The 72,089-nt window shown below is 33.5% G+C and overlaps 6 protein-coding genes and 1 pseudogene across 6 annotated transcripts; 5 read left to right on the forward strand and 2 right to left on the reverse strand.

Annotated features, from left to right (window-relative positions):
- The first annotated feature begins 2,994 nt into the window (after positions 1–2,994).
- Positions 2,995–4,602, forward strand: LOC139869358 (clavaminate synthase-like protein At3g21360; annotated as a pseudogene).
- A 2,999-nt stretch (positions 4,603–7,601) lies between these two features.
- On the forward strand, positions 7,602–20,612 carry LOC139867752 (uncharacterized). Its single transcript, XM_071856107.1, has 3 exons — positions 7,602–8,442; positions 19,801–19,980; positions 20,074–20,612. Exons 1-3 carry the CDS (start codon positions 7,602–7,604, stop codon positions 20,610–20,612), a joined length of 1,560 nt encoding a protein of 519 aa, XP_071712208.1.
- A 1,591-nt stretch (positions 20,613–22,203) lies between these two features.
- On the forward strand, positions 22,204–25,346 carry LOC139869453 (clavaminate synthase-like protein At3g21360). The gene is made up of 3 exons (XM_071857767.1): positions 22,204–22,590; positions 24,376–24,629; positions 24,977–25,346. Exons 1-3 carry the CDS (start codon positions 22,204–22,206, stop codon positions 25,344–25,346), a joined length of 1,011 nt encoding a protein of 336 aa, XP_071713868.1.
- Positions 25,347–27,619: 2,273 nt separating this feature from the next.
- On the forward strand, positions 27,620–30,503 carry LOC139869406 (clavaminate synthase-like protein At3g21360). Its single transcript, XM_071857723.1, has 3 exons — positions 27,620–27,985; positions 29,290–29,543; positions 30,143–30,503. Exons 1-3 carry the CDS (start codon positions 27,620–27,622, stop codon positions 30,501–30,503), a joined length of 981 nt encoding a protein of 326 aa, XP_071713824.1.
- Positions 30,504–38,274: 7,771 nt separating this feature from the next.
- LOC139866223 (clavaminate synthase-like protein At3g21360) lies at positions 38,275–39,890 on the forward strand. Its single transcript, XM_071854376.1, has 3 exons — positions 38,275–38,706; positions 39,032–39,285; positions 39,381–39,890. Exons 1-3 carry the CDS (start codon positions 38,314–38,316, stop codon positions 39,739–39,741), a joined length of 1,008 nt encoding a protein of 335 aa, XP_071710477.1. The 5' UTR covers positions 38,275–38,313; the 3' UTR covers positions 39,742–39,890.
- A 1,222-nt stretch (positions 39,891–41,112) lies between these two features.
- LOC139867753 (uncharacterized) lies at positions 41,113–43,419 on the reverse strand. The gene is made up of 5 exons (XM_071856108.1): positions 43,002–43,419; positions 42,578–42,657; positions 42,066–42,418; positions 41,440–41,771; positions 41,113–41,155 (listed from the first exon to the last, which is right to left on the reverse strand). The coding sequence occupies exons 1-5, from the start codon at positions 43,046–43,048 to the stop codon at positions 41,113–41,115; spliced, it is 855 nt and encodes a 284-aa protein (XP_071712209.1). The 5' UTR covers positions 43,049–43,419.
- Positions 43,420–44,605: 1,186 nt separating this feature from the next.
- On the reverse strand, positions 44,606–48,469 carry LOC139865763 (lysM domain receptor-like kinase 3). The gene is made up of 11 exons (XM_071853862.1): positions 47,717–48,469; positions 47,514–47,594; positions 46,838–47,122; positions 46,592–46,737; positions 46,409–46,498; positions 46,199–46,304; positions 45,727–45,878; positions 45,541–45,638; positions 45,316–45,463; positions 45,118–45,225; positions 44,606–45,033 (listed from the first exon to the last, which is right to left on the reverse strand). The coding sequence occupies exons 1-11, from the start codon at positions 48,330–48,332 to the stop codon at positions 44,869–44,871; spliced, it is 1,995 nt and encodes a 664-aa protein (XP_071709963.1). The 5' UTR covers positions 48,333–48,469; the 3' UTR covers positions 44,606–44,868.
- Between the last annotated feature and the right edge of the window lie 23,620 nt (positions 48,470–72,089).

The raw sequence follows: 72,089 nt of genomic DNA on the forward strand, positions 1-72,089 counted from the left end.
TCCACAAAATTTACTTCCTTTTCTTTACCTTTCAGCGAATCCTGATACATCTTAACAAGATGTTTAGATGTTCGGCAAGTATTAGCCCAGTGGCCCATTCTACCACATCTGTAGCAAGATTCTTCAGAATTTTTAGAAGAATTTTCTTCAACATCTTGTTTAATGGGCTTGTTTTGTGGTTGATATTTATATTTTCGTGGATTACTATTTCTTTGACCACCACGGCCACGACCACGACCACGTCCACGCCCATTACCATTACCATAAGGATGGTTTCTACCATAGTTATGGCTTTTGGCATGATGATGGTGATGGTTATTATAACCACGACCTTGCCCGCGTCCTTGTCCCTGTTTATAATTATTTGCAGTATTTGCTTCAGGGATTGCAAGTGTACCAGTAGGACGGGATTGCTGATTTTTCATTAATAGCTCATCATTTTGCTCTGCAACTAAGAGATATGAATTAAGTTCAGGATATGTTTTGAACTTTAGCATTCTCAAATTTCTTTGCACTGTGATGTTTGCAGCATTCATTGTGGAGAAAGTTTTCTCCATCATGTCTGCATCACTAATTTCATGTCCACAGAATTTAAGTTGTGAACATGTATTATACAGAGCTGAGCTGTATTCATTTACTTTCTTAAAGTCTTGGAACCTTAATGTTCTCCATTGTTCCATTGCAGCTGGAAGTAAAATTTCTCTTTGATTATTGAATCTGCTTTTGAGACCTTCCCATAAAACATGGGGATCTTCTACAGTCACATAATTATTTTGTAAGCATTCATCAATATGTTGATGAATAAAGCAACATGCCGTAGCTTGTTCTTTTTCAGAACAAGTGTTGTTTTCATTTATGGTTTCAAGAATGCCCATTGATTTAAGATGCATTTTTACTTTTATAACCCATGGCATGTAGTTGTTTCCAGTTGATTCTAAAGGAGTAAATTTAAGCTTTTTCAGATTCGACATTTTCTATTATCAAAAATTAAAACAAACATCATGATAAATTAGAGTCAATTTATATTCATAAGTATATAAACATTAAACATAAATTTAATATAACATAAATGATAAGTAGGTGACAGTGTCGACCATGTGTAAGCAATCATAAATAAATGTTATATAACAAAAATATAAATATTAGTAAACATAAATGAAAATTTGGCGACAGTGTCGACCATATATTTTTTCAGGTGGTATAACCGACCTATATCATTCTGGTGGTATAACCGACCATATATCATTTTGGTTGTATAACCGACCATATATCATTTTGGTGGTATAACCGACCATATATCATTTTGGTGGCAGAGCCAACCATATTTAGTATTAAGATTATCGTGCTGATAACGTGTTATAATTCAGTAGGCTTATAACTACCTTTAGTGGTTTGATTCTTGATGTTATAATTCAGTAGGCTTATAACTACCTTTAGTGGTTTGATTCTTGATGTTATAATTCAGTAGGCTTATAACTACCTTTAGTGATTTGATTCTTGATTTAGAATACTAATAATGAAGTGTAAGAACAAAGATGATAATGGAGAGAAAGAAAGAAACACTTTGTAAGTGTGAGAAATGGTGCAAGTTTAATGCTTGCATTCATGAGTATTTATAGCCTAAAATCTCAATATAAAAATACATACTTTGTGTACCAAAATTGACTATATGTATACACCAAAATTGACTATCCATATCTATATTATTATTATTATTATAACAATTTCATGTTTTTTTTCTTTATCATGTACTCTTCTATTCTCTTCTTTTTTTCTCTCTATTTGAAAAACTTAACTGGCACAAAAACCCTAAATCACAACAAACATTTTTTTTATACTAAAAGCAAGGTTGCAAAAGACGTGAGACGGAGTCGAGACGGTCGGGTCCTAAAAAGGTCGAGACGGGGGTCGAGACGGATATTGACCAAAATTGACTTTTAAATATATAAGTATATAAATATAAATGTATATATGTGTACTTATATTAAAGTCAAAAACTTTAATTAACTAATTTATACTCATAATCGCTATCAGCGTTAATTTAATACAGAAAATTCAAACTAAAATACAACAAATTTGACCGATTTTACCGACTTATGGTTTTCCCGAATTTTGACAGACTTTGACCTGATTTTTTTTCAATTTTAACCCGAATTTTGACGATTGACTGACATATTAGACGATTTTTCCGAGACGGGACGAGCTAGTCATCAAACCGTCTCAACGAGCATCGCAACGGCGAAAGACCGGGTCTTTTGCAACAGTGCCTAAAAGAGAACATTGCTCTATCAAACTTACAACAAATTGACTTGTTATTGCTTTTAATCCCATACAATCGACCACATAAAATGCCCTCTAAATTCTAAAACCAGGTCTCAAATTAACCACATCTCGCGTCTTAGCATGAAACAATCAGTTGCAGACCTAAATTATAAACCTTTCACATTCATGCGTATGTATTAATTGATCAAACGGCGTCGCTAATAGCATAAAGATACAATATTAATTTAGGTTTTGTGAAAGTGAAATTGTGACCGAAGTTTCTCTCATGGATGGACGGAGATGAAATTTCCGACGACCGGATCGGAAACAACCAATGACGGTGGCGATGAGAGATGAAATTTCAGGGAGTATTGAATTTACTATGTCATATAAGCTCCATTTTTTCACGCCATTGTATATTTAAATTAAATCTTTATCGATCGTTGTCAATCATATCATACTATATTTTAAGCGATTAGGTTACCTAATCCCATGTTAGTTAATATTCAAAGAGTTAAATATACGATTCGTTTAATAGTAATACAAAGACGACTTTCACCTAACTTATTTAATCCGTAGTATCTAAATTAAATCAATTTGTGTTGTTCTCTTTAATAATATATCTTAACATGAAGTTTAATAACTACATAAATGAACATACATATGCTTGCATATATATATGTATACATGTATATAAATTAACCACTAGACTGGCACACTATCAAATATGAAATGGCCACCGGAAGATTCTTCGAACAAGTAAGCTTACCTGAGCAAAAGCATTACGATGACGGTGTTATCTTTCCGGTTGTCTTATCCCCAAACACAAACATTTACTTTAACTTGACTGAAGAAGCAAAAGTGTGTGCTTTTGAAGAGGCTATTAAAGCCCAGAAGCAATGGCTAGAGTCACTTGTTGATAAATGTGGTGTGATTCTCTTTCGAGGCTTCCCCGTTAAGTCTCCTTCCGATTTTAATGACGTTGTGGAAGCTTTTGAATACACTGAAATTGAATACATAGGAGGTCTAGCTCCTCGATCTAAAGTTGTTGGCCGAGTTTATACAGCTAACGAAGGCTCTCTGGATACCCCAATTCCTTTCCATCATGAGTTGACTTATGTATGTAAAACTTAAATATGATTTCTAAAGGTATATATTATTGCACTCCTTAGAATATGCATGAAATATCTGTCTCCAAATAAAGGTAGAAGGTTTTCTTCTGTTCGGGCTATCCGGGAGGGCGAGTAATCCGACCCCATACTCTGATGTACGCACCTAGCAGGAATACTCCCCAGACTGTTTCCAACCCTTCCCTGGCAACCACAAAATATTCATCCTAAGCAGGATTCGAACCTGAGACCTCTTTCAAGGAACTCAGCACCCCAACAACTAGGTCCCACAAAATATCTGTCTCCAAATGTATATTCAATAACATTATGTATGCTGTAAATTTTTGTACAGCCGGTTAAACCTGTAAGATGGTGGTTTAACATGTAAGATCGTGCTTTATGAATATTGTTTTTAAGATATAATGGTACTCCATTAGTTAATTAGGCAGTCTAATAGTATTGTATTTGTCTAACAGATTCGAGGCTCCCCCTCCAAGTTATTTTTCTTTTGTAAAGAAGAACCAGGAATGGGCGGGCGAACTCCAATTGTCTTGAGTCATATCATTTACGATAAGATGAAAGTAAAGTACCCCGATTTCGTTGCAGATTTGGAAGAACAAGGCGTGAAAAGGTATTGTTATATTGAAGGATGATGATGATCGATCTTTTGTTGGCGGTAGAGGTTCGAAGTCGGCGTACATGACCAACGACAAGAATGTTGCAGAGGAAAGGTTTTTAATTTCTTTCTCTGCGTTATTATACCTTATTATAAAATTATAATTTCATATTTTTATTTTTTAAAGTTTTTTGCTTGTATACAATAACTATACTTAAACATTGCTCACACGAATGTTTAATTGCAGGGCAGCAAAACAGGGAGCAAAACTAGAATGGATGCAGGGGAATACAGTAAAAGTTACAACAGATCCACCCAGCCATCATATTTGACAAAAAAAGTCAACATAAAGTATGGTTTAATAATATCGCATTTACAGAGACTGGCCCACCGAATGGTAACAATGATAATGCTGATAGATATATTGAGCTTGGATATGATGGTGTTGTGCCTGATCAAGCTCATAAGGATTGTTTAAAAATAATGGAAGAATAATGTGTTATGATACCTTGGAAAAAAGGTGATGTTATGCTTATTAATAATCTCGCAGTCCTTCACGCTCGAGAACCACTATTAAAGCCACCACGTCGCGTACTTGCATCTCTTTGCAAGTGATGAAGAGAGCGAGGTTATATTCAGCCTCATGCAATGGCGACTTTACACTAACGTCGCGTACTTGCATCTCTTTGCAAGTGATGAAGAGAGCGAGGTTATATTCAGCCTCATGCAATGGCGACTTTACACTAAGACTCGCGGGTTCCCGTGATACCACTAATTTTCCGAAATTTATAAAAAAAAAAAATTTTTTGTATAGGATACCACTAAATATAATAATGGGACCCCATAAATTTTTAGAGATTATAATTTCATAATTTTGACTCCTAAAGTGTTTGAAATTAGCTAACTTACGACTTTATAGTATGAACCATTGAATATATTATATATAAAAATAAACAAACATTTGTCCAATTACAATTCTAATTATTTTTTACTTCATTCTACATTATAATTTCTTTTGGTTCTATCTTCAATCCTTCATTCTAGGGATGTCAACGGATCGGATATGGATCGAGTGTGGGCGTGAGGCCATATCCATTTAGTTATTGTTCATCCATAGTCATACATATCCATTTAAATTTAGTCCGTCCGTCTATATATGTATCCAGTGGATTAAGCTGGTTAATGGATATCAATTGAATATTTAAGAAATCTGATAATTTTTTCAAATATATAATGAAAACAAAACGTAATATAACATGACTTAATTTAAAATTATTGCACCAGAATGTGTAATGTTTGTTTAAGAATTAACATAATTTGTTAAATTTATTATCAAACATATAATATGACAAATTATGTGTAATTTTTATGTTATATAATAGGGGTGGTCAGTATTTGGTTAGAAACCGTGGAACCCGAAAATCAAACCGAAACCAAACCGAAAAAAACCAAACCGAATTTGAAAAATGGTTTTCGGATCGAGTCAAACCGAAACCGAATTTGAATTCGGTTTTCGGTCCGGTTTTCGGTTTTGAAAATTCTGAATTCGGTTTAACCGAAAACCAAATTCAAAACCGAATTCAAAATTTTTAAATATTTAATTTGTATATTTATGTTTTAATGTCATTATAATTTGGGATCCAATCAATAAAATATGTTCTCACCCATATGATGATTTGGTAGCTCACATTATAATTATATTATTCAAATTATTATGTTCTTCTTCTTAATAACAGAAGCAGTAAACGTCATAATTCAGCTGTAAATATTAATAAATCATCGAGTTCTTTATAATTTAAAGTACGTCATTGTTTTGGAATATAAATAACCAAGACATCAGTAACGCCACAAAATAAACTAACATCGTTCTCAGTTTTTTCATAATATTCGGTTTTAACCGAAAACCGAACCGAATCCGAATTCGAATTCGGTTTTCGGTTCGGTTCGGTTTTAACATTGAATTCGATTTTCGGTTCGGTTTTCGGTTTTGACCAAAAAAATATCAAAACCGAATACACCGAACCGAATAAACCGAAGAACCGATGAACACCCCTTATATATGTTTTATTTTGAGTACTCATAGTGAATTTATTATATAATTGTAAGTAAGATGAATGTGTAATGGTAAATATATATGTAATAGTTATTGTATATGAATCCCTAATCTCATCACTCATAACTACATATGAACAAATTATTCAATTTTATGTATGTATTTTGGGCACGATCCGACCCGGCCCGATTTGACCCGACACATATTTTGTGCAAGTTATTGAATAAATTTTTAGGACCCCATTGGGTTTTGATCCTAGAATCACCACTGGCCTCATGTACCAAAATGTTAACAAATATAGTTTGCAAGAGTGATACGCAGGGCCGGACTTTGGGCCGGGCCCAAAGTGCAACCGCACTGGGCATCGAATATTAAGGGGCATCAAATTGTTAGTCCATGTTCATGTATACTAGGTTCAGTTAAGGCCCAAATTTAAGCCCAACATAAAAATTTTAACGGGCTATATGCTGTCTTCCCTTCCCAGCTTCCCTTATTCGTTCCACTCTTCTCAATCTATTACGGAGAAAAAAAAGGGGAAAAAACCCCGTATGAATCGGGCATCCAAACGACCAAATCACGCCATTAATTTCTCCTAATTTCCAATTCAAGATTTGCAATCGGTTAATTTCTCTAGTACATCAAACACCATAAATAATCCCTCCACCACAATGATTCAAGAATATTTTTTGTTCTATAATTTTTCCCCAAATTGCGAATTTAGATCTTTAGGTTTTGCTACTTTTATTTCTCTGCAATATCATTTGAATTCCTTTCACTTGACACTCAAGGCTGCAACAATTATTTGGTATGTATTCTTAATTTCTTATGTTTTAATTTATTTTGTTTATTGTTCTTATGTTTATGACTTATCAATTTTCTGTTTTAATGTTCATATGCTGTTGTGCTGCAACAATCTGTTATTTTGTTCAATTTTTTGTGTTTACTCTGTTCAACTGCAAGCCTGCCTTTACTTTATATGTTCAGATTATGCATTTACTTTTTCGATTTTATGCTTTTACTGTTATTATATGTTCAGCAGTTCAGTTTATATGTCTAAAGTAATCTTTGATAGTCTGTTATTATATATGGGTTTGTTAAAAACATTTAGTTAAAATTTAAAATAAGAGTTGATTTGAGTAAATTAGTTATAAAAATTGAGTTACTGAATCTGAGTTGTTAAAATCAGTTTGTTAAAAATGAGTTACTGAATGAGTGTTAAAATCTGAGTTTTTTTTTTGAAACAGAATGTTAATATTTAAGTTTCTGAATTAATCTTTAACAGAATGTTAATCTTTATGTTACAATCTGTGTTTTTTTTCTTATACAGAATGCTAATCTTTATGTTTTTGTAGAATGCTAATCTTTATGTTTTTGTTTGATTGTTTGTAGGAAAAAGAAAAGAACGAGGTTGATTTACTTTGCTAATATCATAAATAAAGAATAAGGAACTAAGACTGACTGAAAAAGAAAACTAGAAAAGATAAGGTGATATCTTTCCTTGATTTTTGTTTGTCTACATTGTTTATTGGTTTTGTTAAATTTCGTTGATATATAAAAAAATATGCATCGTACACAACCATCCGGTGCTCAAAATAGAAAAAGGAAAAGACAACAACAAGCGCTTACTCAATCTTTACAAGGATCTTTAAATAAGTTTTTGGTTAAACCTCAAAGTAATGCTAATGTTAATGAAAATTTAGTTGAAGAAAATAATGTTGAAGAAAATGATGTTGAAATAAATGATGGTTGTGAAAATTGTGTTGAAGAGAATAATGTAGAAAAAAATAAAAACGAAAACGAAAACAATAAAACATTTGGAGATAATGCAAATCAAAGTCCTATTAAAGAAAATAATGAATGTCTAGATAGTTCTTGCGATAATAGATTTAATTGCAATATTTTTGATGTGAGAATTTGGGATGGTTTAAGTTCAAGCATGAAAGATTTACTTGTAAGCAAGTGGCCTCCTGCTAGAGAAACAAATTTAGAGTACCCAAAAGATAAATTAAATAGACACTTTTCTGATTTATATTATCTACGTACGTTACTAAATAATGACACAACTGATAGAAAATGGTTAGTTTATTCAAAAGAGCTTGATAAAGTTTTTTGTTTTTGTTGCAAGTTATTTAAGAATCCTATATGTAAAAGTGAATTAGGAAATGTGGGAATAAATGATTGGAGGCATCTTAGTGAAAAGTTAAAGAATCATGAAAGTAGTTCGGAACATATGAAAAATTTAGAAACTTGGGCTGAGTTACGAATGAGGTTAAATTTGAATCAAACAATAGATAAAGAGTTACAAGAGCTTATTAAAAAAGATACCGATCATTGGAAAGAAGTTTTAGTTAGGATAATTGCCACTGTTAAATGTTTAGTTGTATATAATTTTCCTTTTCGTGGTATGTAACAACCCGAGTTTTTCCGTTAAAACTTCCGTTAAATACTTGACGATCGTTAGTTAAATCATACAATTTTCATACGCCAATTTTTTTTCAGAATAGTTAACAGTGGCTACGTGAAACTTTTTCGTATTTAAAGTAATTAAATGCGTACTTAATCCTTAGTGGATTACTTGAATTAATATGTTATATTAATTAGTGAACTTAATTCGGTTGACGAATTAAACTAGAAACGATACGATTAAAGTTAATCGCCTAGAAAACTTTTCAGTTAACGGAACTCAGAAAAACGATAGAATAATTATTCTTAATAATTATTGAACTTTTGAAAGAAATTTGATTTATTATTTACTTAATGAATTAAACACGGTGATTTTGTTTCAACGACTAGTTAACGTTCCGGAGATTCGGTACGGTTAATGGCACTCGAAATGAACCACGCGCGAACGAGCTTTTACACAAAACGAGCCTGAGACCAGAGCCCGAGGCCACATGGCCATGACCTCATACCTCATCATCCTTGGTCCCATGAGTAGCCAATGCATGTTGACTATTAGTTTTAGGCTCATGTTTGTTGACTTTTGGTTTTTAGGCACTAAGTAACTAGTTAGATAATTCTCTATACACTCTTTAATCATTCATTCCATCCTATCTATGAAAAAAATGCAGCTCATTCCTCCTCCCTCTCTTCTTCTTCACTTCAAACACACACACACACACACACACATAAATCAACCATCAAACTTGCTTGTTTGCTCTTACTCGTGTGATCAATCTTGCTCCGATCGTCGTTCTCTACGCGCTAGTATAAACAATTTTGTGATCAAAGGTATAATTAGCTAAATCCTAATCTTAAAAATCAGATTTTTATTAAGGTTTCATAAATTAGGTTGTCTATTGCTCAAGTCTTGATGTTTGTTGATTGTTTAATGCGTTAGATCACTCGTTTTGTTTATTTGCTGCGAAAACCGAATTGTATATTGCATGATCAGTGAATTTTGATTTTTCTAATGCATGATATTATGTGATAATTAGGTTCCTTACGAAAAACTATTAATTTTAGGCTTTGGATTCGCTTGATTTCTTTTCCGGATGATCAAGTTATGACCAATTGAAATTAACGTTGTGTTTTTGTGATTGATCGGAAATTCCGGGTTTGATAGACCACGAATTGGATTGTGAAATTAATACCATTGGATAGGTAATTTAAAAACACTCAGGTTACACTAGGATATCATGTTGTTTGCTTATGTATAACTTAAGTTATGCATGATTTAGTGAAAAAGTGGATTTATACAGCACTTGCATGAAAACAGCCTTGTATGATAAAATATGTTAACTTCTGAGATTAAAGCTTTGCATATTTGAAATTTACAGAAAAATTACTTCACTTTTCATGTAGATATCATAGTCAAATTGTATCTAGATCTTCGGATAATTGCGTACGAATGTGACTAACTAAACTAGAATCGAAACAGCAACTTGCTCTCTGTTTTATACTCTGTGGTTTGTGTTTATTGAATTAGCATGTATGCTTCTGAAAAATTAATCTTTACATGATATGTGACATATGGTTAGTTAATGTCAATCTCTGAAACCTTATACATTGGGCACAATAGGGCCACACATTATGTAAATTCTGAATTGAGCTGAAAACTAAACATTCAACTTGCACGAATAAACTGTACAAATTGGCGAAACAAAAATTGCTCAACTTTTGATATGTGTTAGTTTAACTTTTCCTTGAACCATGGCCACTGGTATTGTATCAATTGCATGCCCCTAGCTCCGGTTATAGCCAAAACCAAATCAGTACGCAGTCAGAAATTGATTTGACAAACTATAAATGTACCCCTTCTGATTCCTGACTTTTAATTATCGTATGAGACCCTGGCCAGACTTTTTGGAATTGATTTTTAGTATACTTATGATCTGGAGTTTTCCATGTTTACTTGAATTTTTTACTATGAGATAATATGCTAAGTTTGCTACATGTACATGAACTTTGTGCACAACGATAAACTAAAATTGTGAAATTGACCAATTATGATCTAAAACGTGTTGTTTTACTTAGGTTTGACATGTTAACCAACATTTGACATGAACCTATTGATGTTGAATTTAGTTGACTACTTTGAACAAGTTTGACTTTTGGTTTGACTTCGGTTGACTTTGTTTGACTTGCATGAATTAGTTGACTGTATGTTGACTTCTACTTTGAAACGTGTCGATTCGAGCAATAAGAAAACTTATACTATGAAACCACACTTGTTTAAGACATATTTATTGACCAACCTAAATACATATACTTAGGTTGCATTACTCGGCTATAAACCGTACAAGTAAATTGTCCACTTTTCAATCCGAGCTTTATTCAAAGGTGAGTCTACAGTCCCGCTTTTTACATGTTTTCAGGGATGAGAATACACGCTGTTATACTTACATTATCAAATAATTTTTGTATTTACACGAGTACTATATCTGCATATTGAGTTTGTACACAAAGCCTCTAGCTTGAATATACCATCGGTGTAGGCACAATTTAGATGGACGGATCTGTTAGGTTGAAAACCTCACCCGCTATAAAAACTGTGGTGCATTTATTTTGAACATAATACATTCGTACAAGTATATAACATTTTTATGAGGTAAAGGCGGGTATAGTGGATTCTATACTCGGGTCATTGCTAGTATTCAGGTGCTCATAGATTATGCAAACGTTTCGCAACTTGGAGTTGTACTTGTAAAATCTCGTGGTCAAGGAAATTAAACTATTTTCTGATAACTATTTTTCAGATACTATGCAACGTTATTTAAAACTGTGGTTTACGAACAAATGAGATAAAACTTGACATGGTATTGTTTACGAATATTTGAAACTTGACATGGTATTGTCTACAAATGATTGAAACTTGACATGGTAGTGTCAACAAACTTTTGAAATGGGACACGGAACTGTCTACAAACTTTTAACATTGAACCTTGGTGGTCTTCCACTAATAACCGTTTTCGAAATGTATTTCTTAATCATACTGTATTGTTTACCTAAAACCTGTAGATTCACTCAACATTGTTGTTGATCCGTTTTGCGTGTTTTATTCTCAGGTATTAATTGCTTCCGCTGTAGAATATTGCTGTTACGTAGAAGTCAAGTCAAGCACTGGGACCAGAGTTAACATTCCGTTAAAGGGATTTTTGACGGGGTGTTAAAGATGGTAACAGAGTTTTGGCTATAGGGAACTAGGATACATTAGTGTGTCTAATCGTAGGGTGTATTAGTGAAGTCTAGTCTATAGCCGTGTGTCTTGGATGACTTTTATACACCATACATGCACTATTTGCTTCACAATACGACATGTACGGCTACACATTACATCACGTACATATACACCCTATACCCATATGATATGGACTTGAACTAAACGTTATACTACGAATCACATACGTACACGCGACGCGAGATTTAACTAAATTAAGTTGATTACGCCATCTTGAACTTATGGAGTTATGTCGAATGGAAATGTGAGATAGCGTAATGTAATGACCGAGATTACATTACGGTAACTCATATAGAAGTTTCGACATCACAAAATAAGGAATTGGGAGCGAGTCAAGTAGGTTACTTGGATAAATACCGTTTAGAACATAAACCGTTTAATTTCAAATATGAGTAGAAATTTACACCGTACGATTTAATTGTTATTATAACCTATAAGGAGCGTGTAATCACGTCACAATTCGTCACTACCTGACACTGTCCGTCACCCCTGATTTCTACTTGGCACTATGAAGACACTGCCTGGACATACTCATCATCTTATACCACTACTCTTTGCTATTTATCGTTGGTTACTACTACTCAACGCCGCCTCTCACCACTAGTGGCGACCGATCACTACTTCTCACTGCTTATCATTTTTGATCCACCGACATCTTACTGCAATTATTGTACCAATTACATATAGGCTAATCCTGTCGCTATCATACTTATTATATTAGATTTTGTCTGATATATTTCCTAAATTTCCTCCGTAAATTACGGAAATCTTTTTGCTATATACACGTATTCAAGGAGACAAACATAGCATCCAACACTCAATTCATATCAAACCCTATTCCAAACACATAATATGGATTTCTCATCTGATTCCTCGAGCTCCATGGACAGTGTAACCGGAACGAACGAACCTATTAGCCATCATCTTTTCTGGATGAATTGGGGGTGGGTTCGTAGTCGACTTAATCAATGGAGGCGAGAAGAAGGCGATCCCTTCCACCAACCGAATTCACCTCTTGGTGAAGAACCTGAAGCACTTACCGGTGAACCAATCCGGAACACCATTTTCACCCTCATTTCCAGGATATCCAGCCACGAATATCTAATATCCAGAATTCTAGATCTTATTCATCCACTTGTCCGAACCGCCAATTATCCCGGAATAGTAGAAGAAGTCAACGAGCTTCACGCTCGAGTAGTGGCTCTGGAGAATATGGTGCGAAATCTAAGAGCATCAGCAGCACCAGCAGCATAGCCGGCACCACCAGTACCATCAACATCACCACCAACAGCATCAGCTTCACCAACAACAACATCTACATCCCACACCTCAACATCACACTCGGTACTTCGGATATCAACATCATACACCCAATAGATACCAAGGAATATTAGTAATTGTGAGTTAAGATGTATTGACTCATTCTTCCTGGAAAAAAAATTATATATGTATACTTTATATATATATATGGTTTGGAACAATAATAAATCTTTTCGTACTAAACTATTACGTGTGAATCTTAACTAGTATGTACTACTTGGTTAAATCATATCACTAATATGCTATGATGTACATCTTTCGTTAATGACTTAACAATCATTAATCACTGCTTCAGCACAATAAACTCCATTTCATAATAAACTAAGTGTATTATTCAAATACATGTTTGATTTTTCACTTCTATTTTCGATGTACTCGAAACTTTCTAGAAAACATTATTCGTGCCTTGTAAATTTCACAAGAACTTCACGAGCATCAATATCATATACCGAGGTATATCAATAAACAATGAACGATGAAGTATTGATTCATAACTTCATTAGCGAAATATTTCGCGACAATTATGAAATCTCTAAGGTTTTGGAGATTATCTTCAACCGTAAATCAAATGAGTTTAATATTATATTAACTCATTAAATCCATGATTACATCTGAAGAATATATACGAATATAGATCTTCATAAAGATTGTAATTAAAAACTCTTCTGTACAAACTGTAAATTGTAAAAATATTTAACGGGTAGGTAAAACCCGAGAAATATTTATATCTCACATTAATATGTTACATTATACATTCTTCAAATTCTGATTCAATAATCAGTAACTATACTAATTACACTCACAAGATATGTGTATCCGTTCACTAAAGAACAACTACTACATATTCTGATTTTGACGTATCGGAATCTAAGTAAAGCTTTAGCAAGTGTTATCTTCCTAAAGATCACTACATTTATGAATTATATTCATTTGTATTCTATGATGAATTATCACATCAAACCATCGAAATTATCATTCATTACTTTTGAAATCAACAACGCCTATTCGTCAACCATTAGATCCGTTAACGATTACAATCAGCGTTTAATCATCTAAAAATAAAATCTCTTGAAACCATCTCGGATTGATAACCAACGATTCAGATTCGTTAACCTTGAGAATGCTGACGAAGCAGCAAAAGATATAGATGGTCTTAATGGCCAAAAGTTTGATGATAAAGAATAACGTATTGAAAAAGGCTCAGATTTGGAACTGAAAAATGGATTGAGCTAACCATGAAGGAGACCAAGGACAAATACAAGGACCAAACCCTATATTCAAAGAATCCAGGTAATTCTGGATCCGATGACATCTTTAGAGAATATCTTGCTCCGAAGTCATGCTGAATTTCTAATGGAAGATGATGATTCACAGACCTTACAATCATCATGAACCATGTTACATAACTCTTTCATTCTATTTAACTTCTAAACATATCAAGGAAATATATTTCTTGATGATTCGGTCTTTTTCGGATATTCTGGTAATTTGACAAATCAAATTGTGCTATTACCTTTCCTTTCTACTTTGTATATTATGATCATTCGAAACTCCATACCTACGAATTCTGGACCATTACTTGCTTGATTTAAAGTCGAGAAGAGAAAACAAGGTGAAAACGGATACTATGACGATGAACAGCGAATGTTTCTGCATTATCACCAGCCATTGATCCGTATTATTTGACCATGTATAGAAGAACAAGTTGAAGATCTTCTTGGATAAAAAGCATGAGTCTTCGAAAAATAGGTCAGAATATAAAAGACAACAAACATGGAAGATCATAAACCATTTATATCAATAAGTATTGAAAAACAGAGGAGTGGTAGAATTAAAAATACTGTCACCCCTAGAGCATTATAGAAGAACAGAGATTCTTCTGGTGGTAGACTAAAAAGAAGAATGACTGTGTACACAGTCAAAATAGTAACGAAAATCAAGAGCGGATGAAGCATCTTCACAAAATTTTCGAAAATAGAATTTTGAAAGTAAGAAGATTGAGGTTGAGAAAATAAGGACGCAGAGATGATTAATTTATATCAAAACTTTTTACCATAGCAACGCGTCAGCCGATTAAGATAATCGTATTAAATCAAAAAGAAAAGGATTCTAATTTCCTTAATTACCGGATCCAAATCTCACAGATTTCAAACGATTATATTCAAATCCCTTAAATTTAGAAGATTCAATAGTGATTACATCGAAAAGTCAATGCGGACAACTATTACTTCAATACATCCGTTAGTGACATATTCAGTCGTATTTTTACACGTAACCGAATCATTTCATTCATATTCTTGATGATAAGAAATTCTATACACTTAACTCGTATTCATTACGAAACCGAACGGACCTTAGAAGTCCATCCGTATAGAGATCTCGAAAGATTATTTAATCTTATCATATTATTTGACGAAACACTCGTATATGACCAAATTCTATTATTAAAAGAATGTATGAAGGCTTACGTCTGGAAAGACAAATTATTCAAGCCAAGTATAAACTTTATTTGCAAACTTAGTTATAGAATTCAAGCTCACGTTGAAACGTGGATTTCTAATGATACGAAAATATTTTATTTTCATCAATAACTGCCATCATCCAAATTTCGGGACGAAATTTTCAATAACAGGTGGGTAATGTAATAACCCGAGTTTTTCCGTTAAAACTTCCGTTAAATACTTGACGATCGTTAGTTAAATCATACAATTTTCATACGCCAATTTTTTTTCCAGAATAGTTAACAGTGGCTACGTGAAACTTTTTTGTATTTAAAGTAATTAAATGCGTACTTAATCCTTAGTGGATTACTTGAATTAATATGTTATATTAATTAGTGAACTTAATTCGGTTGACGAATTAAACTAGAAATGATACGATTAAAGTTAATCGCCTAGAAAACTTTTCAGTTAACGGAACTCAGAAAAACGATAGAATAATTATTCTTAATAATTATTGAACTTATGAAAGAAATTTAATTTATTATTTACTTAATGAATTAAACACGGTGATTTTGTTTCAACGACTAGTTAACGTTCCGGAGATTCAGTACGGTTAATGGCACTCGAAACGAACCACGCGCGAACGAGATTTTACACAAAACGAGCCTGAGACCCGAGCCCGAGGCCACATGGCCATGACCTCATACCTCATCATCCTTGGTCCCATGAGTAGCCAATGCATGTTGACTATTAGTTTTAGGCTCATGTTTGTTGACTTTTGGTTTTTAGGCACTAAGTAACTAGTTAGATAATTCTCTATACACTCTTTAATCATTCATTCCATCCTATCTATGAAAAAAATGCAGCTCATTCCTCCTCCCTCTCTTCTTCTTCACTTCAAACACACACACACACACACACACACATAAATCAACCATCAAACTTGCTTGTTTGCTCTTACTCGTGTGATCAATCTTGCTCCGATCGTCGTTCTCTACGCGCTAGTATAAACAATTTTGTGATCAAAGGTATAATTAGCTAAATCCTAATCTTAAAAATCAGATTTTTATTAAGGTTTCATAAATTAGGTTGTATATTGCTCAAGTCTTGATGTTTGTTGATTGTTTAATGCGTTAGATCACTCGTTTTGTTTATTTGTTGCGAAAACTGAATTGTATATTGCATGATCAGTGAATTTTGATTTTTCTAATGCATGATATTATGTGATAATTAGGTTCCTTACGAAAAACTATTAATTTTAGGCTTTGGATTCGCTTGATTTCGTTTCCGGATGATCAAGTTATGACCAATTGAAATTAACGTTGTGATTTTGTGATTGATCGGAAATTCTGGGTTTGATAGACCACGAATTGGATTGTGAAATTAATACCATTGGATAGGTAATTTAAAAACACTCAGGTTACACTAGGATATCATGTTGTTTGCTTATGTATAACTTAAGTTATGCATGATTTAGTGAAAAAGTGGATTTATACAGCACTTGCATGATAACAGCCTTGTATGATAAAATAAGTTAACTTCTGAGATTAAAGCTTTGCATATTTGAAATTTACAGAAAAAGTAATTCACTTTTCATGTAGATATCATAGTCAAATTGTATCTAGATCTTCGGATAATTGCGTACGAATGTGACTAACTAAACTAGAATCGAAACAGCAACTTGCTCTCTGTTTTATACTCTGTGGTTTGTGTTTATTGAATTAGCATGTATGCTTCTGGAAAATGAATCTTAACATGATATGTGACATATGGTTAGTTAATGTCAATCTCTGAAACCTTATACATTGGGCACAATAGGGCCACACATTATGTAAATTCCGAATTGAGCTGAAAACTAAACATTCAACTTGCACGAATAAACTGTACAAATTGGCGAAACAAAAATTGCTCAACTTTTGATGTGTGTTAGTTTAACTTTTCCTTGAACCATGTCCACTGGTATTGTATCAATTGCATGCCCCTAGCTCCGGTTATAGCCAAAACCAAATCAGTGCGCAGTCAGAAATTGATTTGACAAACTATAAATGTACCCCTTCTGATTCCTGACTTTTAATTATCGTATGAGACCCTGGCTGGACTTTTTGGAATTGATTTTTAGTATACTTATGATCTGGAGTTTTCCATGTTTACTTGAATTTTGTACTATGAGATAATATGCTAAGTTTGCTACATGTACATGAACTTTGTGCACAACGATAAACTAAAATTGTGAAATTGACCAATTATGATCTAAAACGTGTTGTTTTACTTAGGTTTGACATGTTGACTAACATTTGACATGAACCTATTGATGTTGAATTTAGTTGACTACTTTGACCAAGTTTGACTTTCGGTTTGACTTCGGTTGACTTTGTTTGACTTGCATGAATTAGTTGACTGTATGTTGACTTCTACTTTGAAACGTGTCGATTCGAGCAATAAGACAACTTATACTATGAAACCACACTTGTTTAAGACATATTTATTGACCAACCTAAATACATATACTTAGGTTGCATTACTCGGCTATAAACCGTACAAGTAAATTGTCCACTTTTCAATCCGAGCTTTATTCAAAGGTGAGTCTACAGTCCCGCTTTTTACATGTTTTCAGGGATGAGAATACACGCTGTTATACTTACATTATCAAATGATTTTTGTATTGACACGAGTACTATATCTGCATATTGAGTTTGTACACAAAGCCTCTAGCTTGAATATACCATCGGTGTAGGCACAATTTAGATGGACGGATCCGTTAGGTTGACAACCTCACCCGCTATAAAAACTGTGGTGCATTTATTTTGAACATAATACATTCGTACAAGTGTATAACATTTTTATGAGGTAAAGGCGGGTATAGTGGATTCTATACTCGGGTCATTGCTAGTATTCAGGTGCTCATAGATTATGCAAACGTTTCGCAACTTGGAGTTGTACTTGTAAAATCTCGTGGTCAAGGAAATTAAACTGTTTTCTGATAACTATTTTTCAGATACTATACAACGTTATTTAAAACTGTGGTTTACGAAAAAATGAGATAAAACTTGACATGGTATTGTTTACGAATATTTGAAACTTGACATGGTATTGTCTACAAATGATTGAAACTTGACATGGTAGTGTCAACAAACTTTTAAAATGGGACACGGAACTGTCTACAAACTTTTAACATTGAACCTTGGTGGTCTTCCACTGATAACCGTTTTCGAAATGTATTTCTTAAACATACTGTATTGTTACCTAAAACCTGTAGATTCACTCAACATTGTTGTTTATCCATTTTGCGTGTTTTATTCTCAGGTATTAATTGCTTCCGCTGTAGAATATTGCTGTTACGTAGAAGTCAAGTCAAGCACTGGGACCAGAGTTAACATTCCGTTAAAGGGATTTTTGACGGGGTGTTAAATGGTACAAATGAAAAGCTTTATGAAAATTCAAATGAAAACTTTTTAGGAATACTTCAAATGATTGCCGAGTTTGATCCTGTAATGAAACAACATTTTCGTAGAATTGAAAACAAAGAAACTCATTTTCATTATCTTAGTCATAAAATTCAAAATGAATTAATTGAAATGTTAGCAACTGAGGTAAAAAAGGCAATAATTAAAAAAATCAAAGAATCAAAATATTTTTCAATAATTCTCTATTGCACCCCCGATGTAAGTCACAAAGAACAAATGACTTTAATAATAAGATGTGTTGATGTGTCTAGCTCACCAATAAAAGTGGAGGAGTTTTTTCTAGAGTTTTTAATTGTAGAAGATACATCTGGTTTAGGACTTTTCAAAAACTACAAGAGGTTTTGAAATCCCTTGATTTAGATATTAAATATGTAAGAGGACAAAGATATGATAATGGATCAAACATGAAAGGAAAACATTCAGGTGTAAGTACAAGATTACTTGAAATAAATCCTAGAGCTTTTTATGTGCCATGTGGTTGTCATTCTCTAAATTTAGTTTTATGTGATATGGCAAATTCTTGTCATAAAGCAACAGCTTTTTTTGGAACTTGTCAAACAATATATAACGCGTTTTCTAATTCTACAAAACGGTGGACTGTTTTACTTAAATATATTGACGATTTGACTTTAAAATCTTTGTCTGCTACTCGTTGGGAAAGTCACGTAGAAAGTGTAAAAGCTATAATAACTCAAATTCCCCAAATAAAAGAAGCTTTAACATAATTATCTGAAGTATGTGAAGATGGAAAAGTGTGTAGAGATGCAAAATCATTGATAGATGGTGAATTTTCAAGTTTTGAATTTATTCTAAGTTTGGTTATTTGGTATGAGATTTTATTTAAAATAAATTTAGTTAGTAAAAAATTCCAATCGAAAGATATGCTTCTTGATGTTGCGATTCAAAGTTTAGATGGATTGGTTACTTTCTTTGATAATTATAGGGAAACTGGATTTGACAAAGCTATTATTGAAGCTAAAAAAATTGCAGAAACCATTGATGTTGAACCTGAATTTCCTGTTAAACGTGTTTCATGTAGAAAAAAACAATTTGATGAGAATCCAAATACCTAAAGAGAACAACAATCGACTAAAGAAAAGTTTAAAACTGATTACTTTCTTGTTTTAGTTGATATGGCTCTTTCACAATTAAAGACTAGATTTGAACAAATGAAACATTTTGAAACTATTTTTGATTTTATGTTTGATGCATCAAAGTTATATTATTTAGATGATGATCTCTTGAAAACTAGTTGTTTAGATCTTGAAACTGCTTTAACATATGAAAAAGATTCGGATATTGATGGAGATGATTTATTTAGGGAGTTACAATCTTTGCAGAAAATGTTGCCTAAAGGAGCATACGAGGGAGCAAAGCCGTGGACGTCACTTGAGATTATGGAGTTTACAAAGAAGTTGGATATTTTTCCAAACATTTTACTTGCATACAAGATTTTGCTAACTGTCCCGGTCACTGTAGTATCTGCAGAACGGAGTTTTTCAAAATTGAAGTTGTTGAAAAATTATTTACGGAATACAATGAGTCAAGATCGGTTAAACGGGCTAGCAATTATAAGTATTGAAAATAGATTTCTATCTAATGTAGATTATGATAAAATGATTGAAGTTTTTGCATCAAAAAATGCACGTAGACATCATTTTAGGTGATTTGTAGTTCCGAACATGTATATTTGAATTGTATTCGTTAAATAAAAAATGGGCGTGGGGATGAGCCTCCTAGCTTGACTGGGTTCCAAACCCCTAAATTTTCTTCATGTGCTATTAATTTATATTGAGGGGGGGCAAAGGGCATAATTTTGAGATGTTCGCACCGGGCATTCAAATTCTCAGGACCGGCCCTGGTGATACGGTATCGTGATGAAAAATTAAGGTGCTTTATTTTCGGCTGTAACGTCCGTTTAAGTATTCCATATTTGCTACAGAAACCAACTTGTTTGCAACGAATCAGTCATTGTAATAAAAAGTGTACGTGTTCGCAAATTTCTCTTGTTGTTCTGTACACTTAATTTCTTATATGTTATAGTTTCATAAGTAATCCAGTTAGTTAAAATTGTTGTATAGAACTGAAATATAAATACACCGATTGAAATTAACAAAAATGGAATTGCATATAATTGAATAAAACCGTAATTTAAAGTGAAATTTTATTATATGGCCTTGGTGCAATGTGATATGATCCATATTATACGAGTAGTATATTACTCACACATATATGGAGGGGCGTCTTAGGTCTTAGGACATGTGTAAAGTGTGCGGTCGCATAGGGTCCGGAAATTTTAAGGGACCCAAAATTTTGTAAATCCTTTCCAATTAAATATATTTAACCCAAAAAATTATTGTTGAGCCGAATTAGCGTTAGTTCACAAAGCGGATCGGATTAATTCAAGCCAAAAGATAATTAACGTTTAGGGACCCCTTTTTATGTGTGCACAGGTCCATCAAAATCAATGACCCTGCATATATGTGTGTGTCTGGCCGGGATCCAGGGAGTAGCAAAAAAAAGGACGAGAGAGAAACAACATTATGAATGTTAATTATCACGAAATAGCATTGCCCGGGATGGAAATTAATATGAGTGAACAATGATTTATTAATTTCTCTTTAGTACATGTATGTGTGGTTACAAAAATACTAAAGTCTTTGAAATTGTTTTCGATCTTGGATATATTTTATTTGTAGCAAATAGATGTAAAATACTGAAAATGCAATATGGGTAAGAAAGTTTTTTTTTCTTGTTGTTTCTCTCTTTTAATAACATGCAACACAATGTAATTAAAAGGCATAAAACTCCTAATCTCTCATTTACACATATTTATATTCAAATGAGAGGCTCTATTCTCCACACATCCCATGTTCATGCAAGAAAATAAGATAGTGGGCTTCATGGGAAAAAAAAAATACAGTTGAGATAAACGTACGTGACTCTTTTGATTCCGCCAATCGTTGTTTCTCGGATTCGGGTCGGGCTATATCAACCCGGATCATTCGACTCTTAGATTGTGATATCCATAGTAGAGAGTGACTTGATGCATGATAAATTTGGTCAAAGAAAGGGGTAGACACGTGCTAATGCATATACCATAAAAAGTCAACATATAATAAAGTGTATGAATACACGTGTTTATTTAACTCTGAACACATGCAACATTGATACATACATTATAATTATATTGATACGTGCAAATAAAACTTTTGATACATCGGACTGCACCCACCTACACAATTGATAATCCAAAAAATGGCCACCGGAAGATTCTTCCGACAAGTAAACTTACCGGAGCAAAAGCATTACGACGACGGCGTTATCTTCCCGGTGATATTATCCCCAAAACCAAACACGTCTTCCAATTCAATATCAGATGCAAAATTATGTTCATTTGAAGAGGCAATTAAAGCTGAGAAACAATGGCTAGAGTCACTTCTTGTTAAATGTGGTGTTATTCTGTTTCGAGACTTTCCTGTGACGTCACCTTCCGAGTTTAATGACGTTGTGGAAGCGTTTGGATTCCCTGAAATGGAGTACGTCGGAGGTCGAGCACCTCGAACACAAGTTGTTGGCCGAGTTTACACCGCCAATGAAAGTCCACCGGAAAACAGAATTCAATTCCATCATGAGATGGCCTACGTATGTTAACTTATACTATCAATATGATTAATATTATTATATCGAATATTATTGGTATTTATTTATTCGGTTTTCAGTTTATATTTTGGTTTGATTTGTTCGGTTTTGAAGTTTTTGAAAACAAAACTTAATACTAAACCGAAATTTATATCAATTATATTTTCGGAATCGAACTCAAAAATTTAAATTCGGTTCAGTTTCAGATGAAAAAAAAAAAAAAAAAAAAAAAAAAAAAAAAAAAAAAACCTACAATACAATCAAAATAATCATAGACAAATTGATATGAATTTAACTTTTAATTTTTAAAGGCAAGGTCTTAAAGTTGTAGCTTATGAAGTTTGAACTTGAGTTTTCACCGGAGAATTTCAAGTCTCAACTACCAAACCATCCCTTGGATTTGACTTTTGGTGTTTAATCGATTTGTGATATAATATTAATTGATAATAAATATATTATTTGTTAAATTCGATTTGAATTTACTTGAAATTAAAAATCAAAACCGACTTCAAACAACTTCGAATTTTAGTTTTGTTTGTCCTTTTAACCAAACTTTCAAATCAAACGGTTTGAAACCGAATATTTAACACCTCTATCAAGTACGAGGGAATCAATTGGTACTGAACTTCATATGTAAAGTCAATCTGCTAGTTGTTATATAAATGGTGTAGGGCAAAGAATAGAGAATAAGATCATCGGATTGTACCTTGAATCGTTTGAACACTTTCTTAATCAAGTATTTCGACTCAATTAACCACGGGTTACACGAAGTTTTGATTGGTATAAGACAATAAATCATTTATCGTCTTGATTAAATGATACGGAGTAATAAATTTTAGCTATTATAGATTGTATAATGTGAATGTTGCTAGTATAAAGTATGTAAAATTGTTCAAAGTATGTAACCCATTTTCAAAAATAGAGTTTTCTATTTATAACGGGCGAAAGGGGGCAACAGAAGAGTTGTAACTTTTGGAAATGGTCATAATGAAATGACACACCACTTGCTTATCAACACCCCTGAATTGTGTTAAAATTGGCTTAAAATCATGTAAAAAAACGTGTCTTAACTTCCAGGAAAACAATGCAACCATTAATGAACCCTTGCAATGTTTCACTCAAGATTGCGACCTTTTCCAGCAATTCGTGCCTGGCGTAATTTACGCCAGGAGTGGTGTAATTTACGCCGCTATAGATCATCTGGCGTAAAGGCTAGCGTATGAATACGCCACCATGTGCACTGGTCCTAGACATGGCGTAATTTACGCCAGACCAATTTCCTGCCTAAATTAGCATTCTAGGATTATCAAGCTTACTTTCGACTTTCACAATCTATTCGACTCTTTACGAACGCGTACTCCACTTTTCACCGAATCCGTTTTAGAGTATGAATAGATCGTTAACACCTCATTCGTTGGATCACGCTAAAATTACCAACAATAGTTGCATGTATGATTACTCATATCCATATTTCATCTACTTTTAAACTATATTCTAAAATTCTAGATATTCTAATTCCGATTAATTCTAATGTTCTCAAATTATTGACAATAAAGGAAAATATTTGAAGTCAAATAAACTGTTTGATTTGAGGTGGTTTTTTTAAACTGCTTTCACCTTTGTTTTGTTTAGACTATACTTTCACATGATTTGGAATTTAAGTACTACCATTGTCCATTGACAAAGAGGTATCAAAGGTTCTGAGTTTAAATTTTCATCCAAGAAAAAAAAGGAATATATAATGAAGATTGTTTATATTATATTAATACTAATGTATGTGCCTAACAGGTTCGAGATGTCCCCTCCAAGCTATTTCTCTTTTGTGAAGTAGAACCTGGAAGCGGCGGGCAAACTCCAATAGTTTTAAGTCATATCATATACGAAAAGATGAAAGCGAAGCACCCAGAATTCATTGCAAAACTAGAAGAGCATGGATTGACATATACAGTAATAATGAGTGATGAGAGTGATCTCTCATACATTGCTGGTAGAGGTTGGAAGCCGGCATACATGACCGATGACAAGAAGATTGCAGAGGAAAGGTTTATATTTGTTTCTCTCCATCAAACCTTATTCCCTCCATCCCATATTTACGGTCCTTCGTTAAAAATCACACGGTTTAATAAAAAGTAACTGTCACATGTATTTATTGTTAATTTTTCAGTTTTACCCTTTATTTTTTATCCACTTATTTATTTTACATGCATGAAACAAAGATATAAAAGAACTTTACCTTATTATTCTTATCTATTTATGGAAGTAGATAATTAATTTGTGACGGTTTAAAAAAGGACAAGTGGATAATAAATATGAGAGGAGTGAGTATAAGTTAAAACAAAAAATAGTCCAACAAATTTATATATGTTGCTAATAGTATATTTGATTGTAGAGCGGCAAAACAGGGCGCAAAACTAGAGTGGATAGAGGGGAATGCGGCTAAAGTTACAACGGGTCCATTGCCAGCCTTTAAGTTCGACAAGCAAAGTCAACATAAAACTTGGTTCAATAATATTGTAAATACCAACACTCGCCCAATGAATGGTAACATTGATGATCATGATACATATGTTGAGCTCGGAAACGGTGAACTTGTGCCTGATCATATAGTGAATGACTGCTTGAAATTTATGGATGAAGAATGTGTTGTGATACCTTGGAAAAAAGGTGATGTTATGCTTATTAACAATCTCACAGTTCTTCATGGTCGACAACCGTTACTAAAACCACCTCGTAGTGTACTAGCATCTCTTTGCAAGTGAGCGAAATTAAGACGCTGAATTTTACTTTTTGAACCACCGCACTTGGCTTTCTTATGTTGAACTAATTAACAATTTAGCCATGATATTGACAAAATTGTTTATAAGGATGATGTGTGGAAATGTTAGGTTGATGAAAGGAACATTGTGCACTTTTGTACCTTGCATCTTTAATTGTTAGAAATTAAATGAGGTATATGGTAAGGAAAAGACTAAAACGACATTAGCAAAATGCAAAACCACATTCTGAGTGACTTTTAGTATATAAGGTATAATTAAGGTTAAGTAGGTTGGGGTGGTGAGGATTTTGGATCGAGATCTGCGAGTGAGGTTGTTAATTATATCGTCGTTGTTATTAATCAAATTTATTGATGTTATTAATCCAACTAGTATATAGTATTGATGTAATCCATTATACAAAGAAAGTGACTACACCTCATTTTGATTAAGTTCATGGGTTTTTTTTGAAAGCCAAAAAAAAATTTTGTTGCTTACTAATTAATCTTTTGTATGAAAAAATGTGTTAGAGACAGAGAACACCGGTGATTCAAATGCAAACTATGCAGATCATTTTTGACGGAAAATAAGTATGGGGACCATGAGTGTAATCCAATATAAACTATAAGAATCATTCGTGAAATTTTCTCTTAATTGTTTAGTTATTTAGGTGTTGTTGGTTTTCTCGGTCTATAGATTTTTATATGTTTTATGTCTGCACACTCGCAGATGTTTTTACAGTATACTATCAATATTTCCGAATCTTTTTAATATGGCTTATAGTTTCATAAAATTAATATCTACTCCATAGTTGAATGTTGTATAGAACATGCAGATATTAATTAAGGGTTAAAGCTACTAATACGTTTTATACTTTTTTTTTTGTTCCAATGTAAGCTATATACTCAATAAAATACCAATGTATGTTATATACTTTCAAAAAGTGTGTTGGTATAAACTACCATAACTTGTTACCGGCTAAAAAAAATACGCCACGTGGCATCACACGATAGGAATAGGGTTTTCTATTTAAGCTCGATTTTTCATCAAGTTTATCCCCATGTTCCTTCAATTTGAGAGCACGAACCAGATGGTCAACCTAGTTAAGCATAAACTCAAAAATTTGAGCTCTCTTGATCAATCTAGTTATAAAGTCAAATTAAACTCGAGTTCCTGGATGCATCTTCAAACTATGTGAATCATGAACTCGATCTAAACATCACATATTCACGAATCAAATGGTCAACAATGTGTTCTTCATGGTCAACAAATCAATTCGAAATTTATGAACGTTTTCAGGTTATGATAACGGTTCACCAAGCTTCGTATGATTTCTAACAACTTCTGTGAAGGATTGATCCTCCAAAATGCAATGAATCTCGATTTTGAAATTTAACTTCAAATGGAGTTCTAGCAACCTATTCATCGTTATTTCGTGGATTTTGTTGCAATTTGGATCGATGTTTCTTCATCAAAAGTGTTAGACGATGTGTATGGATGATATTAGAACTGATTGCATGCTCTAATTCATATAAGTATTGATTATGGCGAATCTCAGTGATGAACAGATGAAGGAATATCCAATTTTTAATTAAATACATGTCTAAAACAAAATTAAAAAAGCCACGTAGTAATTATACAAGTACATCCGGTAAGCGGTAAACATTAGTTTACATTGATACACTTTTTGAAAGTATATAGATACCCTATATTTTATTGCGTATATAGCATACATTGAAAAAAAAAATAATAAATAAATAAAGCGTATTAGTAGCTTTAACCCACTAATTACATCACAAAATACATAAAAGTTAAATAATAACGTAATTGTAAGGGAACTTAATTAATTATTTTCATGTAAAATAACTTCTTGTTGTATCATGCAACATGACAAGCTGAGAGATCAATCAATCCAATTATACAAAACAAAGACTATGATACAACTTCAACAAATGTGGACAAACACGAGTATAAAAACATCATTAAGAAATCCGTCATTCAGCCAAATATAAACTAACTTAGTTTGACCTAGATGGGAATCGTTAATTAGTATCACTAAATTTGTAAATTAATTAGGTAAAACAATTTTTCAGAGTTCACATACTTTTCATTTATATATATATATATATATATATATATATATATATATATATATATATATATATATATATATATATATATATATATATATATATATATATATATATATATATATATATATATGCACACAAGGCTAGATGGTAAAACAACACCAAGACACAAAACAAAAACAAACCAAAATGGGCATCCAAAATTTCTTTCAACAAGTAGGTTTACCCGAGCAAAAATATTACGAAAACGATGTTGTTTTTCCGGTTGTGTTGTCTCCAACAACGAAAACTATCACTTTTTCCGACTTCGAAGTAGCTATCAAGGCTGAGATGCCATGGCTCGATTCTCTGCTTCTTAAAAATGGCGTTATTTTATTCCGAGACTTCCCTGTTAATACTCCTACTGACTTTAATAATGTGATGAAAGCATTCGGCTACCCTGAAGCGCCTTATATTGGTGGTCGAGCCCCACGAACCCAAGTGGTTGATCGGGTTTACACTGCAAACGAAACACCTCCTGAAAAGAGAATTCCTTTTCATCACGAGATGGCTTATGTAAATTTTCTAATCTAATATATGCATACATTACTCTATATATCAATAGAGCACAAGCAAGAACATCATTAGTGCCAAAACCGGATTTTTTTTTACTTGATGGTATAAAAATCAACTATTTTTACAATCAAAGTATCTGGAAAAAAAAAAGTTACAAAATCATTGTAACCGGTGTTTCAAACACCGGTTTGATGATGCGGACATCAAACCGGTGTTGGGATGGCCTGTTTGATGGCTTACGTGGGTAGGGTAAACAACTGAGATATTGATGAATTTAATGGTTGCTGCTACTAATGCTTTGGTTCCAAACACCGGGTTGATGACGTGGCCATCAAAGTGGCATTCCCAACATCGGTTTGATGTTCACATCATCAAACCGGTGTTTGGAACACCGGTTATACTAATTTTGTAACTTTTTTTTTTCTAGATAATTTGATTGTAAAAATGGTTGATTTTTATATCATCAAGTCAAAAAATTGCCAAAACCGCAAACAAGTCATTTTCAAATCGTTAATTTATCTAAAATATCAACTTATTTCTTAATTTTTTCTCAAACAGAACAACTATATTTTGTCACATGAGTCACTATGCAACTGGTTGAGCTTATAAGCCAGTCAACAATCTCAAGATACCAAGTGGTTGGGTCCGTGATCTCATGTTTAAACTTTACTAGAATTCTATTTTGGGACGGTCATAGAAAATGTTCGGAAACGGTTACGGGATAAGCAGGATAGGTCATGTACATGACATGATCCGAGTAAAAATACTTCGTTTTCCCGGATAATCTTAACATTGAAAACCTTATCCGTTCATCCGTTTAACCTTTGCCAAACTATTTTTAGTATATTACAAGCCAGTGTTGTACTCTCGTGACGTCGGCCCCAAATGGGCCAAAATGTTTTTAATGACACGTAATTACAAGATGATTTAATTGGAACGAGTATTAAAATATGGGTACTAATTAATAAGACAAACTATGGTAAGTTGTCTTATTTAACTTGGTACAGAGCCAGGGCCGGTCAAACTTTGGTCAAAGTTTTTGAATGCCCCGGGCGAAATGATTATAAAATGCCCCCAACAACAGTTATTCAAACATATATTTCATGAGGTTTAAAACTATGGGTATTAATAATTTTTTTCGAAATGATGCCCCTAACCGCGTGATGCCCCGGGCCGTCGTCCGCTTCGCCCATAGCCTTAGCCGGCCCTGTACAGAGCTATAAATCAGATTGATGTATCAAATCCTTATTTAATTGAAGTGTTCAAAGTTTAACTATTTTAATGGCAACATATTTATGTAATAGTGTCCAGAGTACCCTTCGAAAATATGTTTCTTTTGCGAAGTAGAACCTGGAAGCGGGGGACAAACTCCAATAGTTTTGAGTCATGTCATATGCGAAAAGATGAAAGAAAAGTACCCGGAGTTTGTGGCGAAACTAGAGGAGCATGGGGTGACGTACATAATATTTACAGGCGATGAGGACCAACTTTCGTCTTCAACTGGCCGAAGTTGGAAGAGGGCATATGATACTGATGATAAGAAAGTTGCTGAGGAGAGGTTAATGTTTCTGTGTTTCTCTTACAAACTAACAAAAATGATGTTTGCTGCTAGCTAGATGCGCGCACACGTACATCTACTGTACAATTGCACGTAATTTAGTTACGTGCGTTTGAGCTTTTGAAAAAACTGAATCGAAGTTTTTTCAAGATCACTATTTAAGAAATCAACCATTTTAATACAAAAGTTCATTTTTCAAGATCACGTCTTTGTTTTGTAACTTTGTATGAGGGAGATATGACCAAAAGTTCATTTTTCTCCATCTCTCGAACATAAAAATAAATATCAAACTAAATAAGTAATGAAGTTTAAGAAATCAACCATTTTAATATGTGTATATTCGTATAAATTTAGAGGAATTTAATTATATTATTATTATTTTAAGGCAAACTCATACTCCAAACACCAATTTTACACGAATATATACAAATATGTCCACCCCTAGATTTGAATCCATAACCTCTTGGTTAGAGGGGTTCATTCGATACTGCTAGGCCAATGGCCCTTTGATAAAAGAACTTAATTATATGGTATAGTGATCTTGACCCAAATGAATAAGTTCAAACTCGGTCTGCTCAAAAAAATGTTTGATTGAACAGGGCAGCAAAGTTAGGAACAAGGCTGGAATGGATAGGTAATGCTGCAAAAGTTATAGCAGGACCAATGCCCGCCATCAGGTTTGACAAAGAAACTCAACGCAAGACATGGTTCAACAATTTGACTGGACCTGTGCACGGTAGTCGTAAAGTTCATGACAAGGGTGCGTTTGCTGAGCTTGGAAACGGTGAAGCTGTTGACGATGACATCATGGAGGACTGCATGAGAATGTTGGATGAAGAATGTGTCGTAATACCCTGGAAAAAAGGTGACGTTATGCTTGTTAATAACTTGATGGTTCTTCATTCACGTGATCCGTTGCTGAAACCACCTCGTCGTGTGCTTGCATCACTTTGCAAGTGACAGAAGAATTGAAGAGTGATTTTACATACCTTTTGAACTATCATATATGATATATGATATATTTGGCTTTCTTGTAACAGAATAATAATAATAATCTTAATTTCTTGCAAAAATGTTGGAGAAACTGTGGAAATGTAATAAACACAAGGAAAACAATATGTAACTTGCTTGCTTTGGCCCATTATCACCATGTGTCATGGCTCTTGATGTTCTATATGTATTTTAAAGAAAGCAGTATATTTCCTATTATATTATATTATAATTTGGATTTGGATTTAGATTTTGAGGGGTTGAATAATCTGTTTAATCATGTTGGTAATATGGGCAGTTCGTTGTTTGGCTCGCCCACTTAGTCGAAGTTGGTGTGGGCCCGAAGAATGGGTCGTCTCTAATGGGCCATCTAAGGTTTTCGCTACGGCGGACAAACCCGTATGCTTTCAACAAGTCGAAGGTAAGTTTCTAAAATTGGGGACGAGAAGCAAGAAAGGGTCCCTCACGGGCTCACGGCGAAAAACTTCGGGATCAGCTGATTGCTCGGTGTGGCATGGTTTTGGTTTGCGTTGTTATTGTTTGCTTGTCGCCTTTTGTTTGTGATGTTCTTTGGTTCTTTTAGGTTTTGCGTTTTTAGTTTTAATGTTTGTGGTTGCATTTGTTAGATGATTGGTCTTTTGTGGCTCGGCTCGCTCTTAGATAGTTGCTTTGTCAGGTTTGGTTTGGCTTTGTTTGAGGCTTATAATTTTTTTTATTCTTTAGTTGCGCAGCGAGTCAGGTAGTGTTTGTTTCTCTCGGTTAGCTTCTTTCATGCTTTTTTTTTTTATTTTAAATTCTTCGTTTGATACTCCGCATATTGTTCTACAACCGTGTGATAACGACATTTTTAAAAATGTAATCCATGTTTTTGTCTGTGTACGTACAATACAATTGGAATACGGTTCTAGTTATTGAGTCGAAAACAAGCTGTCGATTTATTGGTTACTTACTGACTCTTAGAGCCTAGGGATGATCGTCAATAGATAGTTTTTTTTGTTTTTTTTTTTTTTACGAGAAACCCCCCTAGCGACGAGCCATAATGGCTCCCCTCTAGCAGGTAAACCCCGGGTAAACGGCAAGCCAGGCCTCCACCGCTAACAGGTAAGGCATCCTCTAGTCAATCAGTCACTAAATGGAGTTCGCCCCAAGTATTTACCTTGAAGGGAATCGAACCCGTAACCTCTTGCTTCATTGGAAGTTCTGGTGGCCACCCATGCTATGCCTGCATGGTTTGTTTTACAATATAATATAATTGGAAAAGAGCAAGGTTGTAAAAGTCGCGAGTCGGGGACGCATCGGTCGAGACCTAAAAAGGACGCATCGGCTGAGTCGGGGGACGCGTCGAGGACGCATCGGTCGTTGACCAACGTTGACTTTATTAATAATTTCTTAAATATATATTTATATATGTATAAAATAGTTGATTTTGTACCATAAATTTCTTAAATAAGAACTTGAATTTAAATACAATCAAACTTCAAACTCAATGAATGTTACGGAGTGCATAATTAGTAAGGACACAGAGAAAAGAGCTGCCCTAAAAATGAAAATAAACCCTAATTTTAAAACATATCACATCTGGACGAAAATTTGACTGATTTTGACCGTTTTGATCAACTTTGACCGTCTTTGACCGAACTTTTAGCTTTGACCGTCTTTTGAGTCGTTTTTAGAAAAAACGGGACGGAGAACCCAAAAAAACGACGCATCGACCGACGCGTCGGCCAAGTCGGCTGACTTTTACAACACTGGAAAAGAGGGAGTATATAATACGGAAGCATGTGAATTACACAGTATGAACCTAGACGAAAAACGGGTCAAAGTGGGACTTGTCACGACCATCTCACCTCACCTCCTCTATCTCTAATTCTCTATACATCATTATCTGTAGATATTTAACTCTGTTATAATTCAGTAGGCTTATAACTACCTTTAGTGGTTTGATTCTTGATGTTATAATTCAGTAGGCTTATAACTACCTTTAGTGATTTGATTCTTGATTAAGAATACTAATAATGAAGTGTAAGAACAAAGATGATAATGGAGAAAGAAAGAAACACTTTGTAAGTGTGTGAAATGGTGCAAGTTTAATGCTTGCATTCATGAGTATTTATAGCCTAAAATCTCAATATAAAAATACATACTTTGTGTACCAAAATTGACTATATGTATACACCAAAATTGACTATCCATATCTATATTATTATTATTATTATAACACTCCCCCTTGGATAGCAATTTTATTTTGTTGAAGATCAACTATAAATTACTGCCTCGTTAAAAACCTTGCTAAAGAAAACCCAGTGGGAAAAAACTTTAGCTAAGGGAAAAAGAGTGCAGCATGGAGTTGACTCCCCCTCAAGTAGACATCGCTTCAGCTGTTACATCTTTTGAACATGTCTCATGCCAATGTTATGAACGTGTGTTCTGAAAATAGCGGTTGGAAGTGCTTTCGTGAAAAGATCAGCAGAGTTTTTGCTAGATTGCACATATCTCATTTCAATCTGGTTGTCCTTAATGAGATTTTGAGTGTATGAGAAGAATCTAGGTGGTATGTGTTTTGTTCGGTCACTTTTGATATACCCTTCTTTCATCTGTGCTATGCAAGCTGCATTATCTTCATAGATAGTTGTTGGACTTTTATCGCGTTCTAGTCCACAAGAATCAGTAATGAGTTGTGTCATTGATCTCAACCAAAAACATTCTCGAGTAGCTTCATGTAATGCAATCACTTCGGCATGATTTGACGATGTAGCAACAAGTGTTTGTTTTTGAGAACGCCATGATATTGCAGTACCTCCATTTAGGAATACATATCCAGTTTGAGATTTAGCTTTATGTGGATCAGATAAATAACCTGCATCTGCATAACCAACCAAATCTTGTTTTGATTCGTTAGAATAAAATAATCCTAAATCAGTAGTTCCTCGAAGGTATCGAAATATGTGTTTGATCCCATTCCAGTGTCTTTTGGTAGGAGCAGAGCTGAACCTTGCCAACAAATTAACTGCAAAAGAAATGTCAGGTCTTGTACAATTTGTAAGATACATAAGAGCTCCAATTGCACTAAGATATGGTACTTCTGGTCCAAGAATGTCTTCTTGATCTTCACATGGACGAAATGGATCAGCTTCAACATTGAGTGATCTAACAACCATAGGAGTACTTAATGGTTTTGCCTTGTCCATATTGAAACGTTTCAAAATCTTTTCAGTATATGTTGTTTGATGTACAAGTAAACCATTAGGCATATGCTCAATTTGTAAACCAAGGCAATACTTGGTTTTTCCGAGATCTTTCATTTCAAATTCTTTCTTTAGAAGTTGAATGGCTTCATGGATCTCTTTATTTGTACCTATGATGTTAAGATCATCAACATAAACAGCTATGATCACATATCCGGATGTTGTTTTCTTAATGAAAACACAAGGGCAAGTAAGATTATTTGTATACCCTTTGCTTATCAAGTAATCACTTAATCGGTTATACCACATACGTCCCGATTGTTTTAACCCATATAAAGATCTTTGTAATTTAATCGAATACATTTCTTTGGGTTTTGCATTTGATGCTTCTGGTACCTTAAATCCTTCAGGTATCTTCATATATATATCACTATCAAGTGATCCATATAGATAAGCAGTTACAACATCCATGAGATGCATTTCTAAATTTTTAGAAACTGCCAGGCTGATTAAGTATCTAAAAGTAATTGCATCCATAACAGGGGAATAAGTTTCTTCATAATCAATTCCTGGTCTTTGAGAAAAACCTTGAGCTACAAGTCTAGCTTTATACCTTGTAACTTCATTTTTCTCATTTCTTTTTCGGACAAAAATCCATCTGTATCCTACAGGTTTCACATCTTTAGGAGTGAGAATGATGGATCCGAAAACCTTTCTTTTATTGAGTGATTCTAATTCAGCTCGTATTGCTTCTTTCCATTGAGCCCAATCATGTCTATTTTGACATTCAACCATAGATGTTGGTTCTGGATCATCATCATTATTCATGATGTCATACGCAACATTAAATGAAAATTTCTTATCAAGATTTTTCATTTCATTTCGGTTCCATAATATTTTTGAATATGCATAATTGATTGCAATTTCTGTATTGACATCATCAATCTCCTCTGCAGTAGGAGTACTGATTTGTGGTTCTTCTTGAACACTTTCTTTTACTTCATTATCAGCTGATTTTCTTTTTCGAGGATTTTTATCCTTTGAACCAATTGGTCTTCCACGTTTCTGACGTGGCAAAGATTCATGAGTGACGTTATTGCCAGCTTTTGGAATTTCAATTCGAGCTGGAGTATTTACTGCTGGTATATATGATTTTGTCACCGTTTTTGTATCTGTAAATGCATCAGGCAATTGATTTGCAAGTTCTTGTATATGCATTATCTTTTGAACTTCTGTCTCGCATTCTTTTGTGCGAGGATCAAGATACTTTAATTGAGGTTCACACCATGAAACATCATTTTCTTTATTTTTCATTTCTCCCCCTAATCTAGGGAACAATGTTTCATTAAAATGACAATCAGCAAAACGTGCTGTAAAAACGTCACCTGTCATAGGTTCAATATACCTTAATATTGAAGATGTTTCATATCCAACATATATTCCCAACCTCCTTTGAGGACCCATTTTTGTACGTTGTGGTGTCGCAATTGGAACATACACTGCACAACCAAATGTTCTAAGATGGGAAATATTTGGCTCTTGACCAAAAGCAAGTTGTAGGGGGGAATATTTATGACTTGCACTTGGTCTGATGCGAATCAATGCAGCAGCATGTAAAATTGCATGACCCCATATAGATACAGGGAGTTTTGTTCTCATTATCAATGGTCTAGCGATTAACTGTAAACGTTTAATCAATGACTCGGCTAAACCATTTTGTGTATGCACATGAGCAACAGAATGTTCAACAACAATTCCTATAGACATGCAATAGTCATTAAATGCTTGAGATGTAAATTCACCAGCATTATCAAGTCTCACCCTTTTAATGGTGTAATCAGGAAAATGAGCTCTCAATTTAATAATTTGGGCAAGAAATTTTGCAAATGCCACATTACGGCTTGATAACAGACAAACATGAGACCATCTGCTAGATGCGTCTATTAGAACCATGAAATATCTAAATGGTCCACATGGTGGATGAATTGGTCCACATATATCACCTTGAATTCTTTCAAGAAACATTGGTGATTCTTTCTCAACCTTAAGTGGTGAGGGTCTAGTTATCAATTTTCCAAGAGAGCAAGATGTACATGGAACCATTGTATCATGATGGATTTTTCTATCCTTTAGTGGATGTCCATGAGTACATTCAATAATCCTTTTCATCATTGTTGATCCTGGATGGCCTAATCTGTTATGCCATAAACTGAATACACCAGGATCAATATATTTTTCGTTAACTACCATATGTATTTCTGGTACATTTATATGTGTATAATGTAATCCAGAACTAAGTCTTGGCAGTTTTTCAACCACATGACTCTTGTCAGTGATACTTAAATATTTCTCATTTTCTGTTGTCACTGACTGATAATCATACCCGTTAAGGTATATGTCGGAGAAACTCAATAAATTTCTGCTTGACTTGGGAGAAAATAAGGCATCATTTATTAAAAATTTTGTACCATTTGGTAGTATGAAATTTGCCTTTCCTATCCCTTTTATCAAGTTAGCAGGTCCTGATATTGTATGTATAGTTCCTTCCGTTGGTTTTAGATCAATAAAATATTTCTCGGATTTAAGTATAGTGTGTGTAGTTCCACTGTCTGCTATACAGAGATCTCCACCACTTGATTGATGTTGTATTCCAGCAAAATTCATATTGAACTTCATATATAAGAAATAAATAGTGAGTACATTAATATTACACAATATTTTAAACGCAAATAGATAGTACTGAAACATTTAGCAAACATAATGACAAAGACAGACGATATTAAATCGTTTATTTTTCAAAAGACACACAACTTAAACATTCAAGAAATCTTCATATAAATCAGATGGTTTCTCAGTGACTGTTGGATCAATATTATCCACAAAATTTACTTCCTTTTCTTTACCTTTCAGCGAATCCTGATACATCTTAACAAGATGTTTAGATGTTCGGCAAGTATTAGTCCAGTGGCCCATTCTACCACATCTGTAGCAAGATTCTTCAGAATTTTTAGAAGAATTTTCTTCAACATCTTGTTTAATGGGCTTGTTTTGTGGTTGATATTTATATTTTCGTGGATTACTATTTCTTTGACCACCACGGCCACGACCACGACCACGTCCACGCCCATTACCATTACCATAAGGATGGTTTCTACCATAGTTATGGCTTTTGGCATGATGATGGTGATGGTTATTATAACCACGACCTTGCCCGCGTCCTTGTCCCTGTTTATAATTATTTGCAGTATTTGCTTCAGGGATTGCAAGTGTACCAGTAGGACGGGATTGCTGATTTTTCATTAATAGCTCATCATTTTGCTCTGCAACTAAGAGATATGAATTAAGTTCAGGATATGTTTTGAACTTTAGCATTCTCAAATTTCTTTGCACTGTGATGTTTGCAGCATTCATTGTGGAGAAAGTTTTCTCCATCATGTCTGCATCACTAATTTCATGTCCACAGAATTTAAGTTGTGAACATGTATTATACAGAGCTGAGCTGTATTCATTTACTTTCTTAAAGTCTTGGAACCTTAATGTTCTCCATTGTTCCATTGCAGCTGGAAGTAAAATTTCTCTTTGATTATTGAATCTGCTTTTGAGACCTTCCCATAAAACATGGGGATCTTCTACAGTCACATAATTATTTTGTAAGCATTCATCAATATGTTGATGAATAAAGCAACATGCCGTAGCTTGTTCTTTTTCAGAACAAGTGTTGTTTTCATTTATGGTTTCAAGAATGCCCATTGATTTAAGATGCATTTTTACTTTTATAACCCATGGCATGTAGTTGTTTCCAGTTGATTCTAAAGGAGTAAATTTAAGCTTTTCCAGATTCGACATTTTCTATTATCAAAAATTAAAACAAACATCATGATAAATTAGAGTCAATTTATATTCATAAGTATATAAACATTAAACATAAATTTAATATAACATAAATGATAAGTAGGTGACAGTGTCGACCATGTGTAAGCAATCATAAATAAATGTTATATAACAAAAATATAAATATTAGTAAACATAAATGAAAATTTGGCGACAGTGTCGACCATATATTTTTTCAGGTGGTATAACCGACCTATATCATTTTGGTGGTATAACCGACCATATATCATTCTGGTGGTATAACCGACCATATATCATTTTGGTGGTATAACCGACCATATATCATTTTGGTGGCAGAGCCAACCATATTTAGTATTAAGATTATCGTGCTGATAACGTGTTATAATTCAGTAGGCTTATAACTACCTTTAGTGGTTTGATTCTTGATGTTATAATTCAGTAGGCTTATAACTACCTTTAGTGATTTGATTCTTGATTAAGAATACTAATAATGAAGTGTAAGAACAAAGATGATAATGGAGAAAGAAAGAAACACTTTGTAAGTGTGTGAAATGGTGCAAGTTTAATGCTTGCATTCATGAGTATTTATAGCCTAAAATCTCAATATAAAAATACATACTTTGTGTACCAAAATTGACTATATGTATACACCAAAATTGACTATCCATATCTATATTATTATTATTATTATTATAACAAACTCTATATATATTCAGAAAAAGATCATCAGTTACTAAACCTTAATGAGTTCATTAAAACTAATCATGCCTGAAAATATTTTTATCCAATCAGAATTACCTCAACAGAAGCAATACACGGACGCCGGAATTACGTTCCCGGTGGTTTTAATCCCTAATCGTAACTTCACCGATCAACATCTTAACCTGAATGACGTCATCCGCGATCATAAACCATGGCTAGAATCTATCCTTAACAAAAACGGTGCGATTTTATTCCGAGGCTTTCAATCGGTTTCTACAGCTTCTGACTTCAACGACGTCGTTGAAGCGTTTGGTTACGACGAACTTCCGTACGTCGGCGGTGCCGCGCCGAGGACTAATATTGTTGGACGTGTTTTTACTTCTAATGAATCGCCTCCTGATCAGAAAATTCCGTTTCATCATGAAATGGCTCAGGTCTTTTTGGATTTAATTCGCTTTATATTTTTATTGATTCGATAGAATTTGAATGAATTGCGTGCCCTAAAATATTTAATCGAATTAACTGAATTAATTCAAGTAATTGTAGCTGATTTAATTCTAGAAATCGAACTGAATTAAACTAAACAAGTGATTGATAGTATAGATTTTTTATCAACGGAACTATTTTGGACAATTGAAGTCTCAAATTTCAGAATGTTATAATTTTATAAAATTAAAATATAATTAGTTAAGATAGAGGTGGTCAAAAATATTTTGTGATGATCAATACTTAAATAAATACGGTATTATATTGGTGCAGGTACCTACATTTCCAAAGAAGGTGTTTTTCTTTTGTGAATTGGAACCAAAAATTGGGGGTGAAACACCTATTGTACTTAGTCATGTGATATACAATAAGATGAGACAAAAGTACCCTCAGTTTGTTGATAAACTAGAACAACATGGATTGATCTATACAAGAGTGTTGGGTGAAGGTGACGATCCTTCGTCCCCGATCGGTCGCGGATGGGTATCCACATTCATGACTAAAAACAAGACAATCGCTGCAGAAAGGTTTGTTAGATTGTATCATAGTATAATAGTCCGTATGGTGTGTTACAAAAACAAATGTTGACACGTGTTTTAATGAATTTGGTTGTGAATTGTAGGGCTGAGAACCTTGGGATGAAGCTAGAATGGACAGATGATGGAGTGAAAACTATAATGGGGCCAATTCCGGCTATCAAATTTGATGAAAGAAGGCAACGGAAGATATGGTTTAATAGCATGGTGGCGGCATATACTGGTTGGGAAGATGCAAGAAATGATCCAGTAAAGGCGGTAACTTTCGGGGATGGTTCACCGTTGCCAGCGCATGTCATATATGACTGTTTGAAGATATTAGAGGAGGAAAGTGTAGCGATACCGTGGCAGAAAGGTGATGTTTTGCTGCTGGATAACTTGGCGGTTCTTCATGGCCGACGGGCTTTTGAGCCACCTCGTCGGGTTTTAGCTTCTCTTTGTAAGTGAAAGGGAGATGATTGCTTTGTGTACCATCTTTCCTTGCAACCCTCATCATTGTATCATGTATCATCATCATTGTATCATGTATTGATGATAAGAAGCTGGGTTTGCACCTTTAACTAAATAAAATAAAGATCTTCATTTTACAATTCTATGAATGTTACCTTTTCAGAAATTTTTTAGTACTCCCTTCGTTCCAATTTAATAATCTTCAAACAAAAAACACACAGTTTAAGAAAAAGTGATTGACGCGTGTATTTTTTTTATCTACTTTTCAGTTTTACCCCTTACTTATTACCTACATTTATTAGTCTTATTTAAATAAAGTAAGAATATAAAAGTATTTTAACCAATTATTTTTATCTATTTATGAAAGTGAACTATTAATTTGAAAAAAAAGAAAAAGAAAATCAGAACTATCTAATTGGGACAGAGAGTATAATTTTTTAACACATCATGATACATTGTGTTACATAGTGTACATATCTTTATCTCAACTGAAACTTGAGTCCATAATCTCTTTGACTAATTCAATAGCCCTTTGGTCAATCATTAACAATTTTGATTCCGGGTTTGGTAGAAGTTGTTGGATTGCCAAACCAACCCAAATAACTTTGTCAGTTTTATCAACCCATTTTTTACCCAAATTAGTTTGATGTCAGGTTCATATCAGCTTGATTCAGGTTAGCTTTGCATAAACCTGTAAGTACTTGCAACTCTAAACCAAATCCATGATTGCCAGCTCCATGTTACATCTTTACATTACAAGAGAAAATAATCTTTTCAGAACAAAACCTTATATGTGACGGTGAATATGGTGAAGAAACAAATAAGTGAAGAAACAAATAAATCAGTGCATACGTATAAAACCTCACCCTGTTGACACTATAACGAAATGACTATGCAACTATTTACACATAACACAGGCCATGTAGTTGTGAAAACCGAGGATAGATCTTCTTTATAAAGTACCGAATAGGTAATTTCAGATAAGACTATCGCTATCACTATCGCAATAGCTATACCAATCGCTATAGCTATCGCAATAGCTATCGCAATAGCTATCTGTCATTTGTTAATACTCACAATCAATGGATCAATCAATCAATCAAGTCGAGTTGTTAATAATAATAGAACAAGTAATAATCGTTATTCATTCCTATTCACCGTCAATCCGTACTCCTCATCCGGAGACACCGACTAAATAACAAGTCTTTCTCCCTCATCCACAGAACATTTTGCATGAAGAAAACGCGATCAAGACGACTACAATGAAATCGCCGCCGTCGATAAACAAAAAAAAGTAAGTATGATCGGGAATATATTAGAAAAAGTAGAATAAGATAAAATAATAAAAGGCGATAGAAAAAACAATACTCACGGGCGTCTTAAAAGGAAATGCGTTGTTAGCCAATGTCGTCTGCAATAGATTATATTGAATTCGAAAGAGTTTAACACAATTAGGCAGGCAGGGTTTATATGTAGTAATAAATGTAGTATAGTAAACTCACCGTTGTTCATAGGATCGAAGGGAATGGAAATTCTGTTTTAATATATCATAATCCCAAAAATAATGGTCGGCTACAATCAATCAATCATCAATTTGTTAATAATTAATAATAATAATAATAGGAAAATATATTTAACAACTGGGATTAATAATTAATTGACCGAAGGAGGAGAGATATAAAAAAATACACGTACGTACCTCTCACGTCTCTGTTAGGAAAAACACTATAACGGTAGTCACTGAAATTGAAATCTAAAAACTCCCGATAATTCAAGAGATCCTTTTTCATAACACTGAATTTATCCGCAAGACTATTACGGGAGTCGCTGAAATTGAATTTCATATACTCACAATCATTTAAGAGAACCGGAACATTGAATTTATCCTCCTCAGGATGATGATACTCTTTAAAGTTGACTGTAAAGAAGTCGTAAACCTCATCCTCCGTCCATTTGGTGGTGAACAAGTTAACAACTTCTGGCATCATCAGGTCGATGAGGCTTACTATATCCAAATCGAAACCAGCCTAAATTGAAAACAGAAAGTTATGAAGAAAATTAATTAATTAAAGATAGATAATAAAAAAAGAAGAAGGATATAATGGAAAATAAAAAAAGGGTAAAGTGTTTGTGTTCTGGTCTGTCTGTCTGAGATAAACAACAAAGGCACTTGTGTTAATCATAATCAATTAACGAAAAATTATTAATTAATTAATGATCCAACTATATATTATCATGACGTCGGATTCTGGACCTTAAAAATAAATCAAACCAAAATTCTACTAAAAATAGAATAGAATAGAATAGAATAGGAGGCATACAACAATAAGTTGAAAAGCATCATGGTCTTGGAGAAATTTGGAATTAAACTCATTCAACAAATCGATATCGAATTTTTCGTTTTCTTTTTCAGCAGCATCATCCAGGATCTTCGCACGTCCCTCACAAAACTCCTTAACCATCTCAAGGGTTATGCTATCGCTTTCGACTTCTCGGATGCACCCATGATCGGCTCTGTAACGCATTTGGACCAGTTTAGACTCAGTTTTAAAGGGATCGGCGTCAATCCATACGTCGTCCTTACAATGGATCTTCTGTGTAAGGACAACTTCCTTGTAGCTATCGTAATCGCTATCATCAGAATCGCTATACATATCGCCATCGCTATCGCTATCTGCCACTTGTTTATACTCACAATCAATCAATGGATCAATAAATCAATCAAGTCAAGTTTTTAATAATAATAATAGAAAAAGTAATAATCAATCCGTATTCATAATAAATAATAATAATAATAAAAATAAAAATTAATTAAATTAATAATAATGCGTACCTATTTTAGGGGGGATTTTGCAATCAACAATCGCTGTTTTTCCTCCTTTATCCTTTGCTCCATCACACATATTTGGATATCTGCCACAAGCCCACAATCAATCAATTTGTTCATACAAAAATAATAAATAAAACCTCCTTCAAACGAGATTAACTAGGATTTTAATTTATTCAAAGAAATTTTTGGTATATCAATCAAAGGTGAACTGATAACTTTTCGGTCGTTCCCAAAAATAAAAAAAAAAAAAAAAAAAAAAAAACCGAAAACTTTTCTGGTATACCGAATAGATTCAACAGAAAACTCTTTTCGATCGATCGATCGATCGTTCATATAGCTAGAAACACAAAACTCTTTATAAAGTTTTGGGGAATCGATTTCATGTGTTTGTTTGTTTAGAATCAATGAATGAATTAAAGGAACGTACCTGTTGTCACTTGTCCCGATTTCCATCTCTGAAGAGAAAGTAGTCATCTTGATCGAACCAACAGCTTAAGGTTAGGGTTGGTGAATGAAATAAGGTTGAAATTATAAACGGTAGCGTAAGATTGTGGTTGATTAATTGCTGAACTCCAGGGTTTATATTAACTGACGGCCTGTTGGGCTAAGGAAGTAGTTGGGCTAAATTGATTGTCTGGCCTTCAATTTGCTCAATCACTATATATTTTCGAGAGAAATTAATGAAGCAGAGTTGGATGATTATTCTGATGCAGATGATACACAAGTCGATCAACCTTCTGAATTCCCTCGAAAACCAATCAAAGTAAATGGTAAGATTTTAAACCCAAAGAAAAATCTTAAAAATAACAATAACGCCGAATTCGAGAACTTCATAGAAAACATGTTTGTTAGTAGTGAACGCCCTAATAAAAGTAAACAATGAGGGTAGCGACTTGGAATACTAGGGGAATTGGCAGTAATCAAGTCTCCTACCCTTACGTTGTTGGCTAAATAGTGGACAAAAATTAACGCTAATCGGTCACCAACATGGAAATCTCTAGTCCTATCTTCTTGTGGTATTAACCCCCTGTGGGATGGTTGAATAAAGAGCTTCATTTTACAATTAAATAAAGAGCTTCATTTTACAATTCCATCAGTAATATTTATTACTCTGTTGCACACAACTGTATGTTTTTATCACAATAAACACTCACATCTCAAATCGCCATATAATACAACAACATGCTATATAGATATCTTTATCTCGACTAAAACTTTTATCCATATCACCTCATTGATGGACTTTATTGAGCCCTATGGTCAATCTATGTCTGGCAAACGGGTTAGGTTGGGTCGGTTTGGGTAACGGGTCAAAATAGTTTTGGGTTGAAATGGGTCATAGGTCAAACGGTTCAATTTTTTAAACGGGTCAGGTTGGGTCGGTCTGGGTAACGGGTCGAAACGCGTCACAGGTCAATTGGGTCAAATGGGTTACATCGCTTTTTTACTTTTATTAGATAATTTTAGTTATTATTAGTCATTATATATACATAATAAATGATATAACTATGAATGCTTTCATAAATTTTTTGTGGATGAAACTTTTTATGCTCGATCCATTTGACCCATTCACAAAACTCATTAGACCTATTTTTATTTATTGATCTTTGAGTATTGATACCCATTAAACCTATTTCTTTATTTTTTTGTATAGGACTCAATAGGTTGGAGAGAAACCCATTTGAATCGTTTTTTGAGCTTTGATTTATGTTGCTAGGCCTAATTTTTTTCAAGACCCAATTGACCCGACAGCTTGACCTAGTAGACCCAAATTTGACTGTATGAGTCTCAATTGCCTGGTATAGGTCAATCATTAAAAATTTTGATTTCTGGTTCATTGAGAAGGGCTGTTGGATACTTGAATCTACCATTTAAACCAAACCAACCCAAATAACTTTGTCCGTTTCGAGAACCCATTTTCGATCTAATGTAATTCGATGTCTGGTTCATGTCAGCTTGATTCGTGCTAGATTTGTGTAGTCAAATATTGAAAATCCTAACTCCTAGCTGTAAGTACTGTCAAATGTAAACCAAATGCATGATTGCCTGCTCCGTGTTACATCTTTATACATTACAAGAGAAAATAATCTTTTCAGAACAAAATCTTATATGTGACAGTGAATATGGTGAAGAAACAAATAAATCAATGCGTACGTATAAAACCTCACCCTGATTGACACTATAACGAAACGACTATGCAACTATTTACACATAACACACGCCACGTAACGGTGAAAACTGAGGATAGATCTTTAATAAGTAATGAATAGGTAATTTTCCGATGAGACTATCATCTATCTACCTTGAACGAGTCCACTGAACACTTGGCTGTTCCCCGCAAGAGTAGCTTCCCACTCCACAGATGATAAAAGAATATGAGAAAGTGAAATAACAATCTGTTTCGTGTCTGGTCGCAATATTGGGTCGTCCTCTACACATTGTTTCGCCAGTGTTGCCATCTACAAAACATATGATAAAATATTAATTATTTTATAATTATAATTATAAATGTTTAAAATTATTTTATAAAAATCCCATATTACCTTGAAAACACAGTCATGTGGAAATAAGTCCAATAGATTAGGATCAATGTGATCTTTTAAGCCTGACATACTCATTGAATCAGGTGAGTGTTTAAGAGCTGCCAACATCTGCAATATTTCACAACAAATTAATGGAAATTATGCACATACATTAATTTAAAATTCTTAAGAAAAAAGGATGAAAATTTGGAGACTTACAATGGAGGCCAACGAGCGTCTGTCAGTGTTTTTCTTCACAACAGCGTCAGTTCGTGTAAGGGCTTCTTTTCCTGATATTAACTCGAAAAGAACAACGCCAAATGCATATACATCACTCTTTGTTGTTGCTAAACCATCCCTAAGGTATCTGTGACATCATACGATGTAAGTTGTAAATATAATAAAAACAAGTTTTAGCAGCAAACATGTATGTTGTATACTTACTCTGGAGCTAAATAACCAAAAGTTCCAACAACTCTTGTGGCTGAAGCTTCACCATCATTAGTTATTCCAACAAGTTTTGCCAGCCCAAAATCTGATATCTGCTTAATGAAAAAAGATATTTGTAAATAATAAAATATAAAAAAATTCCATTGTTACTCAATAATAGGAGCAAGATAATATATATACCTTCGCCTTGAAAGCACCATCGAGTAAGATGTTGCTTGTTTTGACATCTCGATGCACATAATGAGGCTTAGTGTGCTCGTGTATGTATTCTAGTCCCCTTGCAGTGTCCAGTGCAATTTGAACCCTCATAATCCAAGATAATGTAGGATGACCTAAATTACATAAAAACATTTATTTGGTATATATATATAAAAACAAAAGTGCATTATAAATAAAGTTGAAGTTGACTAATTGGATAATATTCAATGTTTGACCATCTAACACGATTTATACACAGCTAATATATTCAACTTGACCTGATGAGTCTGCTAGACATTTATTTGTGAGCCACATACGTATTATAACGGGATTAATGGGCCATGTTTTTGATAGGTAAGGATTGATATTGACATTTTGCACCATCTAAAGTAAAGCCGTTTCAGGGATTATTAAAAACTATATAGGATTAACTACAATGTCTGTAGAAACTTACCCTTGTTTTGAGGATCATGCAAATGACTTGCAAGTGGACCTTTCTGAGCATATTCATATATGAGAAAGAGCTCATCGTCACTAGCCGCATAACCAATTAGTTCTACCTTGACAATAGCAAAAAAAATAAAAAAATAAAAAAAATAAACTCAGTAATTGAAAGAACTAAACATTTAGATAGTAATATAACTGAAGTCAAAAAAATTCATACCAAATTTGTATGATGAACCTTGCACAAAAGCTTCATTTCAGCTATAAACTCTTTAGTTTTTGTAGCAGTCATCCTCTTAATAGCAACTTCCTAAAGAATAATGTAGGGATAAGGTTTAGACAAATAATGGTTCCCAATATTTAAAAAAAAAAAAAAAAAAAATCAATGTATCAAATAACAAACCTGTTCACCGAGTAAACCATAATACACAGATCCATATGTACCATGACCCAAAAGATTGGACTCAGAGAAAACATCCGTACATGACAATATTTCATCATATGAGAATACAATAGGCTTCTCTACATCAAAAACATCCGTCCCAATAACTGCAATAACAAAAAGTTATCAAGAAACATTAGAACAAGGAGCTAAGATATAAAACCTATAAAAAAAAAAAAAAAAAAAAAACAAGCCCAAAGTACGTACTTTTTGGAATGTTGGTATGTCGGTCGCTAGATTCCTCAATATTTTGTCTCCAATCATTAGATTTGAAGCAGAGTCTACCTGACCCACACCAAAAGCTTGTTGTTCGTAACATGTGAAACTTGACCCGTTCATCTTCAGGATCCTTTAAGCGGCCATCATGGAAGCAAATTGATGATTTTACACACACAAAGAGTAACACGAGTGCTATAATTACAACCAAACCAACACTTAAACTCCCTATTATCCACCAATGCTTTGCATCACTCTTATGTTTAATTCCCTTTACTGCAACACAAAATTGCATTTTAATTTATCAACAATCCTCTTTACGATGTCAAAAAAACACAAACGCATATATAAACACTTAAAAAACACAAACGATAAGTACGAAGAATGAACATGTATGCATCCATTTTTCATGCTCTGCATCTTAAATTGTGAAAAGATGTTTTTTTTTTTTTTCCTCCTATTATGCTCTGCATTTCTAATATTATGCATCCATTTTACAACGCATATTCGAGATGCATTATCACAAATCTTATGATTTTAGTCACTTGATGTGTAAATATGTTGTGTTTCTACCGTTCTTATTTTTTTAAAGTGTTCGAACGGAACTCGCCCTACATACATATATACATAGACATATTACATATGCATACATATATCACATGTTTACCTATAACATTGGCATCAGCATCTGGTGATGGAGAGGGAGCAGGGATAGAATTATTCACTACAGGATACGGCTCGCCTGGAACTATACAATAAATTCGATGCATACGCATATTAATTTACAATCAAATCACAAAATTAAGGTCAGTTATTATAAATATAAAACACTAATTAATATATTTTATTTTATAAATAAATAAAACTAACCTGAATTCAAGGGTATGTAATATAGTGCACCAAGAGTGATATTATCAGGATCAATAATTCCATTAATAGTTTCAATACTGTCCATACTAACACCAAATCTACTTGCTAATAATTCAAGACTATCACCTTCCTTCACAATATAGCTCATCAAATAATTCCACAATCCACTCGAACAACCACAAAACAGCTGTAAAGAAACCACCGCACCTGCACGCGCCGAGCGCGTGAAATTAGATACATACGCAAGTCCACCGTACGCATCAACCACAATATCATACACAGATCCGCCAGTTTTTCGTACAGTATAAGTAGTATTCGTTAAATACTTATGGACTGGTGAATTAGCACACGAACAGTTCTTTCTAACGAAAATATTGTTACGGCCGTTACCTTCAACTGTAACGTCGTTAGGTTTAACGTCAAACATGCTGGTGATGACGTCTAGGGTTTCGTTTTGTGATGGAGCGAATGATAAGAAGGAAGTGCATAATCGAGAAGTTTCTGTGCAGTTTAATGGTGTGTTGTCAGCTGAATTTGATTTAAATTGTGAAATTAGCAGAAATAGCAGTAGGAAATTGAGCATTTGTGTGTGTGTTTTTCGAATTGATGAATTCATTGTTGAAATGTTTGATGAGTATTACTCCTATGGAGCTAAAGATACATAAAACTGTATGTATTTTATTTAGGGCGATTTTGATGGATTAAAGAAGATTGATGTGGCAGTAAAAGTGGAAAGAGAACTGTGTATATGATGAGAATCATGTTTTAGCATCTTTTGTTTTGGGTGATGATATATACACAAACAATTTTTACAAATACATAACCAAACATGCATTACAGTATTGTACAGTATAACACTGTAAAGTATATTTGGTTGTGTATTTGTAAAAATTGGTTGTGTAGATATCACTACCCTTTTGTTTTTGTGTATACATACAACTCATATTGCTTGTATAATAAGGTCAAAATAATACTGTATAGTACTTTATTTTTAATTAATTTTGTTAATTGTTTATGAGAATGGGAAGAAGGGTGCAGGAGCATTACAAAAACCTAATGGGTAAAATTATCAATTTAGACAGATGAATAATAATAATTATCAAGGAAGCCAATCTGAACAGTAAATAAGAGCATTTGGTGATTCATATATGAGTGAATATTGTAATAACTTTTTTGGTTTTGATTTTGCATAGTGTGGTGTAAATAAGAGCATTTTCTAAGTCGAATTACTCGTTTATCGGGTAGTTCGAACAAAAAAAAATCATCTACTTTTTACTTTTTATAGTGTAAGACACTATTGTATGTTTACATTGTCAGTCTCAAGAATTTAAGTAAATGAGGTAAAAAAAACTTTTAAACCTTAACGAATAATATAAACTATTTAAAAGGTCATTAGGCTCTTACGAATAATATTAGTTATTTAAAAAATCTCTTTTAATCTTGTTAAAATGTTAGTGGACTTTGATTCTTTTTTAGAGCTTTTGATGTTTTTTGACATATTGTGTTTCGCATCTGCTGCTTCAGTTGTGTTTACCTAGTTCTCATGTTTCTCAATCTCTGATTGTGTGTGTATATATATAAAAAATTGAGCCCCTGAAAATCTTGTACCCGAGTGATCGATCGGGTTAGTCCCCACCTGGCCTCCCATGCATGTTTACAAATATATTAAAGCAAAGATTATTCTATCTATTTAGAAGTTAACTAGTTGTGGAGCCCTCGCTTCGTGCCGGGGGCTCCGTTTTGAATGCGAGTTAAAAAAAAAAGTCTTAGATCTATTTTGTAAAAAAAAAAAAAATCGACATCTAATATTGAAGGGTTGTTCCTTTTGTAAAAGTTGCTTCTTTTTTTTTAAAAAAAAAAGCTAGTAAAGTGGGGGTTCGATTTGTATTTTAATAAAAGTTAGGGGGTTAAGTTTGTGAAATTTGAAAAAAATATATGTATAAAGTGGGAGTTTGATTTGTATTTTAATAAAAGTTAGGGGGTTAAGTTTGTCAAAATTGAATATTAGTAAAAAAAAAAGTTAGTAAAGTGGGGGTTCGATTTTTATTTTAATAAAAGTTGGGGGGGTTAAGTTTTGTATTATAATTAAAGTGGGGGTCGTTTTGTATTTTAATAGAAGTTGGGGGGTTAAGTATGCGAAAAGTGAAAAGGAATAGAACTATTCACTTAATGGATTAGTATCAATATTAATATTAATATTAATATTAATATTAATGGATTTGTATTTTAATAAAAGTTGGGGGGTTAAGTTTTGTATTATAATTAAAGTGGGGGTCGTTTTGTATTTTAATAGAAGTTGGGGGGTTAAGGATGCGAAAAGTGAAAAGGAATAGAACTATTCACTTCACTTTGTGCTTTGTATTTTAATAGAAGTTGGGGGGTTAAGTATGCGAAAAGTGAAAAGGAATAGAACTATTCACTGGAATAGAACAATTCACTTCGCTTTGCATTTTAGATATAGGTATTAATAATTAATATTAATATTAATATTAATATTAATATTAATATTAATTATTCAAAAGGTTTACTGTTTACCACACAATTTCTTTAAGATGATTTATGCAAAAGTTTTTCCAAATTCCGTAAAACCTCGAAATATTGCATATGGAGTGCAAAGTTTCATTAGCGTTTTCCATTTTGAATGTCGGGCCTGTCACCCCTTCACTTCGTTTCTTCGTTTCACTAGGCGTTCCAATATGGTATTCTTACGAACGATGAAATTTCTTTTTATTTTTATTTTCTTCTTTATCATTTTTCTTTTAATAGTTGAAAACTATAGTTTTTGTGACGATCGCTCCAAATCCATATAGACGAACACGTCATTCATTGATTTCATTGCGAGGTATTTGACCTCTATATGATACGTTTTGTAAACATTGCATTCTTTTGAAAAGGCATACCATAAATGAATATTTAATTCCAAGGTTTTCGACATCTGATGATTTCTACATATAGACAATCACCGTAAATAATAGTTTACAATAATTCTTCCGTTGACAATGCAGTCAAAATAGATACATGATGATGGTTTTGTGAATGCAACATTTTCTTGAATAAAGCATGCAAGACTCCATGCACATAGCTTGTATAACATGTAAGCAAACAGTGGAAGACTTCTAGGGAACCTGAGAATAAACATGCTAACAAGTGTCAACACAAAGGTTGGTGAGTTCATAGTTTTAGTGTTTCGCATAATCTGTATATAAAAGTGGATCACAAGATTTCAGTTGTTTCCTCCAGAAACGTTTATCAATAGATTCTACATAACAGAGCACCCTGGTAACTAAACTTTAACGTTATAACCCCATTTGTTTTAATACACGCAAACCAACGTATCCTAAACTCAAATAACACACGTCCATTAAAAGGCTAGCGCTCTAGCTCGGACGGGGATGTCAAGCCCTATGGATCCATATACTGTTATTCGCGCCCACCAGTCCATATCCTATGTACTGGCAGCTACTAGTTACCAAAGCTAAGGGATTTTCGGTTTAAACTCAGTGTAGAATTTAGTATGTACTTGTATCCATTGCGTTTAAAATAAAGTGCATGTATTCTCAGCCCAAAAATATAGATTGCAAAAGCAATTAAAAATAGAGCAAATGAAACTCACATTAGCAGCACATAAAGTTGTTCATCGTAATGTGACCGAAACTCGGAATATCAAATAATCGTAGATCTCAACCTAGAGAACATATGTTGGTCAATAAATGTCTATCAAGCTAGGTCAGGTCATAGTGTATCACAATTCTAATGCTCGAGATCTACATATAAAAGTTATCCAAAGTCGTTTCAAAAAGTCAATTTTGACAATAGTTCAACAAAACGAGACGTGCCTTATATAAGGATTCATTTACTCGGTTGGTAATATTCAAAAATCCATTTTATCAATCTCGTAAACAAGTTGTTTAAATCTTAATTGCAGATTCAAAAGCAATTTCAATTAACGTCAATCATAATTCAGTTGATCATATCTTTTAATCTGTTCATCGAAACTATTCGGTGTCTAAATGAAAAGTTATTGATTTTTCGCCAGCTTTCCGAAAACATATATATCATATACCTTTTACCAGTAATATATGTATTTAATTCGTGATTCATTATAAACTGTTTAACGACGAAATTTAGCATACAAACATGTATAAATATATATACTCGAACACTAGAGATGTATACACTATTAATTTATAAAAGATAAAATATAAATGCTTACGTATCAATATTGTGATTCAATATTTCAGAAAAGTACGTAGAAGCAACAGAGATGATAAACACTAGGTTTGACTTGCGAATATTACCCATGAACATTACCCATAACCTCCATAGTTATAACCCATAATTTCCTTAGTTTTATCCCGCTCAAAAACCCATTTTGAAAGTGACACGCTCATAACCTCGTCGTAGTATTTTATGTATAATACTAATTAATAATAATAATAATAATAATAATAATAATAATAATAATAATAATAAGATTAATAATAATATTAATCTTAATAATAATAATAATAATAATAATAATAATAATAATAATAATAATAATAATAATAATAATAATAAAATAAATAATTTAAATGATACGAGGAAAAAAAAGAATGAAGAAACAAGCTGAACCAGTTCGAGCTTTTATAGTATCTGGCCTGCTACAGTACCCCATGCGATCCGCTTTTGTTTGCTAGTTCGTCGACATAAAAATACTATAGCAAATAGTGTTTTACTGTAGCAAATAGTGTTTACTGTAGCAAATAGTGTTTTACTGTAGCAAATAGCTTTCCGAAAACATGTATATCATATACCTTTTACCAGTAATATATATATTTAATTCGTGATTCATTATAAACTGTTTAACGACGAAATTTAGCATACAAACATGTATAAATATATATACTCGAGCACTAGACATGTATATACTATTTATTTATAAAAGATAAAATATAAATGCTTACGTATCAATATTGTGATTCAATATTGCAGGAAAGTATGTAGACGCAACAGAGATGATAAACACTAGGTTTGACTTGCGAACAGTACCCATGAATATTACCCATAACCTCCATAGCTATAACACATAGTTTTCTTAGCTCTATCCCGCTTGAAAACCCATTTTGAAATCATTTGGACATCATTTCGTCGTAATATTTTATGTATATTATTATTTTTGTATCGTAAAAATAATAATACTAATACTATTAATAATAAGATTAATAATAATAATCTTAATATTAATAATAATAATAATAATATAATAATAATAATAATAATAATAATTAATAATAATAATAATTAATAAAATAAATACGGAGTAAAATGAATTGAATCAGAAGTAGAAATGGTCGAGCTTTTATAGTGTTGGCTTGAAATTGCCTGCCATGAAATCACATGGTTTACTAGGCTTCTGGCCATGCGATCGCATGGCCACCTGTCTCCAGCTCACATCTTTTTGTTTCTTTGTTCGTCGACATAATTTTATAATATATATAATATAAATAATTTAAATTAATTAATTATATATTATATTATATTCTCGTGTATAGGTGACTTGTAATTTTTATTTCGATGTCTTGTACGTTTACGTTCGACTTATGTCCCGCTTCCGGTTTCTCGAACGCATTTTCGTACGCTTAGAAAACTAGTACTTTTCGTTACGCGACGTGTACCTTTATCAAAAATTAAACTTAATCATTGATAAACTATGTCACTCGAAGTGTAGCTTTAATCAATTAAGTGTTTTGGTTATTTGCTTCTATAAATCATCATCTCGTAGTATATACATATACATATATACATTTTCATTTTGAAATAGTGTTTTACTGCAGCAAAGTCACTGTAGCAAATAGTGATTTTCGAAAACACTGTAGCTTTTTGGGTACTGTAGCAATTCAAAAATACTGTAGCAAATTAGTGTTTTACTGGTTCATCTTAAACGTTTTAGTTAACTTATCTAAATATCAATCGAATCAATAATCGAATGTTACTATCGTTTACTAAATAACTTGAAATCATATATATATATATATATATATATATATATATATATATATATATATATATATATATGCACATTAAGTTATATATTGTAACGACCCGACAAAATCGTCATTGACGGCGCCGTTAACTTAGGTCCCGTTACGTGGTCGTAGTCCCTATATGAGACACGTTTGACCATAATTATGTCGCATTCATTTGAAACATACAAAACTTACAAAGTTTAGTTTACCAAACGGATCGACAATAAGTTTAAGTTTACAAAAGTTATGAAGTGTAAATGAAACAACTTGCAACATAATTAGTTTAAAATCACGGTTTGCTATAAATAGCGAAAGTATGTATGCTTTAAGTTTGAATCCAAAGGTGCTATCACTAGCGTATGCATGTATGCTTGACTCCAAGCAAGTAATCAAAGTGTGCGGAAGCATGTATCAAGTTGCCAAGTATGAACCTGAGAAACATATAGAAAACTGTCAACGAAAAACGTTGGTGAAATCATAGATGTAGTAATAAACGTTATTTTTCAATCACAAGATTTAGTATTTCCATAAAATTGATCATCCAAAAGTTTCATTCCAAAAATAGGTTCGCGAGCACCCAATTATCAATGCTTAACATTCCTTTCATAGAACCCCATCACAATAGTGTTAGAACATACACCGTTTCTCGAAAATATATTTCATTCGTAAACGGTAGCGAACCGTTTGAATGAGGGTTTGTCAAACCCATATGGATCCATACAACATAAGTTCTCGCTTACACCCGGCAAGTGTAACTAATGATAATCGAATTAAGGATTTTGTTCTAAACTCGCTGTAGAATGTTTGTTTCATCGAACTTGTGTTCAAAGCACAAAAGTAAGTAGTACAAAATGTAACAAAGTATATGTTTCTCAGCCCACAATTTAAAAGTATAAAAGTTGTTGAAAAGGTGGGACTATGATCTCACCTCGAGTGTACGAGTATAAATGTACTTCACAAAGTAAACGTGTGCATGAAAGTTGCTTAGCCTTGACCTAAACAAGTAAGTTGTATCAATTAACCGGTTACGACACAAGGTCGGGCAAAATGTGTTCAATTAGTTCTATGGCTCGTTACGACTCGATTATATAGCATGTGAATCAAATTGTCATGTTTCATGCAAGGTACAAGTATAAAAGCATGTTAGAATGATCGCATAAGTATTTGGTTAAGTTTGATTAAAAGTCAACTTTGGTCGGGTCAAAGTTAATGAAAAGTCAACACGTTCGGGTCGGATCCCGAACTATTTTTCTGAGGTTTTTAATCATATATGAGCATGTTAGAACAAGTTACATGTGAATTGGAGGTGCGTAGCATAGCAAACATTTTTCGTAAAATGGTAAAACAAACCAGAAACTGGCAGTGTAACTGGACGGCATCCAGATTTGCTGGATGGTGTCCAGCATTGAAGGCCTGGAAGGCGTCCAATAATCTGGACGGCGTCCAGATTGGTATGCAGACCCTGTTTCTGCTGCAACAAACAAATGCACGAACCAAACTTCAAACATTCTCAATTTATGACCCGCAAACAACCAAAACATGTATCTTATATCATCGGGAAGGTATTTTGACGAGGAACACAACTAACCACTTTTCATCAAGCAAAAAAATCAATTGCAATAACCGAAATCTCATCAAATGATCATTAAAGGTTTATTTTCAAAGTTTGAAGTTCACAAAAATGCATTTCATGATTCGGGCAACCAATTTACATGTATGATATGCCGTTTCGAAGGTAATCAAGCATACAATCCAACCAAACACTTACCAACAATATTTCATGGCATTCAAATCATCAAAAATCCATTTTAAGAGTTATCAAACCCTAACCAAAACCCACAAAATCAATATTCAAGTTTATGAAGTTTTCTAAAGCAACCTACACATCAAATTGAAGCTAATGATATTAGTAACACAATTAATACATGAACTTTAACAATTTAACAACATTAACTTATCCAAAATCAAAGATTAAGCACGCCCATTTCAAATGTTCATACTAGTTACACAAAACAACAAATCGAGCAAATAAATCATATATTCATGCTAGACACGAGCCATAGACACTAACTAACACCATTTCAAGTCAAAAACACGAATTTAGAGAAATCTAGAGTTTTAGAAATGTTACCCAAACGAGATGAAATTGGTATCAAATTGTAGAGGATGAAGAGAGGATTCCAAATATGTAATTTGTTTTGTTGCTAGCTCCCTAAAACGAATTTAGATGATGAATTCTCGTTTGTGTTCTTGAGAGAAAAAGGAAGTAAGAAAGAAAGAAAAAGGTGGATGAATGAATGGATGAGGAAGGTGTTGACCATTTGACCTAGTCACACCTTTGGTCTCTTGGCAATATTGGTCCCTCAAGTTTGTAGTCGGGTGCGGGAATTAACCGAACGAATTATTTTAAAAACGCTCGAGTAAACGAGTGATGTTATAATTAAATAACGGAAATATTAGAATGTTAGTCAACGAAAAGTACAAATTTAGATAACGGAAGATATTATCTAAAAAAAAGACGGGCGTTAAAATAATTTAACGGAAAAATGCGGGATGTTACATTACCTACACCTTAAAAGAAATTTCGTCCCGAAATTTAGTTGGAAGTAGTAGTTGTCATTTCTCCCTCGAAATCTTGCGTTGTCAATTCTACGGTTAAGTAAGGGTACTTCTTTGGGTGTTTCAACGAACTTTGACAGTCGGGATTTTTCGTCGTTTCAGAGTTTGGTTTCATGATTCAAAATTTTAACCGGTTATCCTAGGAAGTGAAGTTTGTCATCGATAGTAAGTTCATCGAAGAGGATAACAAGTTCTTGTTTCGCAAGACACGTCTTTAAGTTTGATACATAGAATGTAGGATGAACGGAGACTCGAATGAGTTGAAAAATCTAAACGGCTAGTAACGGGTCTAAAACGCCCCAGGATTTTAAAAGGTTTTGTGTATCGCGGATTTAGCTTCCTACGTTTCCCGGAACGGATTGCACCTTCCCAAGGTGCGACTTTTAACGTTACGTGGTTACCCACTTGGAATTCGAGAGGTTCACGTCTAACATCAGCATAGCTCTTTTGGCAACTACGGTCCACCTTGAGCCTTCCTTGGATTTGAACGATCATAACGGTTATTTCATGAATGAGTCCGGGTTCGGTGGTTTGCATGTCACCTACTTCAGTTCAACAATTTAGAAAATGATAATTGTGGCTACATGAGTTCTCAAAAGGTGTGGCGTTAATACTCGAATGAAAATTATTGTAGTACTAGAATTCGGCTAAAGGCAAATACTTTTCTCAAGTAAATTTGAAGTTGCTAATGCAAATTCGTATTACGGTTTCCAAGGTTTGAATCGTATGTTTGCTCGGTCCGTCGGGTTGTGGTTGATGTGCGGTACTCATGTCTAAACGTGGTCCCGAGGCTTTTTGTAAGTCTAGAAGTGCAACGAAGATCTCGATCCGAATCGAAGTATATCTCCTCAAGATATATTTTGAACAAGTTCGTTAGGACTTGAAAACGTTAGTTAGGACAAGTTTCTCAAGAAATTCGCGCCGCAGAAGATTTATCGGTTTCCGAAAATGTTCGTTAGGAATATTCCCCCTCGTGGCGAATACTAGTATAATGTGAAGAGTCTCTCTCTCTCTATTGAGAATTTAGATAAAAGATTCCCTTAAACGAAAGTACGAGTGTAATGCGAGAGAAGTTTCTGCCTCGATGTGAGCATACTAAATAGTTTGTAGTTCGTCGATAAAACTGTGCTAAAACGAGATAGTGTACACGTGTAATATACGTCTGATGTTGAAAGAATTTGCCATTCATTTAGAAGCATAAATATGGTTCGACATTAATCTAAGATGTGTCCCGGGTATGGTTGTTATCAGTATTCTCGGAGTTTTCGGATACCCAACAAGAAAAATGAAGTCATGTACATGGCACATGGTGGTGATTAGGTTGATCGAGTCCAATCACCATCACGAGTCATTAGAACTTTAGTATGACTTACCGTAATATAACCACGTTGATCGAGTGTCGTTATATTACGCTAACTCATACCTCCATTCCCACATCACTCCATAGATTCAAGTTCGTATAATCGTGAAGTTTTAAAATGAACAAAGTGTAACGATGTCTCTAACGTGACTCGTATTGAATCGAAAGAATTAGTGCAACTCTAAAGAAGCGTTCTCCGATGGAAGTGTATAAATGATTGTTCACGTCAATGCAATTCAAGTCAAACAATAATGTATTCTGGTATGAGAAGTGTAACGAATCATGATAACGAATAGTACGTAACCGTAGCGATAAAATAGTGACGACGATACTCACCTAGAGTAGTGATGGTAGTAACACGATATGGTAGATTGTAAGGAACACTGGTGTGACACCGATAGTAAGTTGCGACGGTGGTGAATTTCAATCTGGGAGACATAGTTCCCGAACAAGTGTGACTAATGAAGTCGTCGTCATCCTTACGCGTATGAATCATGAATTTACGTGTGTTACCAGAAAGTTGCTGAATACGGATTCGTATGATAAAAACTTGGTACCATTAAGAAGTTTGCCTAAGAATGATTCAAGTATAATGCACAAGTAGTCAAGTAAGTGCTATCTATAGCAATGTATGTCAGAATGCAATGGCTAACTATCCGATTGTAGTCTAGATTCACTAATGTGTCCTAACGACTCTGTCAGACACACTAATGCATATCCTAGTTCCCTACAACCAACGCTCTGATACCATCTGTAACGACCCGACAAAATTGTCATTGACGGCGCCGTTAACTTAGGTCCCGTTACGTGCTCGTAGTCCCTATATGAGACACGTTTGACCAAAATTATGTCGCATTCATTTGAAATATACAAAACTTACAAAGTTTAGTTTACCAAACGGATCGACAACAAGTTTAAGTTTATAAAAGTTATGAAGTGTAAATGAAACAACTTGCGACATAATTAGTTTAAAATCACGGTTTGCTATAAATAGCGAAAGTATGTATGCTTTAAGTTTGAATCCAAAGGTGCTATCACTAGCGTATGCATGTATGCTTGACTCCAAGCAAGTAATCAAAGTGTGCGAAAGCATGTATCAAGTAGCCAAGTATGAACCTGAGAAACATATAGAAAACTGTTAATCCGGCTACAGTACCAGTAGAGTTAAAATTAGGGTTTTAATTATTTAATTAGTTTAAAATTAGGGTTTTAGCCTTTTTACTATTATATTTAGGTTATTACTATATAATTTATATTAGTTCTTATAAAATACTTTAATACATGTTAAATCCTAATAATTAGTGTTAATTATAATACTTTATAATTAGAAATTAGTTTACAATTAGTTAATCATTTTAATTCCTTTTAATTTGTATTAATCTTTTTAAACATGTCATTTAGTTAATTTAAATAAGTTTATATTATAATTGCTCAAAACAAAATTTTAAACATATAGTTTTATTAAAAGTTACTATTTTACTAATTACCATTTAGTAATATAATTAATACATCATAATTAGTATAATTTTATTTAGTTCCTTTTTAAGTTAATTATTGTAATCTTGTAATTTTATTTAGTAAATTAGTTTAAGTTATTTTCTTTTACTATTATTTTATAAATTCCTAATCCAAAACCCCCTTTAATTAAGTTTGACATCAAAGACTATTAAAAACCATTAAACACTCCATCTCCCTGTGGAACGAATCGGATTTACCGACAAACTAAACTACACGGATAGGACTAGTTGCCTATATATGTGTGAAATCAACCTGAATTCAATAAAATACCACATATACAATAAATCAATTCGTGTAACAAAACAACTCAAATCCGTTCATAAATAAAGGTCTCGATCCAGCACATCAACTTTTTGGCGCCGCTGCCGGGGATAATCTGTTTGTTTAAAGGTTTTTATCATTGTTTTTATGTTATTCGATCCTCTCGAGGAAATTTATTTCCAAGAAAGTTCAAAGTTTTTGAATAAATCCTTTAGTTCTTTGTACAATTTCCTAAATTGTATGATCCGTTCAATCTTAAACGCATTAAACTTAATCCGGAACCTCAAAGAATTAATAAAGGACAAAAACAACAAAAAAAAAGTAGGAAGTACTAGTAATTTTAAAACAACGAAAAATACTAAAAAGAAACAAGTAGGTAACCCTAGAAAAACCTTCAGTGTTGTGATTTCATAATAGAAATTAATGTATGAACTTACGTTCATCCAACGCTGAATTAACACCTTCACATCCTGAACCCGAAAGGAAATTCCACGAACGCTTAAGAGCCCAAGACGTAGAAACTCTTGCTAAGAATTTAGAGTCATTTTCCTTAGAATCCGACTCTGAACCAATTATTCAACCAATCATAGAGCCAATTATTAAAGAAGAAGAAGAAATGGCTGATACAAATCAAACGATGGAAGCATTAATGAAGGCCACAAGAAAAGGTCAAGGTCACGCAATCATCCAACCCACAATGAGTGATGGCTTTGAAATAAAAGGTCAATTTTTACACATGGTGACTAATACATGTCAATTCGGTGGAGCCCCAAATGAGGATGCTAACGAGCATCTTCGTAAGTTTGTAAGCATTTGCAAGCTTTTCAAAATCAAAGATGTCACCGATGAAGTTGCATGTTTAAAAATCTTTCCATGGTCCTTAAAAGATGATACAAGAGATTGGCTAGACTCATTACCAGAAGGTTATATTGAAGACTGGAATGATATGATGGACAAATTTTTGTCAGAATTCTTTCCTGCTTCAAAAGCAGCAAAATTACAAAGTGACATAAATCACTTTAAACAAAAGCCTAATGAAACTCTTTATGAAACTTGGACCCGATTCAATAAAATGCTTCGAATATGTCCTCAACACGGGTTGAGTACATTCCAAAAAGTCTGTGTATTTTATAAAGGAGTCAATGTGGCAACTAGAAAAGATATAGATGTTGCAGCCGGAGGTTCGGTCATGAAGAAAACTCCTGAAGACGCTCACACAATCATTGCTGATTTAGCTTCCCATTCTCATAATTGGCATCAAGAAATAGAATTTTCTAGATCATCAAATGTTGCTAGTATTGAAAGCAATGATGAAATTGCTTCTTTAAAAGTTCAAATAGCAAATCAAGCAAGGCAAATCGAGAAAGTAACCAAGGAAATGCATGCTATCAGAGTAGGATGTGAACTATGCCAAGGTCCCCATCTTACTAGAGATTGTGATCAAAGTGCAATGGAAGAGCAAGCAAATTTCTTAGGTTACTTACGAAAAGGTGAAATGAACTTCAGTGATTTTCCAGCTATAGAAGCAAACAACCGAAAATATCCTCCTATAAACAGCTATCAAGTAGGAGGACCTTCAGGATCAAATAATAATAACTATCAAAATAACAATAACTATCAAGGAGGAAATCCAGGTTACCAAAACAACCGGAATTTCCCAAATCAAAGTCAAAGAAATCCGCCACCAGGTTATAATAACCGAAATCAACCTCAACGAAATTATCAAAATAATTTCCAACACAATCAACAACCACAACCACTAGCACTCATGCAACCGCAACCATTAGCAATTATGCAACCTCAACCTGAGAGGAAATCTGGTTTAGAAGATCTCTTGAGAGATTTTATGGTTAAGCATGAGCAAAATGCGGAACTTCAAACTCAGCAAATCCGAAATCAACAAGCCACGATTCAGATTTTAGAAAGAGATGTTGGAAGGATCTCACAGTTACTAGCAGAGAGAACACCAAGTGCAAGTAATTCTCCGGTTATACTAAAGAAGAAGGATCCTCAAGCTCCAGCATATTCACAAGTGAATGCTATTTATAGTTTCTGTGAGGATGAAGCAAGTTTCAAAACACCGGAGCATAGTCCTATTTTTACTCTTGGGTGTGAAGATGATGATGAAGAGTGTGATGAGTTTATATTTTCTGATTTATCCAAGATGGATGATTACACTCCTTATCAAGAGATTGATGGTATTCGAGTTGAAAGTGTGAAGAGTATAACATGTGAAGATGAAGGGATCCGAGTTGGTGCAATAACTCCCGAGTATGGTGACTATTTGATGAGGTTGATGTCGGGAAATCATGTGGAAGTAAAGAAAATGGAAATCACCGAGCCTTCCGAGTTTAGGGTTGATGATGATTTGAAGAAGATCAAGGAAGAAGCAGAAGATACGGTGAAGCAAGCACCTAAAGTGGAAGACTATAAAGAACCCATTCCATACCCGCAAGCACTTGCATCCGAAAAACCAAAGGAGAATCATTGTAAGCCTTTAAATACGGATAATATTTGTGTAGATGTACCTTTGGTTGATGTTATTGCAGGTGTGCCAAACTATGGGAAATTCTTGAATGATTTGATGGCAAAAGAAGGAGTGTGTGAGCAAGCATCATCCGCATTCCTTGAAGCAGAATGTGCTGCTATTATGAAGAAGAATGAATTGCCACCTAAGTTAGGTGATCCCGGACCATTCATAGTACCTTGTAAGCTTAATGAATCTAAAACTCTTAGATCATTAGCTGACTCAGGTGCAAGTATAAATCTCATGCCTTATTCCATTTACTCGCATTTGAACTTAGGTGAACTTAAACCGACCAATTCAGGCATTAGATTCATTGATCAGTCGGTTAATAAACCTATAGGGATTGCTGAAAACTTAGTAGTAAAAACAAGTGAACTTGAGTTTCTAGCTGACTTTGTAGTTGTAGACATGAAAGAAGATAAGTTTGTACCTATTATTTTAGGTAGACCATTCTTAGCAACTGCAAGTGCTTTAACAGATTGGAAAACAGGAAAACTAGTTTTGAAGGATAGAGGCAAGAGTGCAACCTATCAAACTGAGTTTAGTATGAACCCACCACCCACACCGATAGTTTCAGTGAATATTGTTGACAATGTCAAACCCATTAGTCAACAAGCTAAGTGTGGGGAGGGTGATGAGGAGAAACTAGATAGTAAACCGCCCAATGATAGTGTTGTTGAGAAAACCATGAAAAAGTTATATGGTAGGGTTAGAAATGCTATGTCGAAAAAAGATGAACATTTGAGAGAGAGATTGGTGTCAAACTTATCGAAATTTGAGAAAGATAAGTTAAAAAATTTAGTTAAAGAGTCAAGATTTTCGGACTCTTGGTTATTGTCAAAAATTAATGGCGAGAATGGTTGCGGTAATGGTTCTATTGGAGTAAAGAAGGGTGATGTTTATCACCCCGACGTTAGTTAAAATTGGGGTGGAGTCGCGTGAACGACTCGCTAATAAACTTCACAAATTGTAAATAGTCCCATTCGTGTGTCTCGTTTTTTTAGGTCTACTAAAAATATACGCTTTTTATCAATAACCGTAAAAATATATAACTTATAAACTTTGTCGTGGGTAATGATAGATGTAACAACCGAAATTTATCTCTACCTAGTCGATAGGAAACAAAGTTTTAAGTTTGAAAATTAGTTGATTTAAGGGTATACAACAAAAATAGAGTGTATTTTAATTCATTTAATTTTTATTTTTCATGTACTTGTTTTTAAAATTAAAAACGTTAATCTTTTTAACACAAAAATAGAGTGTTTTATTTTATTTTAATTTTGTTTTCGAAAAATATTAAAACTTTAACTTTTAATGAATTGAATTTTATAAATTGAAATTAAAAAATTTATAAACGGATTAAGATCAGGTGTAACAACCGAATTTCCGTTACAAATATAAATTTATAAAAGATATTTTAAAAATTTTTGATCAATTATAGTAAAAAAAAAAAAAAAAAAAAAAAAAAATTTTGGTGTGTTTTAATATTTTCTTTTGCTTTTATTTATATATACAAAAATTTTAAGTGTGGGGTAAAATTTTTGTACTCTTGAAGTACAACCCCATCTTTTGTGTGATTAACAATTTTTATTGACGGGTACTTACGATGATGAGATATTCGACATAACGAAACACGAAAGTATTATAGTGATAAAAAGGAATTGGATATGTTCATACAATAAGCATTTTACAATGTCCAAATCAATTTTAACAAAGGAAGTTCCAAATACTTTACACTTTTTGTCCTCTCAAATTTATACATTATTATCTGATTTTATGTAATGAGGGCATTACATAATCTTAAGTGTGGGGTGGGAATATATAAATTCTCGAGAACTTATAATTTGGTGATTTTTATCAAAGTTTATAAAATTTTTAAACAAATGTATCTAATCAATTTTTAAAGTAATTACGAGCGATTAAAGCATAGGTGTTAAAAACCGAAATTATCGTCTCAATACATTAAAAATGCATAAATTTATTTGTTTAAAACCTATAAAAGAAAACCAATTATAACAAGAATTTATAAATACTTATGTTGAGAACCATTTATCACATGTTTCTTTCAAGTTATTGCAGATATTATTGCTTCGGAATGTAAAAACCTGAATATTCCATTATTACGAGTAATAGAGGATGAATCAAGTCCATCCCGTAAGGAAGTAAAGTCTTCCAAATTGACACACTTGCTAACTTATGTTAGAAGATGTAGTCCAGAACAGCTGTAGGTTGACGAAAAATCTTGAAAAGTCATCCCTAAGATCGGCTGGAAATCCACCTAACCTCAGCATCAAACAGGGTTTTTGGTGGTCAGACTTATCCTAACCATGAGAAGGATATGTTTCGTACAATGGGGGGGCACAATGCAAATTAGCTTTTAAGACTAATGAATCTAATCCCCAGATGGATGATCTCCGTAAAGATTAACCGCATCTATGTTTGACCGCGGTCAACATACATATGCCATAACAAATTGAGGTGTGCAAACTCATGGTTCACCGATGATATTTGGACATGATATAATCTTGTTCTAAAACTTATGCTATTTTATGAATTATATCGTGTAAAACTATTTTTTGGACATTCGGCTTCAAGTTCCATGATACTACAATCATGGGGGCGAATAGCTTGCTAATCGCCGACTGAGACTTCGGTTTTCAGTTACCCTCAACCGGAATTTGAGGTTAAAACCGGAAAACGTGTCTAGTGTAAAAACTAGCATGACATTTTATAAAATCATAAAACGTTTTCACAAGGTCCAATTTTCCCTAAGGATCCAAATTTTTAAACCCTAATCACGAGTTTCATGTTTGTTTCTGTTGTCAGAATTTCGTTTCGTGTGGTGTGCGTGTGATTCAATAAAAATTGTGTAGTGTTTCAAACTATTCCATATAGCGTGTGTTTCATTTCGTGTAGTGTGTGTTGTGTGATCTAATGTTCAATAAGGAAAAATATGTAATGTTCTGATTCTGTTAAAAGATGTAATTGCTTGAGGACAAGCAACGTTCAAGTGTGGGGTATTTTGATATTGCTCTAAACATACATATTATTCGACGCAATATCAGTCATATTTCATCAGCTTTTATCATTTAAAAAGACATTCAACGTATAATATTCAAGAAAAACGACAAAAGTGGACAAGAGCTTGAAGTTTGAAGAAACGATGATAAAACGAATTTTATCATCGTTTCTTCAAACTTCAAGCTCTTGTCCACTTTTGTCGTTTTTCTTGAATATTATACGTTGAATGTCTTTTAAATGATAAAAGCTGATGAAATATGACTGATATTGCGTCGAATAATATGTATGTTTAGAGCAATATCAACTGTCAACGAAAAACGTTGGTGAAATCATAGATGTAATAATAAACGTTATTTTTGAATCACAAGATTTAGTATTTCCATAAAATTGATCATCCAAAAGTTTCATTCCAAAAATAGGTTCGCGAGCACCCAATTATCAATGCTTAACATTCCTTTCATAGAACCCATCACAATAGTGTTAGAACATACACTGTTTCTCGAAAATATATTTCATTCGTAAACGGTAGTGAACCGTTTGAATGAGGGTTTGTCAAACCCATATGGATCCATACAACATAAGTTCTCGCTTACACCCGGCAAGTGTAACTAATGATAATCGAATTGAGGATTTTGTTCTAAACTCGCTGTAGAATGTTTGTTTCATCGTACTTGTGTTCAAAACATAAAAGTAAGTAGTACAAAATGTAACAAAGTATATGTTTCTCAGCCCACAATTTAAAAGTATAAAAGTTGTTGAAAAGGTGGGACTATGATCTCACCTCGAGTGCACGAGTATAAATGTACTTCACAAAGTAAACGTGTGCATGAAAGTTGCTTAGCCTTGACCTAAACAAGTAAGTTGTATCAATTAACCGGTTACGACACAAGGTCGGGTGAAATGTGTTCAATTAGTCATATGGCTCGTTACGACTCGATTATATAGCATGTGAATCAAATTGTCATGTTTCATGCAAGGTACAAGTATAAAAGCATGTTAGAATGATCGCATAAGTATTTGGTTAAGTTTGATTAAAAGTCAACTTTGGCCGGGTCAAAGTCAACGAAAATTCAACACGTCCGTGTCGGGTCCCGAACTATTTTTCTGAGATTTTTAATCATATATGAGCATGTTAGAACAAGTTACATGTGAATCGGAGGTGCGTAGCATAGCAAACATTTTTCGTAAAATTGTAAAACAAAACAGAAACTGGCAGTGTAACTGGACGGCGTCCAGATTTGCTGGACGGCGTCCAGCATTGAAGGCCTAGACGGCGTCCAGATTGGTATGCAGACCCTGTTTCTGCTGCAACAAACAAATGCACGAACCAAACTTCAAACATTCCCAATTTATGACCCGCAAACAACCAAAACATGTATCTTATATCATCGGGAAGGTATTTTGACGAGGAACACAACTAACCACTTTTCATCAAGAAAAAACATCAATTGCAATAACCGAAATCTCGTCAAATGATCATTAAAGGTTTATTTTCAAAGTTTCAAGTTCACAAAAATGCATTTCATGATTCAGGCAACCAATTTACATGTATGATATGCCGTTTCGAAGGTAATCAAGCATAAATCCAACCAAACACTTACCAACAATATTTCATGGCATTCAAATCATCAAAAGTCCATTTTAAGAGTTATCAAACCCTAACCAAAACCCACAAAATCAATATTCAAGTTTATGAAGTTTTCTAAAGCAACCTATACATCAAATTGAAGCTAGTGATACTAGTAACACAATTAATACATGAACTTTAACAATTTAACAACATTAACTCATCCAAAATCAAAGATTAAGCACACCCATTTCAAATGTTCATACTAGTTACCCAAAATAACAAATCGAGCAAATAAATCATATATTCATGCTAGACACGAGCCATAGACACTAACTAACACCATTTCAAGTCAAAAACACGAATTTAGAGAAATCTAGAGTTTTAGAAATGTTACCCAAACGAGATAAAATTGGTATCAAATTGTAGAGGATGAAGAGAGGATTCCAAATATGTAATTTGTTTTGTTGCTAGCTCCCTAAACCGAATTTAGATGATGAATTCTCGTTTGTGTTCTTGAGAGAAAAAGGAAGTAAGAAAGAAAGAAAAAGGTGGATGAATGAATGGATGAGGAAGGTGTTGACCATTTGACCTAGTCACACCTTTGGTCTCTTGGCAATATTGGTCCCTCAAGTTTGTAGTCGGGTGCGGGAATTAACCGAACGAATTATTTTAAAAACGCTCGAGTAAACGAGTGATGTTATAATTAAATAACGGAAATATTAGAACGTTAGTCAATAAAAAGTACGAATTTAGATAACGGAAGATATTATCTAAAAAAAAGACGGGCGTTAAAATAATTTAACGGAAAAATGAGGGATGTTATATATATATATATATATATATATATATATATATATATATATATATATATATATATATATATATTGTTCGTGAATATTCGAGAACAGTCAAAGAATAATTGATTACATGAATATAGTTCCAAAACTTTTGTGACTCAACATTACAGACTTTGCTTATCATGTCGAAAACATTAAATCATTTAAAGATAAAGTTTAAATTTGTTCAAAAATTTTCGGATTGTCACATACTCACATCTTATTCATCTTGTTGAGCAAGAACCGACACAATGGCGGACTCCAGTTACATACCTCCAGGCTTCACGCCACCCAAAAAAAATCACACAAGCCTCAGATTCAACACAACTAGAGTTCTCAACTGTGGGAACCCTAACCAGGTCACCTGCCACTCCGGCTATACTAGTCTCGACGAACCCCTATGGGCCTCATTCCGCAGAACCACCACCGTTGATAGATAAAAACTTTATCTTGAATAATTACGATCATATCAGATCAGTGATAAAGAACTTAAGGGACACAGGGGTCTTGCAGAGTAGAAGGATGCTAACGTATGAAAGCGAGGAGTACGACGAGGAGATAGAAATGGAACCTCCGAATCAAAATTCGCAACCCAGAATCCCGCCAGCAAACTCGTCTGCAGAAACTGTGACTCGTGCTGGGGAAACTCCCAATACCTCTCAGGTAACCCTAACTATACCTACTGCACCCCTCTACACTTGTAACACGGTGGCTCCAACTGTGTCCCTAGCATCCCAAGCGCCAAATATACATGTACCACCTCCTCACCCGAGCTGGGGTAGCTTCGGGCAACCCAACCAATATATATGGGGCCAAGGAAAACCCCATGTCACCCTCAACATATCATGTGTGGAGATAACCCCTGTAGGCAACCAACCAAACGCTTCGGTACCACCAGTGACCAACCACGCCTACTTCTAAAATTGGAACCACCCACCACAACAAATGACCACCACCTGGATATATCCTCCTAACCCAGGGGGATGTGCTACACCCAAGGTCACCAAATACTACTCCCTAACGTAGCCAACAGCAACTTCTGGATAAACCAAAAAACCCCGTTCGTGACCTACATCCAAAACTGTGCATTCCTCTATGGAATGAAAATACCCTCGCACCTAATTTACTACGAGGGAAAAGACGACCCAGATGATTTCCTTAGTATATTCGAAGGGGGAGCACGAATGGCCAAATGGGACATACCCGTATCATGTCATGCATTCTCTTACATGTTAAAAGGAGATGCTAGGGTTAGGTCTAAGTTTAGTCAGCAAAAGCGACACAAGAAGAATCATGTGGCCACTCATGGGATAAAGCAAAAGGATAGCGAAGGTTCTGGAGCCTTTCTTGCTAGGTATACCAACGAAACACAGCAAATTCCCAACCTACCAGAATCCCAAAGAATATCTGGGTTACTCTACGGATCTAGGGTCAGGCCTCTCATTGAACATCTTAGCCGAGACCTACCAAGCACTTACGAAATTTGTTAGAAAAGGCATATATATGGTTAGATGCTAAAGAAACAGCCGGTAACTTCGTCCTAGACGACACCCCCATAAATAGGCGAAAAGAGAAGTCAGAAAGAAGGGACGATAAACATGGTAGAAAAGAGGAGAGGGGAAGGTTCCACCCTTACCAAAGGGAAACTGGAGCTGGGATCTTGGGGGCATTAATACAAACTCCCAAGGAAATTCTAGCAAATGAGAAAGCCGCCAACAAGTTCAAAACCCCAGGAAAGATGTCCAACAGAGGAAGAAATAGGGATATGACCAAGTTTTGTGACTTCCACAATGATTTTGAGCACAATACGGATGAATGTTTCAACCTCAAAACAGCCATTGAGGAGGCTGTTAACTTGGGCAAACTGTCCCATCTCATAAAGGGAATTCGGGAACCAAAGAAAGAAAGGGTACAGGAAAAGAAAATGGAGGATGCGAGGCAAGAAGCAGAAAATGCAATCCTGACAATAGATTCACACCAGCCTTATAAGAAAAGGAAAGGATATCGCGTCATCAGAGAATGGAGTGAAGTGTCGTTCCCGGCCCTCGATACCACATGTCCTTCGAACCTACCGGTCACCATAAATGGAAAGATTTTCAACAGAGAGGTACGAAGGATATACCTCGACAGTGGAAGCGCTTGTGATGTGATATACGAACATTGCTTTGAACGGCTAAGTCCCACCATCAGAGCTGATAATGCTAAAAACAAACATATATTTCATAGCATTATCCCTCAAAAAGACAAGCTTTTAGTTGCAATTGTTCTATTTACAAGTGATATCCGTTTAAATAATAAAAGGTGAAGACAAAAGACAGATTCGATGATTTGAAGACACAAACGACCAAAAAGCTAAAAAGTACAAAGTACAATCAAAGTGGTTCAAATTATTGATGAGAAACGTCTCAAAATTACAAGAGTACAAGACGCGAAACGCAAAATACAAGATATTAAATTGTACGCAAGGACGTTCGAAAATCCGGAACCGGGACCAAAGTCAACTTTCAACGCGCGACGCAATGGAGCAAAAATTACAAGTCAACTATGTACATAAATATAATATAATATATAAATAATTCTTAAAATTATTTATATATTATATATATTTATTTAAAACCGTCGGCAAGAAGCAAACAACAATATGTGAGCTGGAATCCCAGGCCATGCGATCGCATGGCCAGGAAGAAGAAAATCCATGCGATCGCATGACATACTTTTTCAGCTCAGGTCCTATAAATTGCAAAGTTTGGTCGACGAATTTTACATCTTTTCTCTATCTCTCTATCTCACGTATTTATATATATATATATATATATATATATATATATATATATATATATATATATATATATATATATATATATATATATATATATATATATATATATATTACAATTTTAATTTTAATTTTAATAATAATAAGGGTATGTTAGCGAATGTTGTAAGGGTGTAAGTCGAAATTCTGTCCGTGTAATGCTATGCTTTTATTAATCATTGTAAGTTATGTTCAACCTTTTTAAATTAATGTCTCGTAGCTAAGTTATTATTATGCTTATTTAAGCCGAAGTAATCGTGATGTTGAGCTAAATATTAAAATTGGGTAATTGGGCTTTGTACCATAATTAGGGTTTGGACAAAAGAACGACACTTGTGGAAATTAGACTATGGGTTATTAATGGGCTTTATATTTATTTAATTAAATGATAGTTTGTTAATTTAATATAAAGATTTACAATTGGACGTACCTATAAATAACCACATACACTCGACCGGACACGATGGACGGGATATTTATAAGTACTAATAATCGTTCATTTAACCAGACACGGGAATGGATTAATAGTCAATGGACTTATTAAAACAGGGGTGAATTATATACAAGGACACTTGGCGTAATTATAGTTTAAGTTCCCAATTAGTTGGAATATTTGACTTCGGATATAAGGATAATTTGACGAGGACACTCGCACTTTATATTTATGACTGATGGACTGTTAAGGACAAAAACTAGACGGACATATTGAATAATCCAGGACAAAAGACAATTAACCCATGGTAATAAACTAAAATCAACACGTCAAACATCATGATTACGGAAGTTTAAATAAGCATAATTCCTTTATTTCATATTTAATTGCACTTTTAATTATCGCACTTTTATTTACTGTCATTGTATTTAATTGCACTTTTAATTATCGTACTTTTTAATTATCGCAATTTTATTTATCGTCATTTTATTTATTATTTTAATTTATCGCATTTCCTTATCGTTATTTACTTTACGCTTAAAATTAAGTTATATTTATTTTTAATATTTTACATTAGGTTTTAACTGCGACTTAAGTTTTAAAATCGACAAACCGGTCATTAAACGGTAAAAACCCCCTTTTTATAATAATAATACTACTTATATATGTATTTATATTTTTACAAATATAGTTTTTAAAAATATAGCGTTAAACTTGGCTAAGATCCCTGTGGAACGAACCGGACTTATTAAAAACTACAATACTGTACGATTAGGTACACTGCCTATAAGTGTTGTAGCAAGGTTTAGGTATATCCATTCTATAAATAAATAAATATCTTGTGTAAAATTGTATCGTATTTAATAGTATTTCCTTGTAAAAATTAATAGTATTTTATACCCCTTCGCTTTAACATCAAGTATTTTTGGTGCTGCTGCCGGGGACCCTAAACCGCCGAAAGCGCAACGCTATAAAAAAAACATTTTTATTAAGTTTTAATCTATTTTTTAAAATATAAAAATATAAAATATAAAATATATATATATATATATATATATATATATATATATATATATATATATATATATATATATATATTTAAGTTTAGTTAAATTAAAAAGTTTATATTTATTTATTGTGAAAAGTTATAAAAACTAATAAGTATTTTTTTTAAATAAGTTTTTATTATAAAAACTAATAAGTATTTATTTATTTAATTTCTATTTTTAGTTTTAATTAGTTTTAATAAATTATAAAATTGATACTTTTATAAAATAAATAATATTTTTATAAAAATTGTACTTTTTACAACTTTAAGTTTATTTTTATATTTTGTATCTTTTTATTTGTTTTAGCTTAATATTTGTATTTTTTGTTCGTATTTAGTTTTAAGTCATAGTTTTTG

This window comes from Rutidosis leptorrhynchoides, chromosome 9, assembly GCF_046630445.1.
Source record: "Rutidosis leptorrhynchoides isolate AG116_Rl617_1_P2 chromosome 9, CSIRO_AGI_Rlap_v1, whole genome shotgun sequence".
In the NCBI taxonomy this organism is placed as follows: Eukaryota; Viridiplantae; Streptophyta; class Magnoliopsida; order Asterales; family Asteraceae; genus Rutidosis; species Rutidosis leptorrhynchoides.

Bases quoted from the DNA above. Each gene is read 5' to 3' on its own strand.
- LOC139867753 (XM_071856108.1), bottom strand. From the start codon at position 43,048: ATGACTACTTTCTCTTCAGAGATGGAAATCGGGACAAGTGACAACAG. The intron at 42,658-43,001 runs GTACGTTCCTTT...GGCTTGTGGCAG, and splicing joins ATCGGGACAAGTGACAACAG to ATATCCAAATATGTGTGATG. The intron at 41,156-41,439 runs GTACGTGTATTT...AATCTATTGCAG, and splicing joins AACAGAGACGTGAGAGGTAC to ACGACATTGGCTAACAACGC.
- LOC139866223 (XM_071854376.1), top strand. From the start codon at position 38,314: ATGAGTTCATTAAAACTAATCATGCCTGAAAATATTTTTATCCAATCA. The intron at 38,707-39,031 runs GTCTTTTTGGAT...ATATTGGTGCAG, and splicing joins TTCATCATGAAATGGCTCAG to GTACCTACATTTCCAAAGAA. The intron at 39,286-39,380 runs GTTTGTTAGATT...TGTGAATTGTAG, and splicing joins AAGACAATCGCTGCAGAAAG to GGCTGAGAACCTTGGGATGA.
- LOC139869453 (XM_071857767.1), top strand. From the start codon at position 22,204: ATGGCCACCGGAAGATTCTTCCGACAAGTAAACTTACCGGAGCAAAAG. The intron at 22,591-24,375 runs GTATGTTAACTT...TGTGCCTAACAG, and splicing joins TCCATCATGAGATGGCCTAC to GTTCGAGATGTCCCCTCCAA. The intron at 24,630-24,976 runs GTTTATATTTGT...ATTTGATTGTAG, and splicing joins AAGAAGATTGCAGAGGAAAG to AGCGGCAAAACAGGGCGCAA.
- LOC139867752 (XM_071856107.1), top strand. From the start codon at position 7,602: ATGCATCGTACACAACCATCCGGTGCTCAAAATAGAAAAAGGAAAAGA. The intron at 8,443-19,800 runs GTATGTAACAAC...AAATAAATTTAG, and splicing joins ATATAATTTTCCTTTTCGTG to TTAGTAAAAAATTCCAATCG. The intron at 19,981-20,073 runs GTAGAAAAAAAC...TTCTTGTTTTAG, and splicing joins TCCTGTTAAACGTGTTTCAT to TTGATATGGCTCTTTCACAA.
- LOC139865763 (XM_071853862.1), bottom strand. From the start codon at position 48,332: ATGAATTCATCAATTCGAAAAACACACACACAAATGCTCAATTTCCTA. The intron at 47,595-47,716 runs GTTAGTTTTATT...TTTATTGTATAG, and splicing joins TTACATACCCTTGAATTCAG to TTCCAGGCGAGCCGTATCCT. The intron at 45,464-45,540 runs GTAAGTATACAA...ATGATGTCACAG, and splicing joins TTTGGTTATTTAGCTCCAGA to ATACCTTAGGGATGGTTTAG.
- LOC139869406 (XM_071857723.1), top strand. From the start codon at position 27,620: ATGGGCATCCAAAATTTCTTTCAACAAGTAGGTTTACCCGAGCAAAAA. The intron at 27,986-29,289 runs GTAAATTTTCTA...TTTATGTAATAG, and splicing joins TTCATCACGAGATGGCTTAT to TGTCCAGAGTACCCTTCGAA. The intron at 29,544-30,142 runs GTTAATGTTTCT...TTGATTGAACAG, and splicing joins AAGAAAGTTGCTGAGGAGAG to GGCAGCAAAGTTAGGAACAA.